Source organism: Erythranthe guttata, chromosome 3 (assembly GCF_056151865.1).
Source record: "Erythranthe guttata isolate IM_541 chromosome 3, IM_541, whole genome shotgun sequence".
NCBI lineage: Eukaryota > Viridiplantae > Streptophyta > Magnoliopsida > Lamiales > Phrymaceae > Erythranthe > Erythranthe guttata.
In genome coordinates this window covers 5,724,371-5,796,459 of record NC_142535.1, presented here as the reverse complement: position 1 = coordinate 5,796,459, position 72,089 = coordinate 5,724,371, and the positions used below count along the sequence as shown (strand labels likewise).

Genomic DNA, 72,089 nt, shown 5'->3' with positions numbered 1-72,089 from the left:
CATTTAATATGCATTTTTGCCATTCGCCCTTATAATAAATATAAAGAAAGTTAACACCGTTACCTAAAGATGAGATTTTATGGAAGTTTTTTCATTCACTTTCTCGTTACAATATAAGCCACAATATATAGACTTTACATTATAACTGTTTCCTATAATTATGAACACATAAAAGGGAAATAAATCAATCTAAATAACAGAATATTAGATTGAGACTAATCAGGGCTGAATAGTTTCAACCCACGTTTATGCTATTGATTCCTAGATTGATGCTCTTTCATATAGCTCGATTAGCCAATTGTTGTCTTCATTTGTAATCTTAACTAGTTTATTTATGCATAAAGGGTTCCATTGAGAAGTACATTACTGCTGAAGCTTTTCAAATGTGAAATCACATTTTCAAATTAAGATGAATGAAGAAGTACAAGAAGGCCTGCTGCTAGTGGTGGCTCATGAAGTAATGGCACGAACTATATTATGGCCAATTATCTCAGCGTTACGTCTTTTATGAACTATTTTGTTCCTCCCATTTTCTCTTACGTTGTTTCTTTAACATGTAACGGATCATCGGGCCATCTGTTAGAGCAGAAGTCGATGTAAGAGATGTCCTCATTACGCTTACACCCTAAACCAACCCAAAATAAACAAAGAAAAAAAAAAGAACAATTAGTCTCAACAAATCGATCATATACGAGGAATATTATGAATTCAAATTATATAACCTCTTCCAACCCAATCTTAAGCTCCAGTTCCGCGACGTCTTATAACGGGATTTTTAGCCTATTGAGAACTGAAACGGTTGAGGCCATACAAAAAGGAGTGACAGTCAAATCATCAGTTATGTTATACATTCTTGATCCCCTCACATATTTTCCATGCCTTTTCACGAACTTGAGCGTAGACAATGTTATAATGCTTGAGCAAGCGAGTCTGAAAAACGACGCATTACAGTTCTAGACATTAATTTCTGTTTTGTAGATCTAAGGTTCTAGACAGTAGCCTCCCTTACTTTTTATAAAGCCAATAAAGCCAAGAGTCTCTCTCAGACCGGGAAGTTAGATGCTACACATGGTTACTTATATCACATGAATTTGAAAAGTATATTTTTGATTAAATAACTAAACACTAAGTACACATACTCATGAGTATGTATTTGTGATATTAAGTGTAGATCTACATTCAAATCCACCTAGTATACATAACCAGTGTAGGATCTAATTTTCCCCGTAAGACCAACTGAAATGTTAAGAGAAATCACTTTTCACATTGTAGTTGTTATACCAAGGGACGTTATAAATATGTAGCATTTCTTTTAGTCAGTATATAAACCTATTCAACAACTTTTTGTTTTCTCCCGAGAGTTTATTCCATTAAACCGGACTCTTGTGTTTAGTCTAATGGGGAAAATACAGTTTTCGTCCCTCAAATTTGCACCAGTTTCACATTTTTGGTCCTGTATATTCACAAAAAAATAGGGTAAATAACATTAAATCACCTGAACTTTTTAAGTTTTTGCGAATCACCCCCTTGACAATTTTTTTGAGCACGAGTTCACCTGTACTCATTTAATTGTGGAACTTTGCCCTTTTTTGCTCGTTTTCAGGTCAAAATGACTGGTTGTGAACCCACGCGCGTCGCACATGCGAAATACAAGGCTGTTATATTGTCTTTTCCATTTAAAAAGCCCTAATTACTTGAATTTTCCCTCCGTTTCTCTCTTATCTCCATTATTTTCCATCTTCAGTTTTGATCATGTTTCACCCGCTTCATTTATAAAAAAAAATGTGTGACCCATGTTCGGTTCTGTTATGTTCACTAATTCTTACATTTTGAAGATTGGGCAAGTCAGAATGATATTGTTGTCTAGGTGAGGTTTCTGAAAGTCAAAAACATACTTTAATTTTGTTGTCTATTTCCTCCTTTTTATAAAGTTATGATATGTAGCTTTGGCTGTCCAAGCAATAGTCGAAACCAAAGTTACTCACGAATACGGTTCAATGCTTAAAAGCACATCACTTCATCAAAATGTCACAAGTATACATAATATATACATATAAATTAATTATTTCTTGAATCATCTACTCTAATTATCCTTCTTTATCATACAGTTCGAATTGAGCATGGTCGTTTTCAACTTCAGACAACTGTTCGCGGGCATCAGATACTACAATAGAAAGTCTTAAGGTCCGATTCATTTGTTCGTAAAACCATATAATTAATTAATTTGTCTGGATTTTTAATTATTAAATTAAAATGATTGTTATTTTCATTATTGTAAACACATGGAAGTGGGTGAAACATTTTTTTATAAATAATGTGGGTGAAACATGACCAAAATTGAAGAGGGGAAATAATGCAAAAAAAGTTCAAAGTGGCGCAATCAATTGAGTACAGTTGAACTCGTGCAAAGAAAATTGTTTGGAAGGTGATCCGCAAAATCTTAAAAAGTTGAGGTGGTTTAATGTTATTTACCCAAATATATATTTGGTCCCTCATTTTTCAAAAATTCAACATTTTAATTAGTCATTGCCATCAATATTAGTTCTAACGGAATAAAGTTTGTGCCCCTAAGTTAGGGGGTGTGAACGAGTCGAGCTCGCCTGTTTTGGCAGGCACGAGCTCGAGCTCGTCGAGTTTAGCTTTTTGGCTCAAGCTCGAGCTCAATCCCATTTTGTCGAGCTCGAGCCCAAGCTCATTTTTGTTTTTCTTTTAACTTTAAATTTTATTATTAAAAAATATTTATATTATAATAAAACAAATTCAAAATAAACAATAAATTGTAATTATACATATTTTTTAATATTTATATGTTCTTTTTATATTATTTTTATAATATTTTATATTATTATACATTATTTAAATAAAAATAATATATAAAACAAAAAAAAAACAAAAAAAATAAGGCTCGCAAGCTCACAAACAACTAAAAACAAGCTCGAGCTCGCGCTTGTCAAAAAACTCGAGCTCGAGCTTGAAAAACTCAAGTTCGAGCTTTTCTCGAGCCGGCTCATCGAGCTCACGAGCGGCTCAGCTCGTTTACCACCTCTACCCTTACTTCTTTAACTGACGAACTAACGGTTATTAAATTAACATGAGACCAAATAATTTTTTTGTGAAACCGCGACTTAATCTCACTTTACACCCTTGAAATGGAGCCTTTTGACACTTTGCACACTTAAAAAACAATAATAACACTTTACACCCTCAAAACACAATATATCATTCACATTGCACCCGCACCCTTAATTGAATAATAAAGGAAAATTCATTTTTTATTGGGTTTTTTTTACGGGATGAAAAATAACAAATTAAATTGTTATTTTCTTCGACATCCAACCTAATTTCGAGCGCACAGAGTGCGAAAAAATAAAAATCGCACCGGATAATTGAAAAAAATTATATTTTCTTACAAAATAAAATCAAATACATTTTATCACTAAATAGTCGGTTGATAGATCTTTTTTAGTAATAGGTAGATATATTAGTTAGAAATATTAGGAAGACATTATGATTTTCAGATAACTTGATAACGAAATAGCTGAAGAAATTATTTTGCGTAAAATATATTTTTGTGATAAAAAATAGAATTTTTAAAAGCACTAAAAATATTAAATTTGCTTTAAAAACTGATGTGGGTGCATTATGCACGATAAATTGTGTTTCAAGGGTGCAAAATGCTATTAATTTGTTTCGAGGGTGCAAAGTGCCAGAATGGTATATTTCAAGGGTGCAAAGTGGGATATTAATCTTACTAAAACTACTATTGTTATTAATGTTAATAAACCACCCTATGATCCAATTTTGTTAACAAAACTACCCCCAAGAATGCACCATTAGGGGAGTCTGTGCTAAAAAAAATTAAAATTGAACCCATGTATTTATTTTTAATAATAGTTGAAGGACTAAATTTTCAATATTTTACAAAAGCCCGACTAAAAAATATCATGAATAAAACTGACATTGATAGGTAAACAGTGACTGAAGAATATAATAACATATGGTAAAATGCTAGCAACCAAAACAAGAATGAGAAGTACATATATGATATATTACTAGTAAATAATGTTCCTAAAATAATAGGATTCATCTTTAGATCGATGAACGAAAGTACGAACAAAACAGCATGCTGGCTGGAGTTACTATTCGTCCCATCTTCTCTTGCGCTTTTTCCTTAACATGGAATTGATCATCAGGCCATCGGTTAGAGCAGAAGTCGATATAAGAGATGCTTTCAGTATGCTAAGAGCCTAAAAAAAAAAATAGTATAAGTACATGAACATACGTATAGCTAGATATATCCCTACTCCCTACCAACTATAAAAGTATGAGTGTTTTTTTTGTTTCTTAACATTTATGTGCTTCCTATGATGCCCTTTGTAAACTAACTTACACCATCAATTAGTTATGGTTAATTGTGTAATAAGCATAATGAAATAACAAATTAATAGTAAAATAATATTGTTTAAATATCTAATGTCTTTTCATATGCTCAAATATTTACACAAGTTGTGATCGTTGATTTTCTTCTTTTTGTAATTTTTTCTACATAATATTTTTTAGATAAAATCACTTCGTCTTAAACTAGATTCGAAGAGCTTTACAATCACATACTATAAGCATATATGTAGAAATTTGTTTTTCGTTTTATACATAAAGTAGTTTCGAATTTTAAATTAATTATTAGATTATATTTATTACGTATATTCCACAAATATGATAATATGATATTGTTTTATGTATCTTACATTTTCAAATATAATATTTTATGTAAAATAAAATCGTATTGAAACATGACTACTATTGTTAAAAAATACATGAAATTTAAACAAGCATATGACAATCATAAATTTAAAGGTACGGATTAATTAAAAAAACACTTTGCAGACTCGAAATATACACTTTGGAATTTTGCACACCCAAAAAGATTAATAGCACATTGCACCCTTAAAAGATTTAATCATTCACACAGCAACCCCCAATTGATATTTTAATAAAATTTCTCAATAATTATGTTTTCATATGCCTTTGATAAAAATATTGTAAATTTTATTTTAGATAACAAAATTTAATTTTCAAGTAATTTTAGCAAGAAAATAATTTAATAGTGAATGAAATAAACAATTACATAAAATAAAAATATATTTTCATACAAAAAAAAAAAAAAAAATTCATACAAAAAAAAAAAAAGAACAATATATTTTTACCAATTCCAAGAAAATTAAAGATATACCTATTCAATAATTTCACAATTTAATCATGAAAATTATTTTATTTGAATTACATTTGATCACTCCAAATAAAATTATCATTTCAAAATGCTACTAAAAGATGAAATTATCCTCATTAACCTTAAAATTTAAATAGGATGCAATGTGAATGATTTAATTCCTTTCGAGATTTTTTTCGGGGGTGCCAAGTGCATAAATGATACATTCCGAGGGTACAAAATAGAAATAAGCAAAATATTTAATTTAATTTATGTTATATATTTTTAAATAGTATTAATTTTCTAATATAATTTCTCTATCAAAAATATCTTATAAAAATATTATTTTGTTATTAGTAATTAAATAATTAAAATTATACTTCAGAGGAGCATCTTTAATATAATATTTGTTTATTTTTAAATGTGAGAGTTACAGTGTATATGTATGTAATTAGACCTGATCTCAGGAGAGATCACTATAATTATTCAATATATGGTCAAGGGTAAACATATAGTTTCAAAAACATCAATGGTCACTATAATCACTGAATTATCTTTTCTTTGTAAGAAAATTATTGGTGAAATTGAAGATCGATAACTATTATGACTCCAGTAACAAAACATATCTCACTTAAACTTTCAACAATAACAAAAAATAATATGATGAGGATATTATAACACCAAGGTAACAATAAAATTATGAATTATGCACTGATTATATTACCCATAAGTAGTAAATTGGATATTATTACACGTGATTAACATGTCATATATGAATTGGTTAACTCAAGATACTTGAATAAATATGCATGTCCAACTGTATTTAGTTGTCTCTACCTCCCTGTTTTTTTAATTATTACTATTTTATAATTCATATCTTCATTTAGCGATATTGATTTCGATCTTGAAAGTTGAAAATACTTAATTTACATGCTATTGGATAATATAATATTTTTCATCAATAAACCTTGCTACATTAGAATCTCAAATATTTTAATATTTCTAAAGTAAATTTCTTTAAGAAAATTATTGTTGTAAATATAAAGATATATTATTTTTTTTTTTAAATATAAAAGTATATTATTCTGACACATGTGAGGCTGTGACAAATACAAGATGTATCCGTGAAGAAAATTGAAAAAAAAGAGATGAATAAAACCGATAATAGCTATGATTAAATTAATATTCAAATTTCAAGTGTCGACATTTTGATCAGGGAAACCATAACTTAAGTAACACGAAAATAAAAACTTAATAGTTTCAAAAAATACTGATGTAGAAAAACTCATTAAAATGAAAATTGTTTCAACAATCACAATAAAATCAGAGAAAACATAATGTGAGCATGTATGAACTAATATATAGAAAAAAAAAATTAGTTATATTGTTTTATATTTTATATTCTTATCAAATCAATTTTTAAAATAATTATATTTTACCATTCATAGATACATAATCACAACATTACTTTTTATACTTACTTGATTTTATTTAATTTTAATTCACTTTTAAATATTGCATCTAACTTTAATATTTTTAAGTATACATTTATATAATAAGTCAAATCATACATTTCCACGTGCAACGCACGTGTTGCTTGCTAGTTATATAATAAAAATCAAAATTATGACCTCTTGCAACCGAATCTCAACCGGGAGTTGTCTTTATAACAACACCAATTCAAGTAAAATAAAATGGAGAGAAATAAAACGACATAAACTTTATCTCTTAATCTAGAGTTCTAACATATAAAATGCAATTAAATATTACAAAGAAGAAAACGTGAAGCGCGGAAAACACGATATGAAGATTAAGTGAAATCATTTAAAACATATGGTATAAGTTTATTTCATGAAATGCAATCTACTACACCATGTGAATCTTCTGCAAAAAATAACTAACTTAACAATAAAGACGGTAGCAAAGAAGTAACAACAAAGATATTCAAATAACCTGCAAGTTTATCGCTAAAAGCGTTCAATTAGTGATGCACATTACTCAAACAACAATACAACTTATAAATATTGCAAAAGAGACAAGATGTATACACCACTACCAATACTGATACCAATACTCATACCAATATTGATACTAATATCGACACTAATACTAATATTAATATTGATACTAATACTTGTTAGAATCCCTTGGATTCTAATTATACGTGAATTAAATAAAACTTGTGCCACAAGATTGCATATACCGTGAGCTAAAGAAGGGAAGAGTTCTTGTAGCTTTTAATTCTTTTATTTTGTCATTAATTGATTTTTATAGGAAATTGTCTTTATTCCTAGAGAGAGTTTCCTTTGTTCTCAAATACATGCTTTTACGTGTCTTAAGAATTCTAACCCTAATGGGCTTTGTTTTTCTACAGGATTCTTATTTTTCATAGGATATAAATAAGCAGCACATCACGGCGTTTTGGTGTGTGTCTGCTGGAGAGAAAAATATTGCTTTTTCTTTGCTGCTCTTCTAGCGTCTTGTTTATCGAGAGAAGTTCAAGAGAATTATTTTTTTCCTCTCGTTTTTATTGCTCCATCGTGATACGTGATTTTCATAGAAAATATACCGGCTTCAAGGCTTTGTGTTGAAGACACCAAGATTCAAGGAGTATCACAAGTTTGCTTCTTCTATACAAAAAGAAGATCGGTTCTTCGGGAGAGGGGCTTAAACAGATCTCGGGAGGAGATCGATCCGCCGACTGAGGGATTCAACGTTGAAGGGAGTTCAACCGTGCGGAGCAAGGGACGTGCTGCAAATTGAAGATTTATAATTCAGCGTAGTTTACAAGAACGGCGTCAACAAAGAGGGAGTCTTTGTATTTTGATTAAGTCCTATTATTGTATTCGTAAAACTAAAAATTAGTAAATTTTATTTGCAGGTCCCCGTGGATGTAGGGTACAATTGTATCCGAACCACATTAAAATTTGTGTCTCGTTTATTTCTGTTTTTACGAACTGCTTCACGAACTGTTGCAACACTTCACGCAACAGTAACGAAAAACTGAATCTGACACAAATAATTTATATCTGCACGAAATAAATTCTAACAATTGGTATCAGAGCCTGTCACTAGATACACTTAGTGAGATTTTGGGATTTAATTTTTTTAATTTGTTTTGTGTAGATATGCTTCATCGTGAAGGAGCGTCTACAGTACGACCACCTCTCTTGGATGGATCAAATTACTCTTACTGGAAATCGAAGATGAAGATGTTCATCAAGTCCGTTGATGAACGAGCTTGGCGTGCTATCGTGACTGGTTGGACCCCGCCCATGGCTAAAGGAACGGATGGTATGCAAACGGTAAAACCAGAAGATGCATGGACTAATGAAGAGATATTACTTGCCAATTACAACTCAAGGGCGATAAACTCAATTTTCAGTGGCGTTGGTGACAATCAGTTCAAACTGATAGCATCGTGTGAATCAGCAAAAAAGGTATGGGAGATCCTACAAGTGACGTATGAAGGCACATCAACTGTTAAAACATCTAAGCTGCAGATGCTAGCCACGTGATTTGAGAGTCTTCATATGGAGGAGGACGAGACGATTGCTGATTTCCACGCTAAGCTGTGTGATATTTCAAATAAATCGTATGCACTAGGTGAACAATACTCGGAAACAAAGTTGGTAAGAAAGGCACTACGTTCATTACCAGAAAGATTCGCTTACAGAGTTGCAGCAATCGAAGAAGTGAGAGATATCAATACGCTAAAGCTAGATGAACTCATGGGTAAACTGCAAACCCAAGAAATGAATTTTAGAGCAAATATTCGAGAAAAGAAAAAGGTGAAGAATGTGGCATTCCAGGCTGAAGCTTCCCATGGCATCTCACAAGGCCAAACATTTCATGAGTGTGACATTGATGTTGAAGAATCCTTAGCAATTATGTCAAATAACCTCGAAAGCCTGCGTCAAAAAATTGAGAATAGAGGAAATTCCTCTCAATCAGGTAAGTCTGTTAACCCTAACAAATTTAAAAAGTTTTCTAATAATGGTTATTTTAGTGATGCAAAGTCTAGGAGAATGCTATGTCGAGAGTGTGGGGGTTTTGGACATATTCAGGCCGAGTGTGCGAACACTTTGAAGAAAAACAAGATGTCACTCACCACTGTTTGGAGTGATAAAGAGGACAGTGATGAGGATGAGAACAATAAAGAAGATCAAACCACTAACTTTATGGCATTCAGTGGTACTACGTCGATGAACAGAACCGAGGGAACTGTTGCAACAGTATGTCCGACAGATTTCAGGTATGATGAATTATCTTTAAATAAGGACAATAGTCTGACTTCACCATTTAATTTTGCAGGTGAATCTGAGAGCAGTAGTGATGATGAAGAGCCAACCCTCGAAGAGGTGAAAGATGTATATGAAAAAATGTACCGGAAGTGGCTTGAAGTATCTGAGGTAAATAAGCGCCTTGAAAAGGATAAGCATGTTCTCATAGAGGAAAATAAAGTGTTGAAGGTAAGAATTTCTACTCTTGAACAAAATGTTATTTCTTCTAGTAGAGAAATAGATAGCTTGAAGGCTAAATTTGCTCAAACCCAAGATGTTATTTCTAAGTTTAATACTGGTAGAGTAACCTTGAATGAAATTTTGAACAAAAATCAGTCGAACTACTGTCGTATAGGTATAGGGGGTAATCAGCTATCTAATGATGCATTGAAACAGAAAGAAGATTCAAAAAGAAAAATCAATTTTGTTAAACAATCCACTGTTTCACAAACTGTTGCGACAGTTGCATCAACACAGTCATCTCAAAGAAAACGTTTTGTCCCTACCTGTCATTTTTGTCATGTTCCTGGTCATATACGACCCATGTGTTTTAAGTACTTGAAAATGGTTAAAAGAATATGGCCCGCTCACCACTTTCCGCTAAAATTGATCACACTTTTGTGTCGTCTCAAAAACCCAAGATAAAGGTTGATTTAGTGAATAAATCTCAACAAAAAATCTGGGTAAAGAAATCTGATCTTAATTGTTTATCTGCCATTACTTCTTTAAAATCATGTGATGATAGTACTAACTGTTCCAACAGTTCTGGTGACAAAGCTAGTTTGGGGAATAAAAAACTTGGTAATCTGAATTGTGATAATCTGTATGCGAAAAATAAGTTTATGAATCCAATTCAACATTCGAGAACTAAGCTTACTGATATTTGTCATTGTTTCATAAGGGGCTTGGTTGAAAAGGGGGTTGTCTCAATTGATTATGCTGCAACGGAGAATGAATTAACTGATGCTTTTGCAAAAACCCTTGATGCACAGAAATTTGATTCCTTGCGAAAATCGCTGGGAATTTATGTTGTTTAATCTGATGCAGTTGCATGAACTATTGCAACAGTCTGTGTGTCCAGACTTGCAACTTTTAGTGGTAGGACACTTCATATGTTTTTGCATCTCATATAGGACCTGCATTAAGCATACTGCATATGATTGAGACAAATGTGAATTTGATACTTCGTGTATTTCTAAATTTTGTGGGGGTAGAACTTCACCAATTCCCAAAATGATTACTTAAAAGGCTCCAACTTATTTATTTCTCTGAATAGTCTTGTCATGGTTGTATGTTTTTATAGGGAAAAGCTGCCTCTTTTAATGAGTGAAAGCTACTCTTGAACTACTGTCACTAATATATATATATATATATCTACAACCATTTGGTCAGTGAATAGTTCGAAGCCTTTTTGAGTCGAGCCAGTAAATCACGTGGCCGAAAGCTCGCTACAAGGCTCAATTAGAAAGCCCAGGGGACTACACATTGCACGGCCAATATAAATTATATATATGGTCAGTGAATAGTTCGAAGCCTAGTTGAGTCGAGCCAGTAAACCATTTGAACGAACACTTACTACAAAGCTCAATTAGAAAGCCCAGGGGACTACACATTGCACGACCACCATAATCTCGTTCCTTTTAATTGCTCTGTTTTTCATGGGAAAAAGCTACTATTAGACGTGTGTGTACGCTACATAATAAGAGCATCTTTGTGTTTGACTTGAGATTATTAAGTTTATTGGTTGCATTGGCAGTCGGATTTTTGGGGATTGCGCTTATCGTAAATGTGAAGATAAATCCCATATGTTCTGTTTGTCCATGCAGTATCCTATTCACATATGTCTCTTCACTCATGTTTATTTCTCATGTTTACTTCTTGTCTTGCATTAGGCATTATTTAAAAAAAAAAAAAAAAAAAAGGAGAGAGAGAGAGACGGGATTTTTGTTTATGTGCCGGTTAAATTTGATTTTTGTTGCAACCGGATCTTTTGGGCCTACTACTCACATTTCCACGTTTCGTATGAAGTTTGGCAAAGTCTATAGCCTTTGTTATTTAATGCTGGATTTGATATCACTATCCTTTTGATTTTCGCATTGCAATTATCGTGTGGTATTGAGTTTGTGAGTTTGTGATTTTGTGTGCACGTCATGTATGGTGATTCTTCTTACTTACTTTCAAAATTCTCTCTTCGTTTGATCTTTTTGTTAAGTTTTGAACAGATTGCTCGAAACATCAAGATCATTAGTCCATGTTGATTTATCTGTGCATAGTGATTGTCCAGAAAGGGGGAGAAAAGAACAGTAAAGATGGCATGAACACAGGGGGAGTTCAGACAACTGTTGAGACAGTGCATCAGACAGTTGCTGGAATAGTGCAGAAATACAGGATAAATAATGAGCATTGTGAAGAGAAGTTGTTCCTGCAGCCGCATATCCTTTTATCTCGTGCTTATCTGAATGAATTATATGATTTAATTTTGGAACTGTGGTTTATTTACAGTATACACTATCTGCTGAACTGTTTGATAAACTGTTACAACAGTTTATATGTGCAGATGTTATTCTGAATTTGCTAACCCTTGTTCATGCAGGTATCATATATTTAGGGGGAGTAAATATTCTGACCAATCAATGCCAAAGGGGGAGAGTGTTAGAATCTCGATGGGATTCTAAGTCCACAATACCAAGTGGAATTCTATGGAGATATGTATTAATATGAGGAACATATTTTCCTTAGTTATCTCATTAGATAATTGAGTTTAAATAAATTATCTCTCCATATTAATCAGATGAAAGATCTCTCCAAAATAGAAGGAATTTCACCTTTTCTAATATTGTGTTTATTGTCATTAATTGGTTTAGGTCTTCAACAGAATATAAAAGGAGGAGCTAATGCTGACGCTATTTGCTGAGTCTTTTATCACGTGGATGATTTACCACGTCACCTTCCAAGTCTACCAAGCCAAGAAAGCAAAGGGGAAGAATGAAGTCATTTACAAGAGGAACTGCCTAAGGATCATTTACAGGGGGAGAAACACATGCAGAGGGAGCTGACTCCGTTGTGAACTACCCGCCGAAGTCACTACTGTGGGAATAGTTGCTGAAACTGTGGCACTCACTATTGCAGCATTTGATGCGACTCTTATTGCTGAAAGAGATGAAGATGATGAGTTGTTCCTTTAATGATGAGGATGATCTTTAGTTTTATTGTTTCTGTCTATCCTCTGATTGTTTTATTTTCAGGTTCCACTCAGCAGGAGAAAATGATTATAATCAATAAACGACAAAGGGGGAGATTGTTAGAATCCCTTGGATTCTAATTATACAAGAATTAAATAAAACTTGTGCCACAAGATTGCATATACCGTGAGCTAAAGAAGGGAAGAGTCCTTGTAGCTTTTAATTCTTTTATTTTGTCATTAATTGATTTTTATAGGAAATTGTCTTTATTCCTAGAGAGAGTTTCCTTTGTTCTCAAATACATGCTTTTACGTGTCTTAAGAATTCTAACCGTAATGGGCTTTGTTTTTCTACAGGATTCTTATTTTTCATAGGATATAAATAAGCAGCACATCACGGCGTTTTGGTGTGTGTCTGCTGGAGAGAAAAATATTGCTTTTTCTTTGCTGCTCTTCTAGCGTCTTGTTTATCGAGAGAAGTTCAAGAGAATTATTTTTTTCCTCTCGTTTTTATTGCTCCATCGTGATACGTGATTTTCATAGAAAATATACCGGCTTCAAGGCTTTGTGTTGAAGACACCAAGATTCAAGGAGTATCACAAGTTTGCTTCTTCTATACAAAAATAAGATCGGTTCTTCGGGAGAGGGGCTTAAACAGATCTCGGGAGGAGATCGATCCGCCGACTGAGGGATTCAACGTTGAAGGGAGTTCAACCGTGCGGAGCAAGGGACGTCCTGCAAATTGAAGATTTATAATTCAACGTAGTTTACAAGAACGGCGTCAACAAAGAGGGAGTCTTTGTATTTTGATTAAGTCCTATTATTGTATTCGTAAAACTAAAAATTAGTAAATTTTATTTGCAGGTCCCCGTGGATGTAGGGTACAATTGTATCCGAACCACATTAAAATTTGTGTCTCGTTTATTTCTGTTTTTACGAACTGCTTCACGAACGGTTGCAACACTTCACGCAACAGTAACGAAAAACTGAATCTGACACAAATAATTTATATCTGCACGAAATAAATTCTAACAATACTGATACTAACACTCATACTAATACTCATACTCATACTCATACTAATACTAATACTAATATTAATACTAATACTGATACTGATACTGATACTGATATCGATACCGATACCGATACCTGATACTAATACTGATATTGATACTCATATTAATATTAATATTAATACTATAGTTATACTCATACTGATACTCATACTAATATTGATACTAATACTTATATTGATACTGATATTGATCATAATACTAATAATAATACTGATACTAATACTAATACTGATATTGTATTGATACTGAAACTGATACTGATACTGATCATGATATTGATACTGAAACTGATATTGAAGCTGATATTAATATTGATACTGATAGTGATATTGATACTGACAATGATACCGATACTGATACATATACATATATTGATATTGATATTTATACTGATATCGATGCTGATACTCATACTCATACTCATACTCATATACTCATACTAATATTAATATTAATACTAATACTAATACTAATACTAATACTAATACTAATACTAATACTAATACTAATACTAATACTAATACTAATACTAATACTAATACTAATACTAATACTAATACTAATACTAATACTTATACTAATACTAATACGAATATTAATACTAATATTAATACGATTACTAATATCAATACGTTAATATTGTTAATGTTAATGTTAATGTTAATGCTAATGTTAATACTAATGTATTAATGCTAATGTTAATCTAGATATGCTAATGCTAATTATAATTGTAATCCTAATATTATCCAAAACCTTATCCTATTCCTAATCCTATCCATAACCCTAATCATAATTATAATACTAATACTAATCATAACACTAATCATAATTCTAATCCTAACCCTAATAATTTTAATATTAATAATCCTAATGCTAATGCTAATACTAATACTAATGTTAATTATAATTCTAATTTCAAGCTTAATTCTAATCATAATCATAATACTAACACGTGTCACTAATTGTAGTACTAATCATAATCTTAATTATAATTGCAATACTAATATTAATCATAATCATAATCCTAATATTAATTCTAATACTATATTAACCCTAATTACAATCCAAATCCTAATCCTAGTATTAATGCAAATATTAATTCAAAGAATATTAATTATAATCATAGTTCTAATGCTAATACTAATCACACTCCTAATTCTGATTTTGCATCAATTTTTTTTGCAATGATCTATTATTATGTATAAAAAACAATTCTATTCAATCTCGCAACCTTTATATCAAATTCCTTATGCGTGGTAGCTGAAGTATCCAAAAACGCATATTAAATATATTAGAAATTAATATTTAATTAAATTATCAAAATTACATTAAAATTATTTAAAATATTATAAAGTTATAAGCAAACGTTAAGACGTAAAAAGAACAATAATCGTTGTTAATAGGATAAATTACTAAAATCCTCATGACCTTAGTCTAAATACGGGAAACACCCCCATTTATCGGTAACTACCAAAATTTCTCTGATGTTTGTTTTTGTCTTACACAACCCCCTTATGGTGAGAGTTTTTACAAAATCTTATTTTATTCCATGTAATATTCCAAAAATGTGGATTCTACCCTTGCAGACGTGACATTTCTTTTAACTTACTTTTTTAAATACAAAAATTACCCTCGGTGGAGGTAATGGTAATACTAAAAATTTGTAAAGGTGTTATTTAAGAAGAATAAAGATTCTTTGTAAAGTCCCCCTGAGGGTAATTTGTCTTTAAAAAGTACCATAAAGAAATGTCGCATGTGTAGGGTAGAATCAGCATTTTCGAGAAATATTCCACGTAATTAAAAAAATCCGTGAAAAATCATACCGTTAGGGGGTCGATGTAAGACAAAAACAAACATCTGTGGGATATTGGTAATACGAATATGTGGGGTTGTTTTTTTCTTAACTTAGCCTAAGTTCAGGGGGTTTCGTCATTTATCCTTGTTAATATACAACTTAAATTGATTTACACGCATGACCATATGTTAGAAACTAACATAAAGGCCGATGCTAATGAAAATAGATAAGTAACCAAAAGTCACTATAAAATTCTTATATAAATATTAAGTCAAAAAATAAAAGTTAATTGATTTTTTTGTATAGATCAGTCGAATATATTTTAATTTCAAAAAAAACATAGAGATATAGAATCTTGTTAGATTCTTATAAACATTATAAAATAAATAATTTTATTTTCCACATATTTTAAAAATAGAAATTAACAAAATAGATATATCTTATTATGTATGATGGGAAAACAAAAAACTTAAGAATATTTCACTAATTTAGATACATAACTTCTAAGTTAAACAAAAGAACTCATGTATTACAATACCAAAATATAGTGCAAGTGTTAAAATATTTAATAATAAATTATTTACTCTATAGTACCTACATTATTCATATGGTTTAAAGTTTTAATTTTAAAAATTAGTCAGAATATTTATAGCTAAAATTTTTTTTTTTTCAATGATAGGTTGTCTATATCTTTACCCACACTATAATGGATTGTAGTAAATCTCATATAAATTCGATATGGTACCAATATCGTACCAAATGAAATGATAACCAGTAATTTGGTATTTGTTAGATAATATTTTGTTGGTATACTATGATACTTGATATTTGATAACTTTTTTCCATCCATATCCACAAGATTGCATCAAACTTTCTCAATTTGAAAAGATACACGCATAATTATGCAATTGCTTCTCATATAATTATTTTATGCAATATATAAATATCTAAGTGAGTTTGTAACTAAAAATGGGTCGTAGAAACTACTGATTTGCCGATTGATATTGCATTTGTTAATGTAAACTATTTGAAATAAGAGCACCTCGAGTGGGGTTATTAAATGGGCTATCAAAACCTTTAACCACCATTTTCATACTCAAAAATAGTAATTTTAAATTCCAATAGAGTTATGAAATGAGGGTTGTATTTTGATATTTCATCTTTCGGTACGTAAAAATACATCATGCAGAATAAAATATCAAACACGAGTTATGAATTTAACCACCTCAGTGTCATTTTCTTAGAAATGCATGTGACAATTAGATATATAAATCAATTTAATTATTTTTAATTAACAACCATTTAATACCTATGGTTGGACCAAATACATATAGATAAATGTCAAAATAAAATATTAAATATCACATAAATATTTGCAAACTCATTTTGATACTTTTGGGTTGGAGTTGATCTAGATATGTACTTAATTATATTTATTAGAGTTACAGTGAAACACTTATTAGTGGAATACAATATATAGTATATGCGATCATAATACGTTTTAAAAACAAATTGATATTGTTAATCTTTGGTATTAAATAAAGTTAATAAGCAAATTTAATAACAAAGATTTAGAATATGATTGTTATATTTTGAAATATATACAATCAATTCGTTTATTTTTTTATCAAATGATTATATTCAACTTATGTTATTCAAATTATCAATACAATCATCATAAAGTTTGTATTTTTAATTAGTATATAATTTAAAAAGTTAAATCAATCATAAAATTTATTGTCACTGGATTTAGTGGAGAAAAAAGAAAAGTTAAAAAAATAACATGAAATTCATGTAGTATAATTTTTAATATGGTAAATAAGTGGGAGTATATTATTGTACACATGGCAGGAAAAAAAAAAAAAAAAACAGTGCCAATTTTCACAATATCGTAAATTTGAACATGCATATTTTTTTGATACAGATAATATTAATATATAATACTAAATTATTAAGAAAGAAAAACATATTTTCTGGTCATGTGCATGTAAAATATATAATATCAAATGATTTATTTTGCAATGTTTTTTTTTAATAGAAATCCATGTTTATGAATTAAAATACAAAATTTCCGTAACACCACCAATCATGCAATTATAATAAGGGAAAGTTTTAAATTGAATTTAACTAAATTAAGATTAAATTAATTACTATTAAAATTAGGGGTCATACAAATAAGTTCATCAATGGGTACTTACTCATAAAGAGATCCAGACAAAAAACTCGTTTACAAATAAGTCCACACATGGTCCAGATTTTTGTAAAAGACTAAAATATCCCCTCATACTTTAATGTGCTCCAATTTCATCTTTAATTTAATTTAACCTCAATTTGACACCAAATTTCATAAATTATTAAATTTTGACCCAAAACGTTTTTTTTTCAATTTTTTTTTTGCCGCCGGATTCCGGCGTTGACTTTCCGATTTTTTTTCTTTTTGTAACATATTTTTCGTTTAAACAACAATATTGTTGTGATTGACAGTAATATTAACTATATTACTGTTAAACACAGTAAAATTAACTAAACTACGGTTTAACATAGCAATATTGCTATATTAATCTCTTGCACAGTAATATTAACACAACATAACTCATTATTATTGTGTAATAGAGTAATATTACTATGTTGACCGTTTAACAAATGTAAACATAATAAAAAGCCAAAAGAATTAATATTACTGTGAGTGACAGTAATACTACTATAACAACACTAATATTACCGTCAACCATAGTAATATTACAATAATAGACAATAATATTATTACGTTACTCCGTGACTAACTCAAACAAACAAAAAGATCTAAACAAAATAATAATATTGATGTGGTTGACAACAATATTACTATAACAACAGTAATATTACCGTCAAACATAGTAATATTATTGTGTTTACAGTAATATTACAGTAATAGACAGTAATATTATTACGTTACTCCTTGAATAACTTAAACAAAACGAAAAGCCCAAAAAAATAATAATATTGATGTTGTTGATAGTAATATTATTGTTTTTACAGTTATTTTACTGTCAACGACAGTAATATAATTACATTGACTTGTCAACAAATCAAACAAAATAAAAAGAAATAAAAAATAATAATATTACGTTAATTTACTATCAACGGCAGAACAATTACAAAAATGTATTGTCAACGGCAGTACAATTACGTTAATTAACTGTCATTGACAGTATAATTACGTTAATGACAGCACAATTACGGTCAACGTTTAGCGGCGGACGTAAAAAAAGAAAAAAAAAACACTAAAAAAAGTCAACGCCAGAATCCGGCGGCGGAAAAAAACAAACTAGAAAAAAAAAAGTTCAACGCCGGAGAGCGGCATAAAAATCCGGAAGAAAACAAAAATCGAAAAGTCAACGCTGGAATCTGAGGTTACAATTAAGGATTGGGCATTAAGGGTTGGGGGTAATATAGTCATATACATATTTTTTTCCTTTATTTATAATAAATATTAAAGGGATGGGCTTATTGGTGAAATAGATATAACCCCTAAACCTAGAATAATAAAGATGTTTGGTTGGGGACTTATGCACAAAAACCCCTTAAAACTAAATTCAAAAATAAATCTATTTGGAGTTTCTAAGAAAGTTGATATATTTAAAGCATTTTATAAATTATAAAGAATGCCGAAGGTCACTGCCACGTGACTCGATGTAATCAATGAATCTTCCCGTTAATCCTACAAAACAGTTGAAAACACTAGATGACACGCCGGGATTGGCCCGGCGATTATCCTCCAACGCTCAAGTCAGAAGCTATAATAATATAAGCAAATAATAATAATTAATTGCCAAATTAGTGTGTACCTTGTTATGTGAAATGAAACACATGTTTATAGGTGAATGAATAGGTAGAACTGATGTAGAAAACCAATGTGGGACAATGAGTTGTCATTTAAGGGTAAAAAGTATGTTAATTGGGTCTTCATAATCAATTAAATTAATTAAGGCCTTTTGGGCATTATCCTAATTAGGCTTTTGGGCCTAATCCTAATTAGGCACATCATTAAGCCTCCCACTTCCAAGTTGGGTTACGGGCCCGTGGGCCTACTTGGAAGTAATATATTAGTTGCATCATGTACTAGTAGGGTTTTTTTTTTTTTTTTTTTTTGTGTGGTCTCTTTTTCCGAAATTCTGCTACCTACCGAGATTTAATGATATTTGTCTTACTTCCAAAGGTATAAATATCTTCTGCGAATCTTCTAACTTTATTTATTTGAATTATTGTGTCGTTGGTAGAATCCTCGCTTTAGTGTTTGGAGTTTCAAAATTGCGTTGACAATAGCGTAGATTCTGGATGTCGAGTCTAAAGTTATTGGATGAGTCTAACGACGAACTAACTGGAGTTAATTTGGATTCCGACAATGAGAAACTTGGGAATTCTAAAAATCTTGATAGTCGAGTTGCGAGAGCGCGAAATTTGGAGTTCGTGAGCACATTTTTTTTGAAATTCGGACTTGTGAGCGAGAAGTTAAGGGCAGAATAGTGTAAAGGTGCGTTTTTCAACAAAAAAAGGGAATTCTAGCAGCTTGGGCACAGAAAACCGTGTAAGAAAGGCGGTTGTGACGTCAGCCCTGGGTGGCATGACGTCACAGGTTCTTGGGAAGCTTGCACGAGTGGGAGAGGGCGAGTCAGCTCGGTCGTGTGGTGCGAGCCGGGGGGCCGGATCGAAACGGGCGGACATGTTGGCTCGGTCTGGTGGGTCGCCCGGGTAAGCTCGGTCGGGTGGGTCAGCTTGGTTTGTGGCTTCAACTCGGTCGGGCGGGTCAACTCGGACGGTCGGTTCTACTCGGTCGGATGGGCCGACTCGGTCGGGCGGATCAACTCGGTCAGGCGGGTCAACTCGGGAGGTAGTTGAACATGACATTAGCATGATCTCGTGGAAAGGGGAAGGGGGAGTCCGTGCGCGTGGGGTGCGTGAGGCCGGAGCGCGTGGGGCGCGTGGAGACTGCTGCAGCAGGGTGTTCCATGCGTGGACGCATGTCTGGCGAACCGGCGGCACGTGCGGCCTGCGTGCAAGGCTGTGGGGAGCCGGTTTTGTCCGCCGAAAATTGTTTTTCAGCTACCAACGTCGATGGTGGTCCGGGGGTGTGTTTCGTGGAGTTAGAATCTAGTGATCCTGAAACTTGGGCGTGGTCTCGACGTATTAGAGTATTAGACGAATCGAAATATAAAAAATTCCGTGCGCCGTGAGTCAAGTAGCGGGGTTGAATTCAAGGTTGACGAGAGTTTTTTGGCCGATGAGGAAGAGGGACCAGTTGATGTTTCCCGCGCTTGGTCTTCCGGGAAAAATGCAGAGATATTATCCGAATTAAATTTTGATTCCTCCTTTAAAGTCGGTCAACTAGCCAAGATTTTTAGTCATATGTGTGTTGACCGTGATATTGAGATATTAGTTCCAGTTGAGGGAGAGAGATGTTACGCACCTCCTGATGGCTACTTTAAGGTATACCTCACTTCATTTTCGGTTGGATTTACTTTGCCGTCCGATCCAGTTCTTCTCCAAATTTGTCGCGATGTCAAGGTAAGCCTCAACCAATTAACGCTGATTGCGTTTCTCTATTTCAAAGGATTTCGTCATCGCGCTGAGTTTGAGGGTTTTCCTATTTCGGTGAATTTGTTTCGTTCCATGTTTCTTGTGAAGCCGCTCAAGGACAAAGCTCCTAATTTTCATTTTCATCCGAGGTCAAAATGCAAGTTTTTTAATAAAAAATGATTATAAGTGGGGGAGCTGGAAAGAGTGATTCTTTTATGTGCGGAATGATTGGAAGTTCCGTCTATATGGGGTAAAGTGCGCCCCGTTGAGTGGAATAATGAGTTTGCTAAACTTAAAATGGACTTCAGGATGGGGTTTTTCGGTAAATGCTTTGACCCTTTGTCTTAATTTTCTAAGGGTAGTCGAGTGATGATATATTAATTGCTCCATTATTTTGCTTTATAGTGTTCTTCAAGCTAATATTCCTCTATTTGTCGATTTTGTGTTATACATGTGATACGATGAGCTATAACAACTTCAAACGTCGTTGCATGAATAATGGATCCTCGAAGCCCGTGTCTCGAAACACTCCTCCGGCTCTGAAACCCTTGGCAAGGGAGTCGGGAAGGGGCACCGCTGAGGATCAAAGTGGTGGCAAAAAAATAGTCCACGGGGCAGAAACGTCGCGTGGGCCGGAGGTGGTTGGGAGGAAAGGCGCTGGAGTCTCAAATTCTAGGTCCGCCGACAAAAGTCGCCCTGTTATTGTGAGTGCACCACAGCTACCCTTGAGTGAGCTTAAGACGCCCTCCGCTTCTGGTGATACCCGTGGTACCCCTTCCACTGTGCGTGAAAAAAGACCTCATAGCTTAGGGGCTGAGGAGTTAGTGTTACCGCCAGTTAGTATGTGGAGAGAGCCTTTTGTTGCTGGTGTTGATAGGACGTAGAATGGCGGTTCAGTGTTTGATGCTCTCGATAGTACCTTGGCCATGGAGAAGGTTATGGGTTTCCCGACGGAGTTTGACTCGACTCGTCTCGCAGGAAGACTGCTGGATGATATGATCGAAGGGTTGGCTGCATCCTTTGCTTAGGTTAGTACCGTATTCGCCACACTTATCTATTATTTTATTTTATTTATTTTTAAATATGTTTTTTAGGCTATGACTTTTGTGCCATTGATTATTGATCGTGGGAGGGTATTGGAGGTTGAGCATGCTAAGATACACGCGGAAAAACTGAATGTTAAGTCATTGTATGCGGGTGTTCAAAGTGACAATGCTTCTCTCCGCTCAGGGAATGAAAGCCTGAAGAAGTATCTTGAAGAAGAGAAAGGGAAGCTGAGTGCCTTGGAGAAAAAGTGTCAGAGTTTGTCGACCCGGTCAGATGAGGAAAAAATGAGTCGTCTCAAGGCCGAAGCTAAGATTAAAGATCTAAGAAAAAAGTTGGAGAATGAAAAGACCGTCGCTCTCTCCTTCATGGAAGCTCATAGAGGGTCGAATGAAGTCTTGAAGACGCCTTTGGGTTTGATGGTGGTTGGCAAGTTCTTAGGGAGCGAGTCTTATACCGAGATTAGGAATAAGTATGCTAGTGGGTTCTTTGCAGAGATCGTGCGGGATATTCGTGGTCAATTTCGTGCTACGAAGCTTGTCCCCAAGGCCATCTTACGGGAGATAGAGCCAAGTGTTTTGGAACTTGAGCCGAAAATTGGGGCAGAGAAAATTGGGGCACTTGGTGAGCGTGACGAGTTTGACGAGTTGCCTGAAGCTAGTGGAGACGAAGACGCGAGTGTTGATCCAACTACCGAGTAGTGCAGTCGTTTAATATTTAATGCTTGCTTGAGAGTAATAGTATTTTCTTTATGATTTATTTTTAAGACTTTTGTCTTTTTTGTTTTTTAGACGTATTGCCTTTTGTTTTCATTTGCACATTTTTGCTTTATGAGCGGATTTTTATTTTTATGTCCTCTCAATTTTGCAGCTTTCGTGCTTTTTGGTACTTAGTGGTTGATCAGACCCCTATGTTTCTATTGAGGGGCTCCGCAGTTTTGCCAATTTTTTTTCTTAATTTTGTGTAGCGGAGTCCTTGAGAATTTGATTTCTCTATCAATTTAAGATTTGGGGAGTGAGAAAACAAGGTTCGAGTTGGCCAGACCCTTATGATCCTTGTTATCTTCCCATTTAACTGTACTCAATGGTTTATTATTTGGATGTTGTGAGGTCACTCTTAGATCCAAATACTGCACAATAATAACAAAAATGATCATGAAATTTTAATAGAATAAAATATTTAATTGAAATTACACAGAGTAGAAAGGTTGCGGATTGCGGTGGGCAATATGCCCCCGGCTAAGGTATTTTATTCAAACCATATGTGGCTAGCGGTATGTCCCCAACTTATTATATAATTTAAAGCATTGCGGTGAGCGGTGTGCTCCCGACTTATTACATAGTTTAAGCATTACAGCGAGCGGTATGCTCCTGATTTATTATTGAAAAATAAATATACGATAACACAACGAAAAAGGTGCACGCCTAAGGCTCTAAGAAAAGTATTTCTTCAAGTTCCCTATGTTCCAAGTCCTTGGAACTTGATGTCCATCCGTACATTGACCACTTGAGTAATCTTGTATGGTCCTTCCCATTTTGGGTCCAACTTCCCTACAGCATTTGAGATCCCGACTTTTCGAAGCACCAAGTCTTCTACTTGAAATGACCTTGGTTTGAATCGTTGGTTATAGGCCCATGCCATTCGAGTTTTGTAAGCTTCCATTCTTGTAGATGCGTCTTCTCTAACTTCGTTCACGAGATCCAAACTTGCTTTTATCTCCAAATCATTATGTAGGATCGAGTAGTTGGATATTCGCCATGATGGTTGCACTATTTCGGCTGGAACGACAGCCTCCATCCCATAGGCGAGGTTGAAAGGTGATTCACCTGTGGAGGTTCGGGGAGTGGTACGATAAGCACATGTTACGCTCGGGAGCTCCTCAACCCAGGGGCCCTTTGCCTCTCCCAATCTAGCCTTTAGGTGTTGTAAAATGGTACGGTTTGTAACCTCAGTCTGTCCGTTAGCTTGCGGGTTTCCTATTGAAGTGAAAATTGCTTGATTGATAGCCCTTTACACTAGTCCGCGACCTTGCTTCCGCAGAATTGAGTTCTGTTATCGAATATTAAGGCTCGTGTATCCCACAACGGCAGACTACATTCTTCCATAGAAACTGAATGACGTCGACTTCAGCTATTTTAGCCAAGGGTTCGGCCTCCACCCATATGGTGAAATAGTCAACCGCCACGATTAAGAAAATTCGTTGTCCACTAGCTTGCGGAAACGGCCCCACCAATGTCTTGAAAACCGGACCGGATATCGAACCGGACACACCACTGGGTCACGGTTCGACCGGTTCAACCGGGGTTCGACCGGGTTTTCACTTTTATTTTATATATAATTATTTTATTTATTTAATAACTTAAATGCAATATATTTTATATTTTTTTATATTTTATTCCCTCTTTCTTCTCTTTATTATCCAACTAACTCCACTACTTTTATAAAAAAATGAATTTATAATCATTTTTTTCTTTCTTCTCTCTCATCTCCCCTCTCTCTCTCTCCTTTCTTCTTCCTCGTAAGTTTCACGCAGAAACCACCCCGCATCTTCTTCCCTTATTTTCTTTTTATTTTTCTTTTTCTTTATTCTTTTCCTTATGTTTATTACATCTTCTTTCCATTTCCACGCATATATTTTATTTTCTCCATTTCTTCATTTCTCCATATTTTTTTCATTTTTTTTCTTGATCTTCTTCCTTTTCTTTTCCTCGATCGATAGATATGGCATCCACCACTACGATTGGGTGACAATACGACCCGGGTCCGACTAGATCTGTCCACCCACAATCTTCTCCGACCATTTTCGAAGCGGATCCGGCCATGACACCTTCTTTTGAGTTAAAACCCGATTCTTGGACTGGTTCCCGGTTTTACCGGTTTTTACCGATCGAACCGGGTTTTCGGTAGTTAACCCGGTTTTTTGACGTTTTTGGCTTTTCACCTATAACCGGACCGGACATGGCGGCGGTTCGCGGTTGAACCGGTCGGACCGGCCGGTCCGGTCCGGTTTTCAAAACATTGGGCCTCACTATATCTATCCCCCATTGAGCGAAAGGAACTGGGCTTTCGATTGGTTGGAGAAGAGATCCAGGTACATGAGTAATGTTGGCGTGTATTTGGCAAGGTCTACATTTCACAACTAACTCTCTAGCGTCTTGCTTCATAGATGGCCAGAAGTATCCTTGGCGTAACGCTTTGACAGCTAGGGCTTGCCCTCCTAGGTGGTTCCCGCAAATTCCTTCATGAATTTCGCGGAAGACGTATCTTGCTTTGTCCGGTCCAAGACATCTTAAATAAGGTACCGAGAAACCTCTCTTGTATAGCTCCCTGACCCAATGATAAGGAATCGAGCGGCTTTTATTTTAAATTTTCTCGTTGTTGCTCCGTCCTGGGGTAATTCTGACGTAGAAAGATACTCTATTATCTCGTCCTTCCAACACGGACTGTTGCTAGTGCAAAGGATTTGTGTGCTCATTTCTAACTCAGGTTTTGCGGAAGAGAGAAAGGTGATCCTACGACTGTCGAGCTTTGACATGGAACTTGCTAAACGAGCCCACTTGTCCGCCATGGTGTTTTCGGCTCTAGGTATTTGCTATACTTCCACCTTCTCGAAATTCGCCATGAGGAGTTTGACTAACTCGAGATATTTAATCATCTTTCCTTACATGGCTTCATATGTTTCTATGACTTGGTTTAAACTAGTTGGGAGTCACTGTACGTCACCAACTTCTTAGCTCCAGCTACTTGAGCTAACTTCAAACCAGCTACGAGGGCTTCGTATTCCGTTTCATTATTTGAAGCCGGAAATTCTAGCTTCAATGGGAACTCCAAGGCATCGCCTTCGGGACTCGTGATCCAGATTCCCGCCCCACTGCCTCCTATAGTAGAGGAACCGTCTACTTGAACTGTCCAAATTGAGGAGGAACATGAAGATTCGCTAAAGACCATTTCGACGAGAAACTCCGCAAGGACTTGTGCTTTGATCGCCGGACGTGATCGAAATTATACCCCATATTCACTGAGCTCGATTTCCCACTTGGCTAAGAGGGAAATTTGTCAAAACTACTACCTGGTGTGATTGGAAGTAAGGCCTCCATTTTCGTGCGGTCGTGATTAGTGCTAAGGCCAGTCGTTCTATGTTTGAATATCTTTGTTCGGCTCCCCGTAGGGTGCAACTGACGTAGTAGATAGGTTTATGCCCTCATTCGCCTTCAAGCACTAAAACTGCGCTGATTGCCTCTGACGTAGTTGCTGAATACAATAAAAGTTCATCATCTTCCCTTGGTTTGGTCAAGAGGGGTGGCGATGCTAGGTATTGCTTCAGCTCCTCGAATGCCTTTTGGTACTCTTCTGTCTACTTGAAATTCTTCCTGTCTCGCAGCACTCTGAAGAAAGAAAGTTCTTTGTCTGCCGAGCGGGAAATAAATCGATTTAGTGATGCCAAACAACCATTCAATTGTTGGACGTTTTTTATGGACTTGGGATGGGCCATGTTGATCAGGGCGTCAATCTTAGCTGGATTACTTCGATTCCTCGCTGTGAGATCAAGTAACCTAAGAATTTCCCACCTTTCACCCCGAACGAGCATTTCAAATGATTTTGTATTCCCTGAGAATAGCAAAGCACTCTTCGAGGTCCTTCAAATGGTTTTCGGCCTTGGTGCTTTTAACTAGCATATCGTCGATGTATATCTCCATGTTACGCCCATTGAGTTCGGCAAACATAGTGTTCACGAGTCGTTGATAAGTTGCACCGGCATTCTTGAGGCCGAATGGCATTACCTTATAGCAGTATATGCCTTGGTCAGTAATGAAGCTTCCCTTCTCTCGGTCTTCAGGGGCTAGTTGGATTTGATTGTACCCTTGGTATGCGTCTAGAAAGATTAACAACTCACATCCCGAGGTAGAATCCACAAGTTGATCGATCCTTGGGAGAGGAAATGGGTCCTTAGGACAAGCTTTCTTTAGGTCGGTGAAATCCACACATAAACGCCACTTTCCCCCCGATTTCGCTATTAGGACAACATTTGACAACCACTTAGGATATTGGACCGGGCGTATTTTTCCAGCCGCGAGGAGCTTATCCACTTTCTATTTGATATGTTTATTATGTTCTGGTCCAAAAGTCCTTTAATTTTCTTTTGCTTAACTGGCCTGAGTTTCGGGTCAACGTCGAGCCGATGGACAACTTTAGATAGGGGGATACTTTCGAAATCTTCTGCTCTACATGCAAAAACATCACCGTTCTTTTGGAGGAAACCTACGAGCTTCGCTTCCACCTAGAGCTCAAGGCTTGTTCCCACTCGGAGCAGTTTATCTTGATTACCCGGAATCAACTCTATGTTTTTCAATTCTTCTTCTGTTTCGAGTCTCGTGTTGTCGGCTTGTTGATCGGTTGAGGAGGTGATGAGCGCATCTTTGACAACCATCACCCATTTTCTCTATAGAAGATTGGGAGTGTCATCCCCTCCTCCCACTTGCTTTTTGTTCCAAAGTTGAGGTGTCCTTAAGGTATTCACATAACATTCTCGAGCAACGCGTTGATCACCTACGGCTTCTCTAATTCCACTAGTTGTAGGAAATTTCAACTTCATATGATATGTTGATGGGATTGCTCTGAAGAGGTTCATACTTGGACGCCCCAAAATCACGTTATATGTAGATGGTGCCTTGACGACCAAGAAGTTAACGGTGTTTTTTGCCTGGCATGGGAATGAGCCCAAAGACAAGACGAGGGAAATTTCTCCCACAGCTTCGATGGCGTGTCCTATAAAACCTACTAGGGACGTTTTCACGGGTGCAAGTTTAGCATTGGCTATCCCTAGTTTTTCGAAAGCGTCGTAGTATATAATGTCAGCCGATCTACCGCCGTCTACCAAAATTTTCTTCACCAAGTAATTGGAAATTGATGCAGAAATGACCAACACATCGTTGTGCTCACCACATGGCCCCTCGAGATCGTCGTCGCTAAATGCGATCTCCAAGTTTGGGTGGTGAACATGGTAAACATGTTCCGCTGGACGTTCTGACGTAGAGTATGATCCTCCTACTGCCCGCGTTGATGCGCGGCGCGCACTGGGGGTGTCACCACTCGAGGTTCCTCTGGAAATGACTGTGATTATTCCTTGAGTCATAAGATTATCGTCCTCACGATCTTTCCGAGGATTGGGACGTTCTCCTTTCTATAGAAAATGTGGTTTACTTTTGAATTTCGAGTGTAGCGAGGTATCCACAAATTCACCAAGGTGTCCCTTCTTAACCAGTCTCTCGATTTCTTGCTTAAGTTCGAAGCATTCGTCGGTAGTGTGGCCCCAATCTCGATGGTATTCACAAATATTTATCCAATTTTTGCCTTTTCGGATTTTCTTTCATCTGTCGTGGGGGTTGGACCAAAACCTTTCTGTTCTGCCACCATCCATACTTCCATGAGTTTTGCTTTTAGGGGAGTGAACTTTGTGTTGGGAATCGGACACGTTTACGCAGCGGAAAACAAAAAAAATATATGAAAAACAATTTTAATCACATAAACACGTACTCGATAATAGCAATTAATTGCGTACCTTAATGCTTCCAGCGCAAATTAAAATACTACATGCATATTAATTCGATAATTAAATCATGTAGCATGCTCGCAGTAAATAATAATTCATACATAAACAATTTCATGAAAACATTCAAGCAAAATCATACTGCGAATATCAACATTTAATTTAATTAGATTAAATTAAAACAATACAATACGGATCCGAAAATTACCTCTTAAAGCGTGAGGCGAATTCTCGGATTGAAGCAAACTGCCACGGAAACCAACCCGTGCAGTCGGGAGCTGCGACGGACGTGCGGGCGGCGGCGGCGACAGACGCGCGGGTGAATCACGCGCTGTCTTTGGGCGGCGCGTAAGAGCGCGTACGGCGGCTGTTCGGCGAGTGCTTCTCGGCGATTTGACTCCGTTGTCTTCCTCCTCTCGGATTTCACCTCGTAGACCAAGTTCTACTAAATACGTGGCACTAGACACGCAAAATTTAGAATAAACGGAAGAATAAAATAAAAAGGAATAGGACTACCAAAGAGTATCGGCGCGTGGGGCACCGATTTCCGGCGACGGTGGGGTCGGAGATGGCAGCGGCCGTGTGTGTGAGCGGCTAGGGTTTCTTGTGTATTGTGCAAGACCTATAAATCTTATATTTATAGTGTCTTGTATAAAAGCCCTAACGGGCTTAAGTTGTACCAGGCCCAACGAGCTTAAGTTCGTTAGTCTTTCGTCGCTCGTTTATCACAACTCAATGATTGGAAAATTATAAAAATTATATTTTCGGAATCATAGAAATGTCCTCGTCATTACGAATGCCAATTCTCGATTTCCAATTTCTAAAAGTGGAAACCTTAATTCACTGGACCTTCTAAATTTGGAAACTTCCCAATTTAGAAAGTTCACTAAGATGTTCGCCTAGTTCTTTCCTTTTCTTATTCTCATTCATAATTCCAAATTACGGATGTTGGACTCAATCATATTGACTTCATATTATGCAAAGATTAAACATTTTTATCTTTGACCGTCTACTCAAAGAACTCGAGTGCACGAGCAGTGTGACCCTCGATGGTTCAGGTGTAAGCTAGCCGTGGGTCCACGACTCTTTGCGGTTTAAACTCGTCCCTAGAGTTACAATTAAGATGAAGCTCGTTTCAACTTAATCACCCAACGAATCAAGATTGGCGTCTAGCAACTATGCTTCATGATTCCCTAGATACAAGTGAAGTGCCTGCAAGAACCGTGTGATATAGTTAACGTACAGTACGATCCCTTCGATTCATATGTCCCGATTGAACTAGAGGCATTGGTTCATCGAGACCTATTTTCAAGTTCAATAACTGTGCGATCGTTCTAAGTATTGTAATCGGTACGTGCATGACTTAGAGAATCGAATTCCCTAATCATCACTTAGTCAGCTCTGGCCAGAGACTTAAAGATTACAAACTATGAGAACACACAGGACATCCAAGATTATTCTAGGGCTCTTTGAAGAGAAAGTGGCCGCAGTTGATCTCAATTCATTCATTTTCGACAGTTGAGTTGTTAGAAACTCAATTTTCGCCCACAAGATTGAGCATATTACATAGACCTCCCTGTTAAGTTGGATTTAATTGCATATGAACCCCTTCTATTTAAAAAATAATACAAAGACCACGCTTAAATTTTAGAGCAAATGACAAATAGCCCCATGACAAATGCACTTAATTAAAAAAGGACATCCTACTTTTTTGTCTTGCAAATATATCCACATCATCCAAACTTATTTGCTAATACGGAAAACTCTTTCATATATACTAAAATTACCTCCAACTCCTTGAAACCCTAATTCAACTCTTATCTCATGATTTACACCCCAATTTTGCTCAATTTCACCAATTAACCAATTTTGACCACCACTGTCAGTGTCCGATGTTGACTTTTTTTTATGAATTTCTTTTCCGGCAGGTCAGCCGTTGTTGACCGTCAGCCTCCATGTTGACTTTTTTATAACTATTTTTCATTAATATTACTGTCTTGGCCTGCAGTCAAATACTCATCGAATACTAGCAGTTCATATTGGAAGTGATCTTTCAAAAGATACGGTAATCTGGACTATACTTCGAGTGGCAACTTCTCTGTGAAATCATGCTATCAAGTTATTCTTGCAGGTCGAGTGCACACCAAAGATTCGTCGAGTCACCGAGATGGGGAAGTTAGTGGAATGGTAAAAAAAAAGCTGGAAATTTATTTGGTCTATTCTCATTCCCCTCAAAGTTCATATCTTTACTTGGCGGGCCTGCTCAGATATTTTCCAACATGTTTAGGTAATATGCAACTGTTATAGCTATAAATATATCCTATCTTCTTTCATATTCTTCTTAGAGCATCCACTACCACTAAGGGAAAAGAGTTGTGGATGGGGTACATATGTTACACCCGGTTAAGTTTACCAAGGTCTAAGCTTTCGACATTCACAATTAATAAATTGATCACTTAGTTACATATTTTTATTATATTGAAAATGAGATATTTTAAGAACGAACACCCGATTGGGGGTTGATCTGGACCCTTAACCTGTCTATATATCAAAAATCAATAATTACATAAATAGTCTAATGCAATCAATATGCTATAGCTCGAACAATTGCTAAAAAAGCAATTGCCAAAAAAAACCTATCAAAAATAGAATAATACGAGCAAAACATGAAGCCCAAACTAATGAGAAAACATAAGAATGAGAATGATCACATAAAACCTTAGAGAATCGAGAGATTCCGTTACTTCACAACAATAGTCGAGGCCACTTATAGTTCCACCAAAAATGCGCAGAACAGGTGTAACGACTGCAAACAACATATGGCACCATGCGGCAAAAAGACAACTCCAAATAAACTCAAACATACTATGACCACCCCATCATTGCCCAACATAGAATAAATGAGAACCCGCCTATGAAAAACTACTAAAAATATACACTGCAAAAACAAAAAAGGGTGAAAATCATGGAACCTATGTAGAAGTTTGACTTTGAAAGGACGGATACCCAAGCTGGTCCATTTGAATCATCTGATGTATAGTCCGGGGGAGCTCCGCTGTAGTGAAGGTACAAGCCAACTCAGTTTGACACCCCAAGTTGGCTAATGCGTCAGCGACTGAATTGCCATCTCGATAGATATGTGTAATCCGATAATCTAAGGTGGAATGGGAGTTCCGAATAGCCGTAAGTGAACCTGAAGGCTCCAATGACCTCTGTCAGAATGCGAAACAAGGCGGACCACTACCTCTGCATAGATCTCAATCCAAACACTCTAAAGTTGTCTCTGAATGATGAATCTCAACCCCGAAGCAAGTGCAACAAGCTCGGTTGCGATGGTACTTGGGGCAAAAATTTGCTCGTGAAATGCAGGATGGCCTCCGCGTTGGGGCCTCTGATAATCCCGCCAATGGCTGCTATACTGTGTTTAGTTACACCCAACTAGGGTCCGTGGGATGCCAAACAACTCGGCGAGGTGGATGAGCTGGTGGACTGGCACGATAAAATAGGTCAATCCAGCTCTTCGCCGAAATAACCTCGTATGATGTAATATCCTGATGTGTTGAACGACCTTGTATATGATAGAGGATGCTAGAAGCGTGATACCCCTATGCTTGCCATCATTTCTTGTATTCCATAAGAACTGTTGGCGCCAGATTTCCGATTATTGAAGATCGAGGAAAACGGAAAGTATTTGGGCAAATTGTTCGAACTCCGGATAATGTAAAGCCTGTTGGGTATAAATGGGTATTTGTCCGTAAGAGAAACGAGAATGATGAAATTGTACGATATAAAGCCCGCCTTGTAGCTCAAGGCTTTTCCCAGCGGTCTGGGATGGATTATGATGAGACGTATTCACCAGTGATCGATACGATCACTTTTCGTTTTCTTATAAATATGGTCGTCCAAGAGGGACTGGATATGCGTCTAATGGATGTTATAACAGCCTATCTATTTGGTTCACTAGATTCTGATATTTATATGAAAATTTTCGATGGATTTAAAATGCCAAACTCTTGCGCTCCTCGTGAGCTGCACTCAATCAAATTACAAAGATCATTGTATGGTCTAAAGCAATACGGTCGCATGTGGTATCAAGGAAGATTAAAAAAATGACCCTATTTGCCCATGCGTTTTTATTAAAAGATCAGACCGGATTTGCTATCATTGCCGTTTATGTAGATGACATGAACCTGATTGGCACTCCTGAAGAGTTGGTCAATGCTACTGAATACTTAAAGAAAGAGTTTGAGGTCAAAGACATTGGAAAAACCAAAATTTGTCTTGGAATAGAGCTTGAGCATAAAAATAACGGCATACTTATACACCAATCTGCATATACTAAACGATTGCTCAAAAGATTTAATATGGAAAATGCTAATCCATTGAGCACCCCTATGATTGTGTGCAATTCAGATCCTAAGAAGGATCCGTTCAGACCTGAAGAATTCAATGAGGAGATACTTGGCCCAGAAGTGCCATATCTCAATGCTATTGGAGCGTTAATGTATTTAGCACAATGCACTCGACCTGATATCGCTTTTGCGGTAAATGTGCTTGCGAGATACAGTTCTGAGCCAACCCGGAGACACTGGAATGGTGTTAAACATATTTTTCGTTATCTCAGTGGTACTGCGGATTTTGGATTATTCTATTCAAAAAATAAAACTAAACAAGGGTTAGTTGGTTATGCCAATGAGAGATATAGATCTGATCCGCACAAAGCTCGCTCACAAACTGGATATTTGTTTTGATATAATGGTACATGTATATCTTGGCGATCTACCAAACAAACATAAGTGGCCACCTCCTCAAATCATTCAGAAATAATTGCACTTTATGAGGGTGGCAGAGAATGTGTTTGGTTAAGATCGGTCATTTCACATATACGAAATTCTTGTCAATTAAATCCAGTTACAAATACGCCCCCTACTATTTATGAAGATAATGCTGCTTGCTTAGCACAAACAAGAGGCGAATATATAAAGGGTGATAGGACCAAGCATATATCACCAAAATTATTTCATACACACGAGCTTCAGAAGAATGGAAAAAATTGATGTCCAACAAATTCGCTTGTGTGACAATCTTGCTTATTTATTTACAAAGTCCTTACCGACATCTACTTTTGAGAAATTGGTATACTCCATTGGAATGAGAAGAGCCAATGTGAGGTAAGATTGACGCCCCATCTCAGAAATTATATTGCTCATTTCAAGGGGAGCAATGGTGCACTGCACTCTTTTTCCCTTATGACTGATTTCGTCCCACAGGGTTTTCCAGTAAAGGTTTTTGACGAGCCAGCTTATGCACACAGCTAGATTTGAGACACTAAAAATTAGTGGTACATCTAAGGAGAAGTTTTGTGATATATCAGAAGTAGACTTCCGCACTAAGTTTTGTATTGATGACTAATCTTCTAGTAATACGTGTCAATAAATGAGATAATTTCTATTTTGTTTGATGAGTATCAAGTGTAAAATTTGATGTATAAATAGATGGCTTTTATTAATTAAATATTTATTATATCACCTTTCTCTGCGGATCAATACATCTTCCATAATACAATAATGTATATTATATAATATTACTTTGAATGCTTTCAACAGTATGCAGTTCAATTCATGAATATAGCGTATGTCTTCATCTTTTCAATTACTTAAAATTCATAATTATATTATATTTTATATTTTACAACAAAAACCATATTATTAATGTTTTGACTGTTAAATTTTCTCGGCCCTCCTCCTTTACCCGGGCTTGGGACCGGCTGTGTTGAGAAAATAAAATATTGCAGGCACAGGCACAGGCAGAGTTACAATAATAAACCTATATAGTATATACAACTACCAACACTAAAACACACCCACATAATCACAGATAGATAGAAGCAAGGAAATTGTACATACCATTCCAGACGACAAATATTAATTAAGGCTGAGAAATATTTTGATTCATATAACATATCTACTAATCAACTAATGCCTCCAGGCTATTATTACATTCGACAAAATTGTTTTTACGAGTCTACGTACTGGCAAACAATTAGTAGGTTAATTTTATAAGTAAATTAATTAATACGGTATACCACTAATCCCTAAGCAGCTAAAAATCACAGAAAATAGTGGATGGGATAAAAGCTTAGTTACTACAAAAAAAATCTTTTGTACTCGTTTAAATCATTCATTTCCCTTTTTTTTTTTCCTTTTTTTTTTAATTATTGTGGCGAACATTTGATGAAGGAAAAACCTCATGTGAAAAAAATTACCAAAGTCTTATCGGGGACAAATCTAAGAGGAAATAAATTTTATCAACTGATACTTACACATTTACACAGAAACAAACCTAATCAAATAAATTCACCGAGTCTTGAAAAATGCATCACTTTAGCGTATTACCAGTGTTGGATAAAAACATTAACCTTCAATCTGCAGAAGACAATTTCACGCAATAGAAGTACAAATCACGATGAAGAACTGTGCACAATGGTACTCCAAAGCATATTCAATAGATTTCAAACATCCTTAAAACAACAGAGCAGCGAATCTAAAATCTCTTCATAAGAATCACAACATACGAGCAGAAACCAAGGCCCTAACAGTCAACTTCAAATACGGCAGCCACTTGACAACAATGGATCATAACATCAACAAATCACTACATGCACGAAATCCAACTAAAGCACGTTTATTATTCTGAGATAAAAGTGTCATGAAGCAAGTTAATATGATAAAAGTGTCTCGTGGAATCGAGAAATACACGATAGGGATGATTAACTGAAGACTGCCAAAGAAAAATAAAGTAGATAAAAAGTCACAGATACGGAAAAGCGAACCACCCAAAGATAAAAAGTTAATAACCAACAAGTGAAAGAAGAGTCAAAATTCTCGACACATAGTAGGCAAAAGTTCAGTTATGAATAAGATTTTCAGGCTCTAGTTTAAAGCCCAAGAGAATATCAATGTCAACATCCGTTTTAGTAGTCATACCGAATTATAATTTTACTAGATTACTTAGAAAAGTGAATTTTCGGACAAATAGAGACTTGAGTTAGAAAAGTGAATTGTTGTTCTTTTGTGGTCTCTCCTTCTCTTTCTCTATTATTGTTATTTACGTTCTTATGCATTTCAACAATCACCAAACCAAAGAGTTAGATTAAATAGGTCATTTTACAACAACAATATACATAAACTGAACTATTTTCCAATTTTCAAATCCTAAACTTCATAGACAGCATATCAAAACCGGCAAAAATTCAGGGAAGACAAGCATTTAATTGATGCATTGTTAGTTCTTTTATAAACATACAACAATTTTTTTATTCGAAAATCATAATGACAATGTTGTGAACTGAATAATCTGATTGAATTCTATAATGGAAGCTCACGTTATAATCAATATTAAACAAGCTAAAAATTATACAATTTTCCAATTTTCAAATCCTAAACTTCCTTGGCAGCAATTTTATACAAACTTATACTAGTCGAATTTCTTTTAAGGAAAACTAAACAAATTTGGCACACAAAGCATATTCGGATGTTCGAATGCTACTTCTTCAAGTTGGGTTAGCGTTCCTAGAACCATTCCGGTATATAAACACAATATTGCAAGAAACCGGGCGTACCTAACTGACGCATAGTTCTTTCATACATAGTACAATGCTTCATTACAAAATGATAATGACAATGTCGTGAAACGAATAATCTGATTGAATTTTATAAAGAAAGCTAACCTTAATAAACGAGCTAAACGCAACAGAAATCCTAGCTAAGAAACAAGACGCGTCTAATTAATAATTTAAAAACAAATTATAGATTGAGCATCCAAGAAGCCTTCATCATCCAGTCAATATATATCAAACTAGACTGCGAGTCTTAATCTATAACAATAACTCGTCTCCTCCTGGAAACAGCATTCAGATTAGTGAAGAATAGACTATTCTTATACGGGTCCAAATCAACGAAACACAACTCATCGTCTACAAATTCTTCGAAAGTATTGTCACAAAGGCTATATATTAGAAATCTTGCACTTTCCAATCGAATCACAATCTTGTCTTCCAGAAAGCAAAGTGGCCTAAACGACCAAATCGAAGTCTGCACATTCTCAATAACCGAGAACTCGTTCCAGCAGTTCTTGAAGCTGCTGCCCTTTTCCTTAATCCAGAACCGAACCTTCGTCTCATCCCCTAAAGCATTGCAGTACAAACACAGACTATCTTTCAAACAAGCCACGGAGACATGGTCCTCGTCGGTTAGTTGTTTAGGCTTCTGCAATCTCTTGAGCTTGTCGATTCTTGAATCGAAATACACCACGTGTCTAACATCCTCTTTGTCTCTCCAAACCCAATAATAAGCTCCGTCAGCAAAAACCCCCGAATGGGTCCCTTTGAACGGGAACCCTACCCTACGAGTCCAAGTATCGGTCTTGCAACAAAAAACAGCGTAATTCTTTCCGGCAGCGAAAACAACCTTGAAATCGTGGATCGCAGGATCGTAACAGATCCCGTAATTCATATCCTCGTAAAAGGTGTATCTGAAAGTGAAATACGTCTCCGTACGAGTGGATGGATTCCACAATGCGTAGCACGTGGGCTTGAAATAGGAATCGGTTAACAGAAGCACTCCGTTGCAATGGCATAACACTGTATTCCAGCCATATGGGCCGCTTAATACAGCTTCTCTGTGGAATTTTTGAGCTTCTAATTTAAGCAGGGAAAAAGCTCCTTGAAAAGATCTGTTCTTGATTAGAAAGAGATGCGGAGAATTCGAGAATTGAAGATGGGTGTGGGTGAAAACAGGATCGGAGATAATGGAATTCCATGATTTGGAAACTGATTTAAACCTAAGAAGAGACTTAATCGGTAGGTGTAGTAGGATAATTTCGATGATCTCGGAAGATTTGAGGTATGGTGTTCTATTGACATGGCCGATTGATTACTTTGCCGATGTTCTTTCTGGTTTTAGGGTTTGTAGAGCTAAATGAATTGAGGCGCGTGGTTTTTTGATTTTGGGTGTTTCCTGCTGCAGGCGTTGGGCTCAAATAAAAGGCGTAGTTTTCAATTGCGTGAATTGCGTTTTGCACCCCGGGATTAACAGTGTTTGGCATTTTACACCCTATCATTTGAAAATTGGCCAAGTCCAACCTCACAAAATACATCTCATTTCTCAATTTGTTGTGATATTTTTGCCAAAACTTAATAATATATCGTCATATTTTACACATTTGAACAATTTTCATTCTTCTATGTTTTGTTTTCTTACTTAATATTTATTTTAATTATTTGACTTGTATATAAAATTTAAAAAAAAACGTAACTGGTGATTTATGTCTTGCATAAAGAATTTATATAAAATTCCTAATTCAATTTTTATTTTCAAAAAGTCCTAATTTTCCATAAAATTAATACATATTAAAAAAATAGAATGAGAACTGTTGGACATTATTATTATTTTTTAAATGTGTAGTTAAATGGATTAATTAAAATAAGGCTTTATGTATATTTTTGTTAAACTAAAAACTTTAATATACCATCAAGCATGAAAATCCCTTCAAAAGTTAATATATTGTGACATATTGATTTTTGGGTTAAACTCTCATAAAGAATTGATGTGGGGTGCATTGTGCCATGAGAAATATAATTTGAGGGTGGACTTTGCTAATTTTAAAATATTGGGGTGCAAAGCGCCAATTAGGGTTAATTGTGGGGTGCAAAATGCAATTCACCTTTTTCAATTTAATATATTTTTTTAGGGTAAAATACGAAAACTCCCTGAACTTAGGCTAAATAACGAAAAACACCCTCACCTATTCGTAAATACCAAAAACCCACTGAAGTTTGTTTTCGTCTTACATCAACCCCTTTACGGTGTGACTTTTCACGATTTTTTTTTATTCCAGGAAATAGACTTTACACAATTTCAAATATTTCTTTTATGTTTCACCCATTTAACAGAAGGTATAATAGATTGTACACATTTTCTGTTAAAAAACTCGATCAACAGTTAATTCGATGGGGATTTTGGTTGTTACGAATCGGTGGGGATGTTTTTTGTTATTTATGTTTTCAAATAAACAACATATTTTCTCTATAATTTTTGCCCATACAACAACAGGTTTGAAGTAAAAACAAATGGATTGGCTAAAAGTTAATCAAAAATATTTTATATAGTTAACAGCACGCTCGATTACTTTGAATTTACTAAAAGTGGCTTAGGGCAACTTAGTTGGATAGTTTAGGTAGAAAATAGACAGCTTAGATTAAAAATAGTTAATTTAGTTGGAGAATTTGGACTAATAATAGACATCTTAGATAAAAACAACTTTTTTTTCCAATGACGTTGTGAAGGAATTTAGGCGGTCGGTGGCCAGGTACTGATAGGGAGAGGCGGAAAAGTGGAAGAAATACTCTTTCCTGAAGTGAATGTAGTCTTAAGGACGGGTAAGTTGGATGATAATACAGTATTTTCAGTCTCTAGATGACTATTTTCTGTCTAAGCTCTCTAATTAAGTTGCTCGAATAACTTTTAGCAAAATTGAAAATATGACTGTCCTTATTTAAAAGGGCATTGGTACCCAAGCGTGTTTAGCAAATTGCTTCAAACATATATATTTACCGTTTTACTTTACATATGTATTTAGAAAGCCCAAAAATAATATTTTTGTCTATCTTCGTTCATTCTCCCAAATCCCGTGTAAAATGAACTCAAACTCTTGCAAGAGATTTGGGTGTATTTACCCTAAATGAACAAAAAAATTATTATTCTAAAAAATGAAATCCGGGTGCATTTATCCAAAACTCATTCATGAGTTTCCGGTAATTGTACCTGAAATCGTCATACTTTTTGTATTTTTTTAACAAAATTCAAGATTAAGAAAGTTAAATCGAATATCGATCTTTAAAAATTATTGAATTTGATAAGTATGGAAATAATTATACATTAATTTTATTTAAAAACATTAAATTGAAAATCTATGTTTAACAATTATTGAACTCTATGATGCACGGATACTTCAACCCACACGCGTTTCCATGTTTCGGAAACATTTCGGAAATCGAAACTCCATGACACCTGTCGGAAACGTTTTGGGGCCATTTCAATAAATATTTAAAAGTTTCGGGGACGTTTCTTTTAATAACGAAATATTTGAAACGTATTTCCACACAAAAAAAATCTAAGTTTCATTTTAAATAGAAACTCCGAATTGCATAAGCTTAAAAAAATCTTAAATATTATGTCTCATTTTCACTTCTAGTGGTGTTTTTATATTTTGGGGAGATGTGGGATAACCCCCTAGTTTTGAAAATATATTGGGATAGGTCCTATGGATTTTTCTTTGCTAGTCAAAAACCTATATTATAATCTTAATTTGATAGACTCCCTAGACAAATTGAAATACCCGTTTTGCCCTTTTAATTACAATTTAAAACCCTAACTCCTAGCTTTTTTTCTTTTCCACTCCCACATCTATCTATGGGTCGTCATCTCTCCCCTCTCTCTCCCTCTCTCTTTCTTCCTCTCTCTTCATCTCTCTTTAACTCTCTCTCTATCCACAGCCCTCCGCGGCCCATCTCTTCTCCCCCACCGCCTTGCGCCGCCCACCGCCGTTGCTTTCCCCCACCTCCTTGCGCCGCCGCCGCTGCTCCTCCTTGCATCGCCGCCGCTGCTCTTCCTTGCGCCACCACCGCTGCTCCTCCTTGCGTCGTCGCCGCTACTTCCCACTGCCTTTGCGCCACCGCCCCTTTTCGCTTATTCGAAGCCAATCGCCGCCTTGAATCACCCATCCAAATTGAATAGACTCGATGATGCCAAAAACATGATGGATGAGGGTCTGTTTGTTTTAAATTCGTTTTAAATCTCTTTCTACTTCCGTTTGATGAAATGGTTTCTACGTTATTGTTTTAGTTTCTTCTCTTTTTTTTTGTTGAGGGACGGCTCAATCCAGATCTATTATTTCTTATAAAAAAAACTCAGATCTACTATGCTTTTATTTTTTCTTTGTTTTTTTAATTGATCTACTATGTTTTTCAATATTTGTGAACAATTAATATTATAATCTTTTTCTTTGGATTAATTTGATTTTTTTTCTATGATTCTTATCTTGTTTATTTTTGTTATAAATCGTACGTCATTTATTTTTTGTATTTATTTTGAAAATGATCCGAAATGCCTCAAGTGTAAGAGATTTGTTTGTCTGTAGTAGAAACTTAATCAGTAGTGGTTACTTAGATGAGTGATTTGGGTCAGGTAATATACAATTATATGTAGTCATATACAGTTATATGCAGTCATGTATAGTCATGGTTACATATAACTATACATGACTATAGAACTTGTAGTATACTATAGTTATTTGTAGTTGATTTGAGTACAGTAAATTTATCAAAAAAAAAAAACCATTTTTTTTTGTATTTTTCATGTAATCTAACTCGCATGTTCCATTTTTCTCTTTAACTCGTATATTTTTGTCGCAGGTTTGACTTCTTGTATAATTTTATGAGATGCAGAGAATAAGATGTAATGAAGTGCCTTGTGAAGTTGGATTCATGCTACAATAGTCTAGACTTTATATCACGATATATAACTATAGATAATTGTAGATAACTCTAGTCATATGTAGTAACATATAGTTATATGTATGCTATAGGTTTTTTAATGTACAATAATGCTTGTTCATGTTTGAAGAATATATGCATATGGTTGTGTTTTTTCATTTTTTGTTTGTTAGTTGATTTATAATATCAAGATCCAAATCGTGAATTTTGTTGTTAATGTAGATGAATTTTGGGGTAAAAAGACAGTACATGACTATATATAATACATGACTATTGAACTTGTAGCACATTGTAGTCATGTGTAGTATACTTTCAGTACAATAATTTTACCAAAATTTGAATTAATAAAAAAAATTATAAAGATTAATAAAAACTAAAAAATTATAAAAAATTATAAAAAATACAATAATAATAAAAAAGGTACAATATATATACAAGAATAAAAAAAATTATTAAATAAAAAATTATGATATATGCAGTACAAAAATACTAAATGCAGGTCCAAAATGATAAGTACAGTTTGTGAAAATGTTGAATGTAGTTGGACAAAAATTGCAAATAAGGGCACAATAGTACTTTTGCATCTCCGGGATATCTCAAAAGAAGATTTTTAGAGGTAGACATATCCCTATATATTTTTCATATGAGGGGTGTTTATCAAATGGACCCTTATATTTTTGTAGATGTTAATTCCATACTAAAATAAATTTATATGCCCCAAATTTAATTTGTGAAATGATATTAAACATTATAATATTTTTTAGAAACTATGAATGCACCCGTATATTTTTATTATTTACACGTTTCCTCCACGTTCCCGTATCCAACTTTTTGGAAAACAAAGTTTTCCCGCTTCCGTTTCCCTGTTTTCCCGTGTCCGTGCTACATAGATTGAACTTGATTAATGTTAAATTGGATATTAATTTAATTAACATAGAAATTTAAATTGAATAATATACATTAATGTGTTTGATTACATAAAGATGACGTTATAACCATGTAGTTATTATTTGATTTTTATATTTGAAATAGTTAAGAAAAATACATAAAAATAAAATTTTGAAATACAATGCGAGACTACATTAACATCTAAAATTTTCAATATTCATACCAAAAAAATACTTATGATGTCGACTTCTAAATAACGATAAACCATGTGTCGGCCCCAGCCTCCTACATCAGTGGACTGGAAACATCGAAATCAACATTAACATTCGGTAACGGGAGATATGTCCAAAAAAGGGTGATCTGCTAGTAATCAAAACAGCACTTTGATGATATAATTAATAATTAATCAAACCAGTTTAGGCAGAAATAGGACAGACAAATCATAAACTCAATGGTAGGGAAGTAGAACATACTTGTGGAATTTTCCAAATTCGAAAGCTTTGTAACACAAACCACATTAAGTTAAGACCTCAGATCGAACTGCAATTTGAAGCTTCCGATAAGACTCTAAAAACTCAAACCGAACTTCCGATAAGAATATATAACTTAGCATCACTATCGTACTCAACACAGTCCAAACCATCATATGTAGCAACCGAACTTGTCAAAACATAACATGAAATTGTCATACACGCAAATTTTACGAAAAGACGGAGATATGCTCAAAGCTCGAAACACTTTCCTTTTCCAGAAATCCTATGACCGCGCAGAAAACAAATCCAACCCCAGCCAACAACCAGACCAGGATGGGAAAGCATGAACAAAATCGAAACCACGGGATATTAAATTGCATATTAAGCAAACATCATAAATACCTTGTCGGATCAATTATCATTCAAAGAAGTCCTAGACAGTACATCAGAGAAAGGAAACAAATGACAGACGCTCCCGATAATTAGAATGTAAGAAGACCAGTAAAACCTCTCAAATCAGAACCACCAACAGAAAGGCACGAAACATAATAATTATATTATGTTTTATATCTTAGTAATTCGACAAATTAAGAATCCATCTGGTACGTCAACTAAAACCTATGATACTAAAATTAATTAAATAATAATATTTTAGTTGATATTTGACAAATTTAAAATACAGTTGATGATAAAATTATCTTCTGATTGCATTGGATTGAAACTAGCCATTTCGGGTAATAACAATAATAATAAAACTTACACTACCAATAATATAAAGGGGAAATGTAGGATACCTCCCTAGTTTTTAAAATATATAGGGATAGGTCCTATGAATTTTCTTTTCTAGTCAAAAACTCAAATTCTAATCTTAATTTGATAGACCCCTAGACAAATTAAAATACCCGTTTTGCCCTTTTAGTTACAATTTAAAACCCTAACCTTTTCTCTCACTCCCTCCCACATTTTTTTCCAGCCGTCATTTCTCCCTCTCCGCTCTCTCTTCATCTCTTTCTTTCTCTCTCTCTCCTCTTTCTTTCTCTCTCTTCATCTCTCACTCTTAACTCTCTCTTTGTGGCTGCCCACAGCCCTCCGCGGCTGCTCCCCCACCTCCTTGCTCCGCCGCTCCCCTCACCTCCTTGCGTTGCCGCCGTCGCCGCTCCACCACCGCCTTGTGCCGCTGCTCCGCTGCCACCTTGAGCCGCTGTGCCACAGCCTTGTGCCGGCCGTCGTTGCTCATCCCACCGCCTTGAACTCCGTATTAAACCATCCACTTCACCTTTTTAAGTTATTTTTTTTAATTTACGAATGTCCATCCATTTTTAATTTATTTTTTCAAAACAAATAAATTAAAAAAATAACTTAAAAAAATAAATTGAAAAAATAACTTAAAAAGGTGAAGTGGATGGTTTAATACGGAGTTCAAGGCGGTGGGAGGAGCAACGACGGCCGGCACAAGGACGTGGCGGAGCAGCGGCGCAAGGCGGCGGCGGAGCAGCGGCACAAGGTGGTGGTGGAGCAGCGACTGCGGCAGCGCAAGGAGGTGAGGGGAGCGGTGGCGCAAGGTGGGGAGCAGCCGCGAAGGCGGAGGGCTCTGGGCAACCACAGAGAGAGAGACAGGTAGAGAGAGAGATGAAGAGAAAGAAAGAAAGAGAATAGAGAAAGAGATGAAGAGAGAGAGAGAGAGAGAAATGGAGAGAGAAAAAAAGAGAGAGTGTGAGAGGGAGAAATGACATTCATCTGCTGCATAAATGGGGTAGCTCCAAGTGAAACACTTAACTCCCAAAATCATAGCCCTTCAAAATGTTAACCCAAACCCCATAATATATTAACCAAGATTGGAATCTGCAGTAAGGGGTCAAAAATCCTTCAAAATGTTAACCCAAACCCCATAATATATTAACCAAGATTAGAATCTGCAGTAAGGGGTCAAAAATCTTCTTAGATTGAAGCCACAAAATATCAACTCGAATTAGATCTCCAAAGATGTCACCACAAGTCCAGTTCCAGGTCCATGCAGGAAAGATCTCCAAAGATAAGAACAACTATAAAACAGAACTAAGTAAAGCAACACATATCTAACAAACACAACCCAGAAACTAAACATATCACAAAGTACGTCAACTTCCCCATTATGTCGTGATCCAATCAGTAGCTAAGACTCTGAACCTCAAATCCAACTTCATGCAAAGTTAAGACAAAATGAAACAGACGGGTAAAAAACACAGAAGGTAAATAAATCATCAATTAGATCTCGAGACGAAGACCACAAGCAACGACAATAATGCCCCCGATGAACTCATTTTAAGCAGCAAGCAAGGCATGAAGCAAACAAAGGGGCATTTTCGTAATAGTGAGGAGGTTCCATGTATGGATCGGGAAATAAAGAAAGCTTGTCATAATTCTGAGCATGGGCTGTTTTCGTGTGTAACTTGTGGGATTTTGTGTTTTGCGTGTGTTTTTATTGTTCAGCCTACAGAAGCAGCAGCTCGTTACATAATGTCGGGTGATTGCAGCATATTTAATTTTTGGGAAGAAAGTGATAATGAACACAATGACATCAGAGACGCAAAGGCTCCAAACGCAAAGCTTTCTTCTTCTTCAGGTATATTTCGTTGTGAAATCTTTTTGCTTTCGTATATATAGGATAAAATGATATGGCTTTACTTACAATTGGAAGTCTCGACTTTGCAGCTTTGATGCTTAGAAAGACACACAGTGGACGTGTTTTTGGCGCCCCATTATCGGTGGAAAAAGAAAACAGTGTAGGTGTGGTTTCCGAAAAGGCACAAAAAGCGCCCTCGTTACTTGGCCTATTAGCTTTAACAAATGCCGATTTGTCGGACTCTGAAGAGGAGGACGAGAATGAAGCTGCTGCTGATATTTCTTTCCAAGGCGGTGGAAATTGTAAAATCGATAGCCCTGAAAATGACACTGATTTACGAATATCTGATTCTAATACGAAATCCTATGACCGCGCAGAATTAAAAAAAAAAATCAAACCAGCCAACAACCAGACCAAGATGGGAAAACATGAACCAAATCCAAACCACATGATATTAAATTTCATATCACTCCATAACCAAACATCATAAATACCTTGCCAGATCAATTATCATTCAAAGAAGACCATAGAGAAAAGAAACATACAACAGAGGCTCCCGATAATTAGACTGTAAGACCAGCAAAACCACCCAAATCAGAACCACAAACAGAAAGGCACGAAAGAATTTTAGATAAAACACAAGTTAGATTATCTTCCCCCATTAAGTATCCATCACATCTGTAGATTTACATAAGAGACTCTGAAGCTCATTTTCCAATGGTTTGCTTAAGAAATAGTAAAATCAGATTCATCATTCCTATAGAAGATGTAGTTTCAGATAGTAAAATTGAACTACGACACAAAATTAAATTATCTTCCCGCTTAGTCAATAGGCCAGAGTAATGCAGATGGAACTAGCAAAAATTTATTTAATACCCAAAAGAGAAGGCCCACCGTCATTTTTGTCGCAAATGTCTGCAGACAGAAAGGAAAAGAAGAACAGAGGATTTGAAGATTGATTTGAAAGCAATATGACCGTATAAAATAGTAATATGAAAATTGGACCGTATAAGGTTGAGGGAGACATAAGAAACTACTATCTCAAAGTACCGGAGACGCATCTCAATAAGCCACTACCTGCCGATCAAAACACAATTTGCAACCAGAAGCAAGAAATTTTTCATGAGATAAATAAATCAGAAATTAAATTATCTACCCCCATCATGTCGTCCGTTAATAAGACTCAATCTCAGATCCAACTGCACTAATCCATCTTTTGCTGAAGATGGAACTAAAATACAAACAAAAGCTACCATGGGAGGACATCCACCATCAATTTTCGAGAGGAAAAGGAAAGCCGGGATAAGGAGAAAATACTCAAACTTTAAGTTGTTTCTTCTACCAAAAATCATATTTTAACCATTTCCTTCGAAACTAACGGACAAGAGAGAACATAATCCAAACCCACACAATCGTAAAATCGCCCAAATAGATTTGAAAACATTTGAAGATTGAATGAGAAGGATTATGTCTACATAAGAATATACAATCTGGAACTGACAAAAACCCACTGATCAACATTGTACACGATCAAAAACAGAAGAAAGATTTTAAGCTAATTAAATCACAAAATAAATGATCTTCCCATCATCAGATCCAACCGAGATCTCTAGCTCAAGCAATTGGCGATCCTATCAACAATATTCAGTTGTACATAAGCTCCTATCCACATTATCCAGTTGTAGTAAAATGAGATCCATCGTTGTAGTTGCACAGATAGCTTAGCTCCATAAAATAAAGATGAAACCTTTCCTAAAACCACAAAACACAAAGTACCAAATAGTAATAAAGCAGTAAAGGGATTTAAAAGAGATAATAAAAAAAATTGTGATCTAAAGTTAGAAAAATAAGGAGGATAGGGGGAGAGAGAGAGAGAGAGAAAAGCGAGATTGAACAATATCTTCAACTGACTGGTGTCTTAGAGCCGAGTTCCTACTTGAATACAACACCTGTGGATGAACACAACACAGTCCAAAGCAAAGATCGAAGGTCGAGGAATATCATATTGCACATATATATCATAAGGAGAATCAAATCTTAATCAGCAGAATTTAGCATCCGGTGGTAGAGACTTTACCAGACAGTCTACTTGGAATCAGCCAAAATATCTTATCTGAACCGACCTCAGAACAACACAATTGTCATATAAACACAATTACTTCTTCGACAAAGAATCTTTTTCATAAGAGAATCAAATCTTAATCAGCCGCACAACGAGAAGGTTCTTTTCTTCAGCTTGAAGATCCAATGGCAGAGAATCATGTATATGCAGATCAAAAGGACGAAACTGCTTAGAATTGTCATATAAATACAATTACGAAAGAAAAGGAGAACATACTCAAAGTGCTTTCTTCTACAAGGAATCTTTTTCAAACCAGGTTGAGCAAAAATCAAATCAGACGATTACATAAAACACAATCCAATCGCATAACGCAGGATAATAAACAAACCCCTTGTTGATGCATAGCCGGATCAAAATCAAATCACAATCAGACGGCCTCGCAAATACACGGCGGCGGTGAATCACAAAATAACCCCAAATCAGGACCAATAATCAGACGGTATCGCCAAAGAGAATGGATAATCGCTAGCGACGACGATACATATAATAAACAGAAGCAATAATCAAACAAAAGGCGATCAAACCAATAACAAAGACAAGAGACGAAGGAATGAGTTACGATTGTAGGAGGGGGATGGGTATTTATAGAAGAGTCGGTGTTGAGTGGACGGGTGAGATTAATCTGATCGGAGGGTCATAAAAGAGTACTTATTCTTCTCGCTTACGCATATTAGTATTTTATTCTTTTTTATATATATATATATAATTATTTTCCAAATATGAGTCCACCTCCACACGTTTCTTGAATTTCATTCAAACTTGGGCTGTAGTGTTTTTTTTTTTAGATTAATATGGTAAATAAGCTATTTTACTCAAAACAAAAAATTATTAATTAATAAAGGATGAGATTCTATTTGAAATTTGATTATTTTAATGAACATTAAGAGGAAACTAGTATTTCACTTGTGCGTTGGACGGGGTCAGTTTCAAAATGAGAAAAATAAATTTATGTAAACGACTATCTCTTTATAACGGTGACAATTCAAGTAAAACAAAATGGAAGGAAATAAAAAACATAAACTTTATCTCTTAATGTAGAGTTGTTACATATGAAATTAAGTTAAATATTACAAAGAAGAAAACTTGAAGCGCGCAAAATACCATATCAAGATTAAGTGAAATCATTTAAAACATATGGTATAACACTATTTCTTGGATTGCAATCTACTACACCATGTGAATCTTCTGCAAAATAACTAAGGTAACAACAAACACGGTAGCAGAGAAGTAACACAATAGATATTAAAATAACCTACAAGTTTATCATTAACGACATTCAATTAGTGATGCGCATTACTCAAACAACAATACAACTTATAAATATTGCAAAAGAAATATGATGTGTACGCCACTACCAGTACTGATACTGATATGCCTAATTGGGCCAACCCAATGGGCCTACAATTTCTTTACCTAATGGGCCACAAACCCAATATTGAAGACCACTACTACCGATGCCCAATTACCTTCAAATAGGGTTTTGGCCCGACAATCTCAACTAATTAAACTTCAGCCCAATCAATGAGCTATAAATAAAGGTTTGAACTCATTCCTTAAGGTACGTCCTATTAACTGAGTAATACTACCAACTGTATTCTCTGGACTATTTCCACTATCCGCACGTCTTGAGCGTCGAAGGGGTTTCCGCCGGATCAACCCCCGGCCTAGTTCACGTGTTCTATGATCGCAGGTATCTCAAGGTCATCAAGCTCGTGAGCCAGTGATCCATTCTGCTCTTCCAGCTCATCCTACTTCAACTATCTAAGGTGATCTAACTTTAACATCATCATTTTGGCACCGTCTGTGGGAAGGCAAACAAGATCACGTAGCGCGCAAGATGGCCTTGAGACTTCTGCTCGGGGGAGTGTGACACTACTAACAACCACCCACGTCGTGGAGGCTCTGGCTTGCCACTTCCTCCTCCCCATGCTCGGGATCCACCACGAGATCCTCCTCGTGATGTCCCACTAGATCCTCAACATGATCCACTTATTCCCGCCCCTCGATCGGTTCAGACAACCGAGGAGGCCCTTCAACGCTAGCAAGGGTTATCGACTCCCTGGGGGCTTACCTCTGCCCCAAAATATTTCGTTCGCCAAGGATTATTGACTCCCTGGGGGCTTACCTCTGCTCCCAAAATATGTCGTCCGCCAAGGGTTATCGACTCCCTGGGGCTTACCTTTGACCCCTAAATATTTCGTTCGCCAAGGGTTATCGACTCCCTGGGGGCTTACCTCTGCCCCCAAAATATTTCGTTCACCAAGGGTTATCGACTCCCTGGGCTTACCTCTGCCCCCAAAAAAATTCGTTCGCCAAGGGTTATCGACTCCCTCGGGGTTTACAGTGCCCCCAAAACATTTCGTTCGCTAAGGGTTATCGACTCCCTGTGGGTTTATAGTGCCCCCAAAACAAAATGGAAAATCATCCCCAAATGGTGGACATCAATAAAAAAAAAATAAAAAAAAGAAAAAAAAGAAAAAATCAGAAGATAGAAGGCGAAGAAGATGAAGAAAAAAGAAGTAGAAGAAAAAAGGAAAATAAGATGAAGAAAAAAGAAGAAGAAAAAAAAAAAAAAAAAAACGCGCGTGCACAGCACGCGCGTGTGGCTTACACGCGCCAGGCGCGCACGCGTCAGCAGCAGGAAAAAAAAATAATAATAATAAAAAAAAAAAAGAGGAAGAAAATTCAAAAACGCGTGCAAAGCACGCGCCAATCGCGCGACCAGAGGGGCGCGCACGTCAGCCAAAAAAAAAAAGAAAAAAATTATTAAAAGCAGCAGGCAGCAGCCGCACGTGCCAAGTTGCACCACCCATCACATCCATTCACTCATTTGCATCAGCTCCCATCACATCCGCGTGCCTCCCTATACATCATCATCAAATCGCGCGCGCCTCTCTATACATCATCAAATCGCGCGCGTGCCTCCCCATACCACATTAATTCGTGCGCGCACATCCTTCCACTCATCTAATCGCCTGCAACTTGCACTGTGTACCGCCAAATCGCGCGGGAATTTCAACAAGTTCTACCAAATGGCGCAAGGATTCCAACGCGCCCCACCCAATAATGCTCGCACTCCACAAAGAAAATAAAAATTATTATTTCTCCACACCACGCCAACAATTAATGGTACACCACAACACCGATCTACTCTCGACACGGTCTGGTATTCTTTTCGACGCGACTCCCACATCGAATCGAGAGTGGGGGGCTTGCAAGACTCCCACGAGGAGACCACTCGCTCCGTCATATAACCCGTTGCGAGGCAACTCCCACGAGGAGCCAACTCCCTTGGGTCTACGAAACCACAGCGAGATAACTCCCACGAGGAAACCACTCGCTCGGTACTACAACCCGCAGCGAGACAACTCCCACGAGGAGAACTCTCGCTCGGTACTACGAACCCGCAGCGAGACAACTCCCACGAGGAGCCAACTCGCTCGGAACTACAACCCGTAGCGAGACAACTCCCACGAGGAGCAAACTCGCTCGGTCATATAACCCGTTGCGAGGCAACTCCCACGAGGAGCCAACTCCCTCGGTTCTACGAAACCGCAGCGAGACAACTCCCACGAGGAGCAAACTCGCTCTGTCCTACATCCCGCAGCGAGACAACTCCCACGAGGAGACAACTCGCTCGGTCCTACAACCAGCAGCGAGACAACTCGCTCGGTCCGACAACCCGCAGCGAGACAACTCCCACGAGGAGACAACTCGCTCGGTCCTACAACCCCTTGCGAGGCAAATCCCACGAGGAGCCAACTCCCTCGGTTCTACAAACCCGCAACGAGAGAACTCCCACGAGGAGCCAACTCGCTGGACACTACAAATTCGTTGCAAGGAAACTCCCACGTGCAGCCACCTCGCTCGATAATAAGACTCGCTGCGAGACAACTCCCACGAGGAGACAACTCGCTCAGAGCGACCTCAATCCGCACGCATCAGTCGCGCGTCATTCAATGCTCCTACAACTTCGCAGCGAGACAACTCCCATGAGGAGACAACTCGCCCGAAATTCACTATATAATCGCAAGCTCAAGTTAGCACGATTACAACCCTAGAAACACTTAGAAATATTATGGGAATCTATATAGCCTGGCCTGCTTGATTATTCAAATTTATCTACTTGTTTTCGATGGGTCCTTCATTAAAACGTGGCCACGGTCCAAACATACTTACGACCCTCGAGGTCTAACAAGGGGCACGATCCCCATAAAAAAAATCTTGAGAGCCTGATCCCCTCCTCAAGTACATCACGCTCAAGGCTATATGTAAACACATATAAGAAACGCGTCAAAACATTGACAATGTCGATAAATAACAACTCCCACGAGGAGAATACTCGCTCCGTGCTACTACATTATCGCGAGACAACTCCCACGAGGAGCAAACTCGATCAACTCTATTACCCAGCGACGAAACGACTCCCACGAGAAGATAACTTGATCCGAGCTACTACATCGTCGCGGGACAACACCGACGACTCAAGTGACTTACATCGCGACAGCTTGGTCGCGCTACGCGCCAACGCGCCTTCACGCCCCTCCGGCACACGCTCCAACGCGTTTTCGCACACCATTAGGCCATACGCCGATGCAAGACTACTACAATTTCTACTCTCGACATGATCTGGAACCCATTCTATCATGGCCCCCACATCGACTCGAGAGTGGGGGGCTTAATGATATGCCTAATTGGGCCACCCAATGGACCTACAATTTCTTTACCTAATGGGTCACAAACCCAATATTGAAGACCACTACTACCGATGCCCAATTACCTTCAAATAGGGTTTTGGCCCGACAATCTCAACTAATTAAACTTCAGCCCAATCAATGAGCTATAAATAAAGGTTTGAACTCATTCCTTAAGGTACGTCCTATTAACTGAGTAATACTACCAACTATATTCTCTGGACTATTTCCACTATCCGTACGTCTGACTTGAGCGTCGGAGGGGTTTCCGCCGGATCAACCCCCGGCCTAGTTCACGTGTTCTATGATCGCAGGTATCTCAAGGTCATCAAGCTCGTGAGCCAGTGATCCATTCTGCTCTTCCAGCTCATCCTACTTCAACTATCTAAGGTGATCTAACTTTAGCATCATCAGATACCAATACCGATACCAATACTGATACCAATATTGTTACAGATAGTGATACTAATCTCGATTAATAGTGATACTCATACTGATACTAATACTAATATTAATAGTAATACTAATACTAATACTATGATTAATACTAATCCTAATACTAACAGTAATAGTAATACTAATGCTAACACTAATACTAATACTAATATTAATACTAATACTAATACTAATACTAATACTACGACTAATACTAATACAAATACAATACTAATACTAATACTAATACTAATACTAATACTAATACTAATACTAATACTAATACTAATACTAATACTAATACTAATACTAATACTAATACTAATACTAATACTAATACTAATACTAATACTAATACTAATACTAATTGTTAAGTGTATATTTATACACTTAATTGTACCTTTTAATTGGAGCTTTTGATGTGTTTTTACGATAATTGGTGCTTAATATGGTTATTATTTGTATTTTAGGTGCAAATTGAAGAATTGACAACTTTTGGGGTGAAAACTGCAAATTCAGAGAAAAAGTGGGCTAAAAGTGAAATAATCAGAATTCTGAATAACAGAAGGCCGCGCGGCCGTGCGGGTTTTAGAGCTTAATCTCACACGGCCGTCCGGATGGACGTGAAGGCGCAGTGAAGGAATTTTAATTACACAAGGAAACCCACCCTATTATATTTTTGCACCCTATTTAAGGTCAAAAGCACACAATTAGATCTATCTTTTACCTTTTATCTTTATTTTTAGTTTTTATCTTTCATCTTTCTACACGCAATCAAGGAGCAAGAGAACGAAGACGAAGACTTGACGACTCTTCATCCTAGTTTCCTTTTTCCTTTTCTTTTCTGATTTTATGAATTTTCGTATTTTTATTATGCTTTTCGTAACGAACATGAGTAGCTAAGTTTTTATTCTAGGATTTTATTGGAACCCTATGTGGTAATTCGAACCTATTTTTCTACTTTTATGCAAGTTTAATTCTTCGATTATTTCTTCTATTTTGATCGTATTTAGTGCATGAGCGTAGCTAACTTATGTTGCTATTTGTTATTGTTAGAATTGATTGACAGATCGTTTTAATAATTAGAACGGGGATAGAAGAGCCTTCGAGTAGTTTTTCACCGAATGCGTGTGTTGATTGCATGTATTTATCGTAGACATACAGATAATACCTTAGGTAGCCGTTGTCGAGACTTGTTATTTAATGCTTTATTTATACTAGGTTTGCATAGACATATAGTGAATCTTTTATGAATCTAAATCCTTCGATTAAAAAAAAAAAAAAAAAAAAAAAAAAAAAAAAAAAAGGAAGAAATAGGATTAGAAGGGAGAAATAAGGACTATTTGTTGAGTTGTGTTGAAAACTCGATCCATTGCCTCAAGGCAAAAGTGTTGACGTGTGAATTTTGGAGAATCGAGTTTATTTTAAGTCCCAGAGTGAATTCATTGTTTCAAACGCCTATCTTTCAAATTTTGCGTAATCACCTCAATTCAAGAAAATTAGCCACATATACCCATATTACCTACCTCGGACCAAAGAGCCTAACAATGAAAGCCACAAAGCCCCAATGATCCCAATAGCTTATTGTTCAATATTAGTTGAGTAAAATAATTTGGTGAGTATTTGGAGTCAAATATATTCATGTAAGTATAAATTTTCTCTTTTTTTAACTTGCAAATATTGGATACTTGAAGCAATTGTATGATTTGTGGTTTTTGGTAATAGTGAGTGACTAAGTGCCGTTGAATGTTAAGCTTGCGAATGCTAGGAATTATCACCATAATTGCAAGTTCTAAAACACGAAGTTGACCAATCGATCTATGTAATGAGATGTATAGTCTGTTGTTTGTGTTCTTAATTTGATTTTACTTGAGGACAAGCAAAAGTTCAAGTTTGGGGTGTGTTAAGTGATATTTATACACTTAATTGTACCTTTTAATTGGAGCTTTTGATGTGTTTTTACGATAATGGTGCTTAATATGGTTATTATTTGTATTTTAGGTGCAAATTGAAGAATTGACAACTTTTGGGGTGAAAACTGCAAATTCAGAGAAAAAGTGGGCCAAAAGTGAAATAATCAGAATTCTGAAGAACAGAAGGCCGCGCGCCGTGCGGGTTTTAGAGCTTAATCTCACACGGCCGTCCGATGGACGTGAAGGCGCAGTGAAGGAATTTTAATTACACAAGGAAACCCACCCTATTATATTTTTGCACCCTATTTAAAGGTCAAAAGCACACAATTAGATCTATCTTTTACCTTTTATCTTTATTTTTAGTTTTTATCTTTCATCTTTCTACACGCAATCAAGGAGCAAGAGAACGAAGACGAAGACTTGACGACTCTTCATCCTAGTTTCCTTTTTCCTTTTCTTTTCTGATTTTATGAATTTTCGTATTTTTATTATGCTTTTCGTAACGAACATGAGTAGCTAAGTTTTTATTCTAGGATTTTATTGGAACCCTATGTGGTAATTCGAACCTATTTTTCTACTTTTATGCAAGTTTAATTCTTCGATTATTTCTTCTATTTTGATCGTATTTAGTGCATGAGCGTAGCTAACTTATGTTGCTATTTGTTATTGTTAGAATTGATTGACAGATCGTTTTAATAATTAGAACGGGGATAGAAGAGCCTTCGAGTAGTTTTTCACCGAATGCGTGTGTTGATTGCATGTATTATCGTAGACATACAGATAATACCTTAGGTAGCCGTTGTCGAGACTTGTTATTTAATGCTTTATTTATACTAGGTTTGCATAGACATATAGTGAATCTTTTATGAATAATAGGTTTATAGCGCAGCGACAGCTGGTTATGAATAATTTCGTGTCTTGGGTTAATAATCGGGAATCGTAACTTGCATGATAGAAGAAGAATTATCGCATAGGGGGAAGATAGAATCCTAGATCCGTTTTATATTGATATTTTCTCGTGATTATTTGCTTTCTTAATTAGTTTAATTAATTAATTGATTTAATTTGACAAACGTGCGTAGGCTGGATAAAAATCACAATTGTTAGAATTTGGTACTTAGGATTAAATAATTTGCGTATTCCCTGTGGGATCGACATCCGACTCTCACGAGTCTACTTTACTACTTGTTAGCGATACGTGCACTTGCGTGTGGGTATTTAGCACCCAACACTAATACAAATACTAATACTAATACAATACTAATACTAATACTAATACTAATACTAATACTAATACTAATACTAATACTAATACTAATATTATTAATACTAATACTAATACTAATACTAATACTAATGCTTATACTAATACTAATGTTAATAATAATATTAATACTATTATTAATATTAATACTAATGTTAATACTAATATTGATACTAATACTAATATTAATACTAATACTAATACCGATACTAATAGTAATATTAATACTACTTGATACTAATAATAGTACTGTTACTAATACTAATACTCATACTCATAGTCATACCAATACTAATACTAATAAAAATACTAATACTACTAATAATACTGATACTTACATTGATAATGATAGTGATATTGATACTAATACTAATACTAATACTAATACTAATACTAATACTAATACTAATACTAATACTAATACTGATACTAATAATAGTAATAATAATAATAATAATAATAATAATAATAATAATATAATAATAATAATAATAATAATAATAATAATAATAATAATAATAATAATAATAATAATAATAATAATAATTTTGATACTGATACTAATACTTGTACTCATAGTGATACTTATAGTAATATTATATTAATAGTAATATTAATACTGATACTGATATTGACACTAATACTGATACTCATAGCCACATTAATATTAATATTAATACTAATACTAATACTAATACTAATACTAATACTGATATTGATATTGATATTGATACTGATACTAATACCGATACTCATACTGATACTCATAGTAATATTAATACTATTATTGATACTCATACTGATACTCATACTAATATTGATACTCATACTCATACTGATGCTCACAATCATACTGATACTCATACTAATACTGATACTAATATTGATATTGATATTGATACTAATACTGATACTGATAGTGATACTAATATAGGTACTGATACTGATACTCATACTGATACTGATACTGATATTGATGCAAATGTTGATATTGATACTAATACTGATACTGATACGGATACGAATACTGATACTGATACTGATACTGATACTGGTAATGATATTGATATTGATATTGATATTGATACTGATACCGATACCGATACCGATACCGATACCGATACCGATACTGATGCCGATACTAATGTCGATACTGATAATGATACTGATACTGATACTGATATTGATATTGATACTAATATTAATATTTATTAATACTAATATTAATATTTATTAATACTAATGTTAATATTTATTAATACTAATATTAATACTAATACTAAAACTAATATTAATACTAATATTAATACTAATACTATTACTAATACTAATATTAATACGATTTCTAATACTGTTAATATTGTTAATGTTAATGCTAATGTACATAAACTAATGCTAATACTAATTTTAATGTTAATGTTAATTTGGATATGCTTATGCTAATTATAATTGTAGTACTAATCCTTATCATATTCCTAATCCTATTCATAACACTAATCATGATTATAATCCTAATCATAATTCTAATCCTAAACATATTTCTAACACTAATTATAATCCTAATAATTTTAATGCTAATAATACTAATGTTAATGCTAATGTTAATTCTAATTATAATTCTAATTTTAATTCTAACCATAATTCTAATCCTAATGCTAATCATAATCATAATACTAATACATGTCACTAGCTAATTGTAGTACTAATCAATAATCACAATCTTAATTATAATTCTAATACTAATATTAATCATAATCATAATCATAATCATATTTCTAATGTTAATTATAATACTATATTAATTCAAATCCTAATCATAGTATTAATACTAATTCTATTTCAAAAAATATTAATTATAATCCTAATTCTAATGCTAATACTAATCACAATCCTAATTCTGATTTTGCATCAATGTTTTTGCAATGATCTATTATTTTGTATCAAAACAAATTATATTCAATCTCGCAACTTTTATATCAAATTCCTTATGTGTGGTACCTGAAACATCAAGAAACACATATTAAATGTATTAGAAATTAATATTTAATAATATTATCAAACTAACCTTTAAATTATTTAAAATAATATAAGGGTATAAGCAAACGTTAAGACGTGAAAAGAACGACAATCGTTGTTAATAGGTTAAATAACGAAAATCCTCGTGAACTTAGGTTAAATTACGGAAAGCACCCCCACTTATCGGTAATTACCAAAATCCCCCAGATGTTTGTTTATGTCTTACACGACCCCCTTATGGGGTGATATTTTATGGAATCTTTTTTATTCCATGTAATATCCGAAAAAATATGGATTCTACCCTTGCAGACGTGACATTTCTTTTATCTTACTTTTTAAATACAAAAATTACCCTTAGGGGAGGTAATAGTAATACTAAAAAGTGTTGAAGATGTTATTTAAGACGAATACATATTTCGTGTAAAGTCCCCCTCACGGTAATTTTTGTCTTTAAAAAGTACTATAAACAAATGTCGTGTGCAGGGTTGAATCTGCATTTTTCTGGGAATATTCCATGTTATAAAAAAACCCGTAAAAAATCATACCGTAAGGGGGTCGATGTAAGACGGAAACAAACATCAGGAGACTTTTGGTAATTACGAATATGTGGGAGTTTTTTTTCTTAAATTAGCCCAAGTTCAGGGGGTTCGTAATTTATCCCTGTTAATATACACCTTAAATTGATTTACACGAATGACCTACATTAGAAACTAACATAAATGTTGATGCTAATGAAAATAGATCAAATTTTAAGTAAAGAAAAGTCGCTACAAAATGCTTATATAAACAATATATGAAAAAATAAAAAATAATTGATTTTTTGTGTAAATCAGTCGAATAGATTGTGATTTGAAAAAAATATAGTACATAGAATCGATATTAAATTCTTATAAATATTATAAAATAAATAATTTTATTTACAAATATTTAAAAAATGGAAGATAACAAAATAAATATATCTTATTATGATGGGGAAATAGAAAATTTAAAAATATTTCTCTAATTTAGATACATAACTAACCAACCCTCATTAGGAGAGTTGGTACCTAGCCTTTACTAATAGGGTAAAGGTCTAGGGTTCGAGTCCCCCCTCCCCTATTTCCCCTTGTAATGGACTTGAATTTACTCAAAAAAAAAAAAAAAGATACATAACTTGTAAGTTAGATAAAATAACTCACGTATTCTAGTACCAAAATATAGCAATATATATACAGTGTTAAAATATTGAATAAAAATAATTATTTACGCTATAATATACGACATTAATATTTTTATTTTCATATGGTTTAAAATTTTAATTTTAAAAATTAGTCAGAATATTTGTAGCTAAACATATTTTTTTCCATGATATGTTGCCTATATTTTTACCCACACTATAATGGATTGTAGAAAATCTCGTATAAGTTCAATATATTACCAATATCGTCCCAAAATGAAATAATAACCACTAATTTGACATTTGTTAAATAATATTTTGGTGGTATATAATGGTGTTTGATATTTGATAACCTTTTCATTCATAGCCACAATAACTTTCTCAGTCTAGAAACACACATACATAATTATGCAATTACTTCTCATATGATTTTAGTCTATTATTGTAATATATAAATATCTTATAGAATTTGTAACTAAAAATTGATCGTATAAACTACTGATTTGCCAATTGATATTGTATTTGTTAATATAAACTATTTAAAGTAAGAGGACCTCAAGTGGCGTTGTTAAATGTGCTATCAAAATCTTTAACCACCATTTTCATACTCAAAAAGATTATTTTTTAATTCCAATAGAGCTATGAATGAAGGTTGTATTTTGATATTTCATCTTCCGCAATGTAAAAATACATCATACTGAATAAAATATCAAACTTGAGTTATGAATGTAACTACTTCAATGTTCATTTAGAAAATGACATGTGGCAATTAGATATATAAATTATTTTATTATTTGTAATTCACAACCATTTAATATCTATGGTTGGAGCAAATAAATATAGATAAATATCAAAATAAAATATTAAATATTATATAAATATTTGCAAACTCATTTTGACACTTTTGGGTTGGAGTTGCGGTAGATATGTATTTAATTATATTTATGAGTTATAGTGAAATACTTATTAGTGGAATACAATATATATAGTGTATACGATCACTATACATTTTAAACAAAGGAATTTATATTCTTAATATTCGGTATTAAATAAAGTGAATAAATGAATTTAATCCCAAAGATTTATAATAGCATTGTTATATTTTGAAATATATAAAATTAATTCTTTTTCTTTCTTTATTATCAATTGATTAAACTTAACTTATGTTAATCAATTTACTAGTATAATCATGGGAAAGTTTGTATTTTTATTAGTATATAATTAAAAAAGTTAAATCAATCATAAAATTTATTACCACTTGATTCAGTGAAGAAAAAAGAGAAGTTCAAACAATAACATGAAATTCATATAGTATAATTTTCAATATAGTAAATAATTGAGGGTATATTACTGTACGCATGGCAGAAAAAAAAATAGTGTCAATTTTCGCAATATAGTAAATTCGAACATTTATATTTCTTTTATACATATAATATTAATATATAATATTAAATTAGTAAAAAAGATAAACATATTCTATGGTCATGTTTATGTAAAATGTATAATATCAAATGATTTATTCTACAGTATTTTATTTATATAAATCCAAGTTCATGAATTAAAATACAAATTTTTCGTAACACCATCAATCATACAATTATAATAAGTGAAAATTTTAAATTGAATTTAAATAAATTTAAATTAAATTAATTACTATTAAAATTAAATAAAAAGATAAAACTATTTAGAGTTTCTAAGAAAGGTGATATATTTAGAGCATTTTATAAATGGTATGATATAAATATATAATAAAATAATTAAATATCTTTTTAATTTTAAAAAATGGTGAAATGTTTTTTGATGATTTATTTTCACCAATCAATTTGCGACATGGGATGATTTGAATACATGTCAGTAATTGAAATTGACAAATGTCCATCAATTAGGTGTGAAATTCAACTTTTATATATTATATAGATAAGAGCAACTCCAAGGGGATTATTATATGAATTATCAAACTCCTTAACCTCCATTTGACTTCCCAAATTTAAAAACTCTCTTCTCCAATGGGGTTATTAAAATAGAGTTTTATTTTAATAATTCATCCATCCGAACCGAAAGTAAAAATACATCCCAAATAAATAAGGGGCTCTTTGATATAACCCCTAAATACTTATTTTAATAGGGAAAGACCCAAACTATTTTGCACCATTTGAGAAAAAACCCACTCCAAATTTCAGCCATCCATTTTTCCATTTATGTCCCTCCACCTTAAACACTATCCCCATGACCCATCAGCCGTGTCTTTTTTTTTAATATTAATTTATTAAAAAAAATAATTTTTATTTAATTTTTTTTTTGTTTTTTAACTTTTTTTCTCCATCAGGTATATTAATCGACTATGAAACATATTAAATCGACTATGATGAGTCGATTAAGGAGTCGACTACTAAAAATAACAAATCACAACTACAAAAATGCAAAGTCAACTTTATTTTATAAAAAGCAAACAATATACAAACATTATAACTGATTTATACAATTGGAATCAATAAACAAAAAATCCAAAAAAAATATTAAAAATCAGAGTCAATGAAGCATATTAATCGACTATGATGTGAAGTTTAGTCGATTAAGAATCTGCTACTAAAAATAACAAATCACAACTGCGAAAAAATGCAACATCAACTATATATTACAAAATATACAAATATTATAAATGATTTATACAATTGGAATCAATAAAAAAAAAAGAAAAAAAAAAGAAAAAATTGGAGTCGATCAACCTTAATCGACTACCAGAGCATAGTCGATTAGCTTAATCGACTATGAACATGTACATAGTCGATTAAGGTTTCAGCCTGCGCGAAATTCTCTACACGCACCGTCCTCTGCCCGACCCACCAAAAAACCCTAAAGCTGCCTCCCCATCGTCACCACACCGCCGCTACAACACACTATTTAACCAATCCCTAACAAGAATAAAATAAAAAAAATCATTAAAAAAACACAAATTAGCATTTCAATGTCCACAAAAAAAAAAAAACAAACAAAAACAAAAACAAAACCGATTCAAAGGTATTTGTCAACCATTGTTGGTCACTCCATAAACAATTTTTGAGCACATGACAAAACCAACACTATAAAAATAATAAAAGTAAAAAAAAAAAAAAATATATATATATATATATATATATATATATATATATATATATATATATATATATATATATATATATATATCTTCATCAACAGTTTCCGTTGATTCTCCTCCGACGACGAGTGCTTCTTCTTCTTCTTTCTGAACAGCTTGTTCCTCTTCTTCTTCCTCCACACGTCGATGGGGTGGAACATGCTATTGAGAAAGAAGTGTGTTTCTCCTCCACACACCGGCGACGAGTGATTCCTCTTATTTCTTTCTCCATCTTCCGATGGCGGCGGCGACAGCGACGGGGAGAAGATTGCTGAAGAAAAAAAAGAAAAAAAAAGGAAGAAAACAGAGAAGAGAGAAAATATAGAAGAAGAGAAGAGAGAAACGCAGAGAAGAAGAGAAGCGGCGCAATAAAATTAAAAATAAGATTAGGGTTTTGAAAGAGTATAATAGACAATTAAGGATAATTTTGGAATTATGAAGATATCACATGGGTGGAATATTAGCTAATGGGATTTTGTCAAATTATTTTTGGGAGGGGTGTTTCCTTAACGATATTTCCTAGGGGGGAAGGGGGTTCTCTAATTTTCCCAGTAAATAATTATCATATTCTCCTACAAAATAGGAGCACTTGAAAAAAGAAAAACCTCAACAAAATTGAATTTTCTTTTCTTTACGTAAAAATATCAACATAATAAATTAAATTCTCTAACTCTTCAACAAATTTTCACTGGAAATAAAATCTCAAAAATATCTCAACATAATTTTATTTTTCTATAGAGCTTCAACAAAGTTCCACGAAAAAAAAAAAATCTGTATGTATATATAAATTTTCTTTTTATGTTTTGAAAAGGTAAAAACTTGATTAATATTGATTTTGAGGATAATTTACCAGAAAAATCGGTTTGTATGGTTATTTAAAATGGATTAAAAATAAATAATATACAAATAATCATAAATTTGTTTGATAATTGTTTTTTAATACTTGTGGGTGGAGTGCACTGGTTGTATAGAGATATCAAAGTATAATAATAATAATAATAATATATATTATTATTATTATTATTATTATTATTATTATTATTATATTATTATTATTATTATATTATTATTATTATTAATTATTATTATTATTATTATTATTATTATTATTATTATTATTATTATTATTATTATTATTATTATTATTATTATTATTATTATTATTATTATATTATTATTATTATTATTATTATTATTATTATTATTATTATTATTATTATTATTATTATTATTATTATTATTATTATTATATTATTATTATTATTATTATTATTATTATTATTATTATTATTATTATTATTATTATTATATTATATATTATTATTATTATTATTATTATTATTATTATTATTATTATTATTATTATTATTATTATTATTATTATTATTATTATTATTATTATTATTATTATTATTTTATTATTATTATTATTATTATTATTATTATTATTATTATTATTATTATTATTATTATTATTATTATTATTATTATTATTATTATATATTATTATTATTATTATTATTATTATTATTATTATTTATTAATTTGTTAAAAATTATTAATCAGTTAGTAGCTAATTACAAAATAACTATTAATCAGCAATTATTTATCTATTGATTGATTAATAACCGATTAACAATTAATTAGAAATAAAAAATAAAAAATTGTTATTATTTATTAATCATTGATTAATAATCAAGTAATCACTAATTAACTTTAAAAAAAGAAAAGAAAAAAAAATGAAATACAAAGCATTCACGCCCATGTTGGGCGTGAGAACTATTGTTCCACTCCCAATTTGGGCGTGAAACAGTGGTTCTCACGTCCAATATGAGCGTGGGTAGTGTTTTTCTGCTCCTGATTTGAGCGTGAGACATGCTATTTCGCTCCCCGTTTTGGGCGTGAATAGGTAAAAATAAGGATTTTTAAAATCCTAGAGAGATAAAGCTTTTGAAAATTAAAAATCATATTCGTAAAAATGGTACCGTATTTATCAAATCCCTTTGGAAAAGTCATGTGATGTAGACCGCCGTCAAATAAATAATTTGAGAGAACCCCTTTAGTTATTACGTTGGGCGATTAATAGAAGTAAACTACTAATTATACCCTTAAAGATATATAATTGTCTTAACCTAAGTTCTAACTTCGTCTCCCTTCTCTCTTTGATCTATCATTCTCTTCCCAATTTCTCCTCTTCTTTCTCTTCTTCTCTACTGTCTCTTCTTTTCTCATTTTCTCCACAATTCTCTTCACTCGTTTTTTAAGCGCCAGATTTTTTCCACGTGGTGGTGTTGAAGGCGGCGCTTGACCATGTCATGGTGTTGTCCTACGGTTGCGTTAAGGTAGATTCGAGCACACCTTCTTCGTCTGCGTGATAATAGACAATCAAAAACAACAAAATTAACAACTTTAGGGTTGAAAGAGGGATGGTGTGGTGTGGCTAGGCGTGGTTACGATGGGGAGCAGATCTAGGATTTTTTGGGTAGATCGCGCAAAGGACGGCACACACGGAGGAAGTCTGCGAATGTTGGATCATTAATCGACAACGTTTAGTAGTCGATTAAGGTTAATCGACTGCAATCGTTTAACGTTTAGTAGTCGATTACGTTACTTCGTCAACAACTCAAACAAAACAAAAATCCCAAAAAAATTAATAATATTGATGTGGTTGACAGTAATATTATTTTGTGTACAGTTATTTTACTGTCAACGACAGTAATATAATTACGTTGACTTGTCAACAAATCAAACAAAGTTGAAAGAAAAAAATAAAAAAATAATAATATTGTCGTACTCTAATTGTACTGTCAACGACAGTACAATTACATAAATGTACTGCCAACGACAGTACACTTATGTTAATGTAGTATCAGTGACAATATAATTACTGTTAATGACAGTACAATTACGGGCAAAGTTTAGCGGCGGGCGTAATAAAATGGATAAAATTTTTATGAGAAAAAAAAATAAGTCAACACCGGAGACTGGCGGCGGAAAAAGAAGACCAGAAAAAAAAATTAAAAAAACCGAAAAGTCAACGTCGAAAACCTACAACAAAAAAATAATTTTTTAAATTAAAAATAAAAAAATCAAAATTGGATTTTTGTGGTCAAAATTAATTAAATTGGGGTTATAATTGAAAATTAAGTGTAAATGGTTTGGGGTAATTTTGTCATATACATTAATTTTTCCTATATTTATAATAAATTAACACAGTTATCTATAGATGGGATTTTATGGAATTTTTTTCATTCAATGTCTTGTTACAATATATAGACTTTACATAATATCCGTTTCCTATAATTATGAACACATAAAAGGGAAATAAATCAATCTAAATAAGAGAATTGGATGTAAATGGTTGGGGGTAATTTTTTCATATACATTAATTTTTTCTATATATATAATAAATATAAAGAAAGTTAACACCGTTACCTATAGATGGGATTTTATGGAAGTTTTTTCATTCACTGTCTTGTTACAATATATAAACTTTACATAATATCCGTTTCCTATAATTATGAACACATAAAAGGGAAATAAATCAATATAAATAAGAGAATATTAGATTGAGACTAATCAGGGGCTGAATAGTTTCAACCCTTGGGATGGTCCTCGGTGGAACTCAGGGACAGGTCACGATACAGCTGGTCCTCTAGTGAAGTCACGGTGATGTCTAGGTCATAAGGACTAATGGTGTACAACTATACCATAGATATCTCTACTCGATTATTGGGAACCACTTAGAGATTTCTAGGGTGAGGGAGTTCAGTGAACTCGTCAACTTACGAGCACCCACTTATGCATGCCGATATCACAATACCGTTTACTGATGTGATGCAGTACACGTATACTAAGTGCTAGTCTCTTAATGGGAAAGACCAATATCCTCATTGATGGCGTAACCCTTCGACTAGGAACACATTTAACAGTTATAATACTTAAGTAAATATCTCACGATCCTAACGATCAATTACTAGTACTTGTAACAACTATAAGGACTATATCTATGCTTGTGACAAAGGGACAAAAATATAGAATGCCAAGGTGTTTTATCATTAATACGAATAAAAGTTCGTTTATTACCATAGTAAATACGAAAGTCCACAGCCACATGTTGGCTTGTTGGCCACCTACTCTAACATAGACAATAATATTAATAATATTATTGTTCCGAAAAATAATATTCATAATATTACTGTCCCAAACAGTAATATTACTGCCTAAGACAGTAATTTAGTAGCAAAGATAGTAATATTAATTAAAATATTTTTTTCTAAGAAAAACAAAATTAAAAAAAAAAAAATCAACGCCGGAGACCGGCGGTCAACGGTGGTTGATCGGCCGGAAAAAAATTTCAGGAAAAAAAAAGTTTTCAGAAAAGAAAAAAAAAAAAAAAGTCAACGCCGGAATCTGGCCAGGAAAAAAAAGAATTTCAGAAAAAAAAAATTATTTTCTGAAAAAAAACAAATATTTTGGGGGTTAATGTGATATATTTGTTTAAATCCGGGGTCAATGTGTAATATTAAGGAAGTTAGAGTATAATGGATGGAATTGATAAGAATTATATTATGGAGGGTATTTTAGACTAAAGACATGTGGATGAGTTTAATTGAGAGACTGTTTTTTTTTTGGATTAAAATGCATTTAAGTCCCATTTAATATGCATTTTTGCCATTCGCCCTTATAATAAATATAAAGAAAGTTAACACCGTTACCTAAAGATGAGATTTTATGGAAGTTTTTTCATTCACTTTCTCGTTACAATATAAGCCACAATATATAGACTTTACATTATAACTGTTTCCTATAATTATGAACACATAAAAGGGAAATAAATCAATCTAAATAACAGAATATTAGATTGAGACTAATCAGGGCTGAATAGTTTCAACCCACGTTTATGCTATTGATTCCTAGATTGATGCTCTTTCATATAGCTCGATTAGCCAATTGTTGTCTTCATTTGTAATCTTAACTAGTTTATTTATGCATAAAGGGTTCCATTGAGAAGTACATTACTGCTGAAGCTTTTCAAATGTGAAATCACATTTTCAAATTAAGATGAATGAAGAAGTACAAGAAGGCCTGCTGCTAGTGGTGGCTCATGAAGTAATGGCACGAACTATATTATGGCCAATTATCTCAGCGTTACGTCTTTTATGAACTATTTTGTTCCTCCCATTTTCTCTTACGTTGTTTCTTTAACATGTAACGGATCATCGGGCCATCTGTTAGAGCAGAAGTCGATGTAAGAGATGTCCTCATTACGCTTACACCCTAAACCAACCCAAAATAAACAAAGAAAAAAAAAAGAACAATTAGTCTCAACAAATCGATCATATACGAGGAATATTATGAATTCAAATTATATAACCTCTTCCAACCCAATCTTAAGCTCCAGTTCCGCGACGTCTTATAACGGGATTTTTAGCCTATTGAGAACTGAAACGGTTGAGGCCATACAAAAAGGAGTGACAGTCAAATCATCAGTTATGTTATACATTCTTGATCCCCTCACATATTTTCCATGCCTTTTCACGAACTTGAGCGTAGACAATGTTATAATGCTTGAGCAAGCGAGTCTGAAAAACGACGCATTACAGTTCTAGACATTAATTTCTGTTTTGTAGATCTAAGGTTCTAGACAGTAGCCTCCCTTACTTTTTATAAAGCCAATAAAGCCAAGAGTCTCTCTCAGACCGGGAAGTTAGATGCTACACATGGTTACTTATATCACATGAATTTGAAAAGTATATTTTTGATTAAATAACTAAACACTAAGTACACATACTCATGAGTATGTATTTGTGATATTAAGTGTAGATCTACATTCAAATCCACCTAGTATACATAACCAGTGTAGGATCTAATTTTCCCCGTAAGACCAACTGAAATGTTAAGAGAAATCACTTTTCACATTGTAGTTGTTATACCAAGGGACGTTATAAATATGTAGCATTTCTTTTAGTCAGTATATAAACCTATTCAACAACTTTTTGTTTTCTCCCGAGAGTTTATTCCATTAAACCGGACTCTTGTGTTTAGTCTAATGGGGAAAATACAGTTTTCGTCCCTCAAATTTGCACCAGTTTCACATTTTTGGTCCTGTATATTCACAAAAAAATAGGGTAAATAACATTAAATCACCTGAACTTTTTAAGTTTTTGCGAATCACCCCCTTGACAATTTTTTTGAGCACGAGTTCACCTGTACTCATTTAATTGTGGAACTTTGCCCTTTTTTGCTCGTTTTCAGGTCAAAATGACTGGTTGTGAACCCACGCGCGTCGCACATGCGAAATACAAGGCTGTTATATTGTCTTTTCCATTTAAAAAGCCCTAATTACTTGAATTTTCCCTCCGTTTCTCTCTTATCTCCATTATTTTCCATCTTCAGTTTTGATCATGTTTCACCCGCTTCATTTATAAAAAAAAATGTGTGACCCATGTTCGGTTCTGTTATGTTCACTAATTCTTACATTTTGAAGATTGGGCAAGTCAGAATGATATTGTTGTCTAGGTGAGGTTTCTGAAAGTCAAAAACATACTTTAATTTTGTTGTCTATTTCCTCCTTTTTATAAAGTTATGATATGTAGCTTTGGCTGTCCAAGCAATAGTCGAAACCAAAGTTACTCACGAATACGGTTCAATGCTTAAAAGCACATCACTTCATCAAAATGTCACAAGTATACATAATATATACATATAAATTAATTATTTCTTGAATCATCTACTCTAATTATCCTTCTTTATCATACAGTTCGAATTGAGCATGGTCGTTTTCAACTTCAGACAACTGTTCGCGGGCATCAGATACTACAATAGAAAGTCTTAAGGTCCGATTCATTTGTTCGTAAAACCATATAATTAATTAATTTGTCTGGATTTTTAATTATTAAATTAAAATGATTGTTATTTTCATTATTGTAAACACATGGAAGTGGGTGAAACATTTTTTTATAAATAATGTGGGTGAAACATGACCAAAATTGAAGAGGGGAATAATGCAAAAAAAGTTCAAAGTGGCGCAATCAATTGAGTACAGTTGAACTCGTGCAAAGAAAATTGTTTGGAAGGTGATCCGCAAAATCTTAAAAAGTTGAGGTGGTTTAATGTTATTTACCCAAATATATATTTGGTCCCTCATTTTTCAAAAATTCAACATTTTAATTAGTCATTGCCATCAATATTAGTTCTAACGGAATAAAGTTTGTGCCCCTAAGTTAGGGGGTGTGAACGAGTCGAGCTCGCCTGTTTTGGCAGGCACGAGCTCGAGCTCGTCGAGTTTAGCTTTTTGGCTCAAGCTCGAGCTCAATCCCATTTTGTCGAGCTCGAGCCCAAGCTCATTTTTGTTTTTCTTTTAACTTTAAATTTTATTATTAAAAAATATTTATATTATAATAAAACAAATTCAAAATAAACAATAAATTGTAATTATACATATTTTTTAATATTTATATGTTCTTTTTATATTATTTTTATAATATTTTATATTATTATACATTATTTAAATAAAAATAATATATAAAACAAAAAAAAAAACAAAAAAAATAAGGCTCGCAAGCTCACAAACAACTAAAAACAAGCTCGAGCTCGCGCTTGTCAAAAAACTCGAGCTCGAGCTTGAAAAACTCAAGTTCGAGCTTTTCTCGAGCCGGCTCATCGAGCTCACGAGCGGCTCAGCTCGTTTACCACCTCTACCCTTACTTCTTTAACTGACGAACTAACGGTTATTAAATTAACATGAGACCAAATAATTTTTTTGTGAAACCGCGACTTAATCTCACTTTACACCCTTGAAATGGAGCCTTTTGACACTTTGCACACTTAAAAAACAATAATAACACTTTACACCCTCAAAACACAATATATCATTCACATTGCACCCGCACCCTTAATTGAATAATAAAGGAAAATTCATTTTTTATTGGGTTTTTTTTACGGGATGAAAAATAACAAATTAAATTGTTATTTTCTTCGACATCCAACCTAATTTCGAGCGCACAGAGTGCGAAAAAATAAAAATCGCACCGGATAATTGAAAAAAATTATATTTTCTTACAAAATAAAATCAAATACATTTTATCACTAAATAGTCGGTTGATAGATCTTTTTTAGTAATAGGTAGATATATTAGTTAGAAATATTAGGAAGACATTATGATTTTCAGATAACTTGATAACGAAATAGCTGAAGAAATTATTTTGCGTAAAATATATTTTTGTGATAAAAAATAGAATTTTTAAAAGCACTAAAAATATTAAATTTGCTTTAAAAACTGATGTGGGTGCATTATGCACGATAAATTGTGTTTCAAGGGTGCAAAATGCTATTAATTTGTTTCGAGGGTGCAAAGTGCCAGAATGGTATATTTCAAGGGTGCAAAGTGGGATATTAATCTTACTAAAACTACTATTGTTATTAATGTTAATAAACCACCCTATGATCCAATTTTGTTAACAAAACTACCCCCAAGAATGCACCATTAGGGGAGTCTGTGCTAAAAAAAATTAAAATTGAACCCATGTATTTATTTTTAATAATAGTTGAAGGACTAAATTTTCAATATTTTACAAAAGCCCGACTAAAAAATATCATGAATAAAACTGACATTGATAGGTAAACAGTGACTGAAGAATATAATAACATATGGTAAAATGCTAGCAACCAAAACAAGAATGAGAAGTACATATATGATATATTACTAGTAAATAATGTTCCTAAAATAATAGGATTCATCTTTAGATCGATGAACGAAAGTACGAACAAAACAGCATGCTGGCTGGAGTTACTATTCGTCCCATCTTCTCTTGCGCTTTTTCCTTAACATGGAATTGATCATCAGGCCATCGGTTAGAGCAGAAGTCGATATAAGAGATGCTTTCAGTATGCTAAGAGCCTAAAAAAAAAAAATAGTATAAGTACATGAACATACGTATAGCTAGATATATCCCTACTCCCTACCAACTATAAAAGTATGAGTGTTTTTTTTGTTTCTTAACATTTATGTGCTTCCTATGATGCCCTTTGTAAACTAACTTACACCATCAATTAGTTATGGTTAATTGTGTAATAAGCATAATGAAATAACAAATTAATAGTAAAATAATATTGTTTAAATATCTAATGTCTTTTCATATGCTCAAATATTTACACAAGTTGTGATCGTTGATTTTCTTCTTTTTGTAATTTTTTCTACATAATATTTTTTAGATAAAATCACTTCGTCTTAAACTAGATTCGAAGAGCTTTACAATCACATACTATAAGCATATATGTAGAAATTTGTTTTTCGTTTTATACATAAAGTAGTTTCGAATTTTAAATTAATTATTAGATTATATTTATTACGTATATTCCACAAATATGATAATATGATATTGTTTTATGTATCTTACATTTTCAAATATAATATTTTATGTAAAATAAAATCGTATTGAAACATGACTACTATTGTTAAAAAATACATGAAATTTAAACAAGCATATGACAATCATAAATTTAAAGGTACGGATTAATTAAAAAAACACTTTGCAGACTCGAAATATACACTTTGGAATTTTGCACACCCAAAAAGATTAATAGCACATTGCACCCTTAAAAGATTTAATCATTCACACAGCAACCCCCAATTGATATTTTAATAAAATTTCTCAATAATTATGTTTTCATATGCCTTTGATAAAAATATTGTAAATTTTATTTTAGATAACAAAATTTAATTTTCAAGTAATTTTAGCAAGAAAATAATTTAATAGTGAATGAAATAAACAATTACATAAAATAAAAATATATTTTCATACAAAAAAAAAAAAAAAAATTCATACAAAAAAAAAAAAAAAAGAACAATATATTTTTACCAATTCCAAGAAAATTAAAGATATACCTATTCAATAATTTCACAATTTAATCATGAAAATTATTTTATTTGAATTACATTTGATCACTCCAAATAAAATTATCATTTCAAAATGCTACTAAAAGATGAAATTATCCTCATTAACCTTAAAATTTAAATAGGATGCAATGTGAATGATTTAATTCCTTTCGAGATTTTTTTCGGGGGTGCCAAGTGCATAAATGATACATTCCGAGGGTACAAAATAGAAATAAGCAAAATATTTAATTTAATTTATGTTATATATT

At 34.0% G+C, this 72,089-nt stretch overlaps 2 protein-coding genes across 2 annotated transcripts; both read right to left on the bottom strand.

Annotated features, from left to right (window-relative positions):
* Positions 1 to 26,733: 26,733 nt before the first annotated feature.
* LOC148771627 (uncharacterized) lies at positions 26,734 to 28,277 on the bottom strand. Its single transcript, XM_088815151.1, has 2 exons — positions 27,692 to 28,277; positions 26,734 to 27,155 (listed from the first exon to the last, which is right to left on the bottom strand). Exons 1-2 carry the CDS (start codon positions 28,275 to 28,277, stop codon positions 26,734 to 26,736), a joined length of 1,008 nt encoding a protein of 335 aa, XP_088671277.1.
* An 8,285-nt stretch (positions 28,278 to 36,562) lies between these two features.
* LOC148771626 (uncharacterized) lies at positions 36,563 to 40,473 on the bottom strand. The gene is made up of 2 exons (XM_088815150.1): positions 40,244 to 40,473; positions 36,563 to 37,532 (listed from the first exon to the last, which is right to left on the bottom strand). Exons 1-2 carry the CDS (start codon positions 40,471 to 40,473, stop codon positions 36,563 to 36,565), a joined length of 1,200 nt encoding a protein of 399 aa, XP_088671276.1.
* Positions 40,474 to 72,089: the final 31,616 nt, after the last annotated feature.

What these genes read in the sequence shown, in the direction of transcription:
- LOC148771627 (XM_088815151.1), bottom strand. Translation starts at nt 28,277, where the DNA reads ATGACTCAAGGAATAATCACAGTCATTTCCAGAGGAACCTCGAGTGGT. An exon ending in TGGAATTAGAGAAGCCGTAG is followed by an intron (nt 27,156 to 27,691) that starts GTGATCAACGCG and finishes TTGTCCTAATAG; the next exon opens with CGAAATCGGGGGGAAAGTGG.
- LOC148771626 (XM_088815150.1), bottom strand. Translation starts at nt 40,473, where the DNA reads ATGGGTGATTCAAGGCGGCGATTGGCTTCGAATAAGCGAAAAGGGGCG. An exon ending in GAGATGGGCCGCGGAGGGCT is followed by an intron (nt 37,533 to 40,243) that starts GTGGATAGAGAG and finishes GTCTCTTCTTAG; the next exon opens with GTTTAAATCAGTTTCCAAAT.